Source organism: Lagenorhynchus albirostris, chromosome 3 (genome assembly GCF_949774975.1).
Source record: "Lagenorhynchus albirostris chromosome 3, mLagAlb1.1, whole genome shotgun sequence".
Taxonomy (NCBI): domain Eukaryota; kingdom Metazoa; phylum Chordata; class Mammalia; order Artiodactyla; family Delphinidae; genus Lagenorhynchus; species Lagenorhynchus albirostris.
Window position 1 is genome coordinate 38,069,415 of NC_083097.1, and position 72,089 is coordinate 38,141,503.

At 37.8% G+C, this 72,089-nt stretch overlaps 1 protein-coding gene and 1 pseudogene across 1 annotated transcript; both read right to left on the reverse strand.

Moving 5' to 3' along the window:
• Positions 1-1,653: 1,653 nt before the first annotated feature.
• On the reverse strand, positions 1,654-2,465 carry LOC132518045 (peroxiredoxin-4-like; annotated as a pseudogene).
• An 8,674-nt stretch (positions 2,466-11,139) lies between these two features.
• EMB (embigin) lies at positions 11,140-49,561 on the reverse strand. Its single transcript, XM_060146302.1, has 9 exons — positions 49,558-49,561; positions 40,561-40,650; positions 27,868-28,054; positions 27,548-27,636; positions 17,884-18,011; positions 15,043-15,322; positions 14,233-14,266; positions 11,841-11,895; positions 11,140-11,261 (listed from the first exon to the last, which is right to left on the reverse strand). The coding sequence occupies exons 1-9, from the start codon at positions 49,559-49,561 to the stop codon at positions 11,244-11,246; spliced, it is 885 nt and encodes a 294-aa protein (XP_060002285.1). The 3' UTR covers positions 11,140-11,243.
• Between the last annotated feature and the right edge of the window lie 22,528 nt (positions 49,562-72,089).

Here is a 72,089-nt window from a genome sequence, read left to right on the forward strand (position 1 = left end):
TGATCTATCTTGGTATGTGTTCCATAGGCACATGTTCTGCTGTTTTGTGTTAGTGTTCCATATATGTAAATTAGATACTATTTGTTGATGGTGTTGTAATAGGGAAGAACAAATCCGACTCCATATTGGATCTGTTCTTTTTACTTTAACCTTGTGCTTTGTTGCCTGTGGTTAGTCATGCTGGCTCTGCAGCTTTTGTAAAAGAACATTGCCTAAAAAAAAAAAAAAAGAATGTTGCCTATAGCCTGAAATATATAGGAGCCCTATTCTCAGGGCTCTGACCTGTAAGAGTCCATTCATATAGAGATCAAACGTTGCAAAACAGAGTATAGCATGTGTTGGAGCTTTACAGGAACATCTTGACCTGACCTTCGTGGACAGCTGCAAGAACAAAGGGTTTCAACACCAAGAAGTTTGTAGCAACTAACCACTCTCCCCCCCTCCCCCCACCTTGCCTTTAAAAGTGCTTTGCTGCAGCCATTCAAGGAGTTCAGGGCTTTTTGGACACAAGCCACCTGTCTCCTTGTATGGCTCTGTAATAAACATTTCTCTGCTCCAAACTCTGACGTTTCATGTTTCAGTTTGTCCTCACTGTGTGGGGCACAAGAACTTGTATTTGGTAACAGTGTTGTTATTTTACATGCTTGCCATTTTTTCTGTCTAGTTGTTCTATCAGTTGAGAGAAGGATGTTGCAGTCTCCAACTGTAATTGTGGGTTTGTCTATTTCTTCTTTCAGTTCTATTAGTTTTGCTTCACATATTTTGCAACTCTGCTGTTTGGTCTACATTTGCTTGGTGGGTTGATTCTTTTACCATTATGAATTGTCCTTTTCTGTTAATGGTAATTATCTTTGCTCTGACAACCACTTCATTGGATAGTAATAGTCTCCACTCCTATTTCCTTTTTTTTTTTTTTTTTGCGGTACGCGGGCCTCTCACTGTTGTGGCCTCTCCCGTTGCGGAGCACAGGCTCCGGACGCGCAGGCCCAGCGGCCATAGCTCACGGGTCCAGCCGCTCCGTGGCACGTGGGATCCTCTCGGACTGGGGCACGAACCCGTGTCCCCTGCATCGGCAGGCGGACTCCCAACCACTGCGCCACCAGGGAAGCCCCCTATTTCCTTTTGATTAAAGTTTACATGGCATATATTTCCATCCTTTTACTTTACTGTTTTATCATTGTTTTCTTTTTCTTGCATTCCTGTGGGTTACTAGAACATTTTTTTACATTCCATTTTGATTTATCTATAATAGCTTTGTATATCTTTGTTAGTGGTTTCTCTAGGTATCATAATGCATAACTTATTACAATTTACTGATGTAGACATTTTACCAGTTTGAGTGTAGAAACTTTATCTTCTTTTATGTCCCTTTACACTCCCATTTATTATGTACACATATTAAATATTTCCTTTACATTTACATTATACTGACAACCAGATCAGTGTTGTAATTTTTGCTTTAACGTAAAAAATAATAGAGAAAATCAAGAGAAGAAAGTCTATTGTATTCACTGATATTTTTATTCTTTTCCATTGTTATTTCTCTCTTCATGATGTTCCAAAATTTCTTCTTTTATAATTGCTTTCTCTTCAGATAACTTTTTTTTTTTAATAAAATACTGAACTTTATTGAGAAGTTTCAAGCATCAAGAACTGAGGAAGTATTTTTTAGTTCAGTTTATCAAAATACTTCAGTTTTCCAGCTGGATCTGGGATTACTGTTTCACCACCAGGTTTCCAACCACCAGGGCAGACTTCTCCATGTTTATTAGTGTACAGGAATGCTTGAACCAAACACAGTGTCTCATCCACAAATCTACTCCCAGGAAGGTCATTCAGAGTAATCTGTTTTAGGATTCCTTTGTCATCAGTAATGAAGAGACCTCTAAGAGTGTGGCCTGAGTCTTCCAGATATACGCTCTAGTCCTCTGAGATCTGATGGTTCAAATCTGAAAGAAGTGGAATCCTTATTGGCCCAAGTCCTCCTTGTCTTCGAGGGGTATTAATCCAGGCCAAATGGGTAAACTGTGAATCGACAGAGCATGCTACCACTTCAGTGTTTATGGATCTGAATTCCTCAGTTCTATTACCAAAGAATAACTGATTTCAGTTGGACACACAAAGTGAAATCAAGTGGGTAGAAGAAAAAAAACAGGTATTTCCCACAATAGTCAGTTAACTTCCAGCTGCTTAAATTCTCCATTTATCACAGCTGTTCCTTCCTAATAAGGTGCTGGCTTGGAAATCTTGGCTTTGCTGAGGTGCAGGGAGTGTGTACCCACCAGGTACACTTGTCTACACGCATAGAAGTGGCACTCCTCTTCATGGGTTGGGGGCCTCTCCTCCACCTCCAAGACCCACAGAGCTTTGGCCGGCAGCAGGAACAGCAGCAGCAGCAGCAGCAGTAGCCTACGGCTCCAGCCAGGGGCCGAAGTGGTTGCCGGTAGCCACTGCAGCGCCTCCATGACCACGCGAGGGCAGTTGCACGTCCCTTGGCTCGAGCGCCACTTCGCCCGCCACCAGGCAGCTGCAACCGTGCACCCAATGCCCATGTGAGCTGAAGCACGGCGTTGCAAGACCTGCCCCGCCTCCTCATTCCCCCATCCCCTGGGCTCCCCACCCGGCCACATAGGTGTGAGCCCCGCCTGCTCACCCCCTGCAGAGAACTTTCTTTAGCCATTCTTTTAGGGTAGGTCTGATGGTGACAAAGTTTTTTAGCTGTCCCTCATTGATAATGTCTTGATTTCTACTTCATTATTGAAGGATCATTTCACCAGATATAGAACTTTGGATTTACAGTACTTTGAGCATTTGAAAAATGCTGTGACTCTTCTTTCTGTCCTTCATGGTTTTTGATAAGAAACCCACTGTCATTCAGTTTGTTTTTGTCCCAGCAGATAAGGTGTTTCTGTATTGCTGCTTTCAAGATTATTTATTTTTAGTTTTCACAACATGGATTACAGTGTGTCTTGGCATAGATTTCTTTGGGTTTATGGTGTGTTATTTGCACAGCTTCTTGAATCTGTAGGTTTATGTCACTTGCCAAATTTGGGGAAAGTTTCAGCCATTATTTATTTCTCGGAGTACATCTTCAGTGCTGCCATTTCCCTTCTCCTTCTGGGACTCCAGTAACACAAATGTTTATCTTTTGTTGTTATCCTACAGGTCCCTAAGGCTCTGTCATATTTTTTAGTCTAGATGACCTATGTTGTAGATTGGGCAATTTCTATTGTTGTCTTAAGTATGACTGATTTATCCTTCTATCATCTCCATCCTGCTGTTGAGCTTATCTACTGAGCTTTAAAAAAAAAATCAGTTATTGTATTTTTCAGTTCTAAAATTTCTATTTGGGTCTTCCTTATACCTTCTATTTATTTTCTGATACTTTTTATTTATTTGCTTTTTTTTCATTTGTTCATAAATGCTCACTGAAGGATTTTGATGATGGCTATTTTAAAATCATCATCAGATAATTATCTTTTCATCATGGTATTGGCATCTGTTGATTGTTTTTTCTTATTCAGCGAGACATTTTCATGATTTATGGTAAAACGAGTGAGGTTTTTATTGAAACCTGGATACTTCAGGTATTGTGAGACACTTTGGTGGGAAAAGGGGTACTTCACCTGGTTACTGTCAGGTAGAGTTGGAAATCCAAGTTCTTTTGCCTCCATTGACATCCAGGGAAGGAGGGGTACCTTGTCCCTCTAGGATGGAAGTGGGAATTCAGCCTTCCACTAGGAGTGGGAGAGGTGCCTTATTACCACCAGGTGGGTTAAAAGTCTCAGCTCCCCACTCAACTTTTGCTGCTGGTTGTGCATGGGGGAGCCACAGTGGTGGTGTTTGGCTGGAGAAGAATAGTTATTATCTAAATGTCTTTCTGCCTCGCTAGATTTTTCCTTTCCTGGTTCTTTGGCTAAAGAGAGGAGAGCTTTCTGTACCTGAACCCATTGGTTTTTCCAGGCTGTTGGCTTCTCTAGCACCTAGAATCAGGAATCTCATTGGTGTGTCATAACTTGTTTCCCAAAGTTCCTAGTTGATCTGCATTCTTGTCCTCACTTTTCAGAATATTTTACTGTAAATATTAAATATTTATTTAATAAGGCACAGATTGTTAGCTATACTTGGATGGAGGAACAGAGGAAAATATGTCAACTACGTCTTTCCAGACATGGATCTCCCCAATCATTTCTTCTTTTTTTTAATCTAGTCACTGCCCAAATACAATTACTCACTCCTTTTAAATTGGCCTCATATGCTTTACAACACAAACACTTCTTTATTAGCCGTTCATCATTTTAATATATATATTTAATTATTTCAATTAAAGTAAGAGTCAAGTGTAATACATAGTGAAATATGCTATTATTCTCCCTAATGTGTTTTTCTTTTTACCTTGACTGACTGGCAGGACCATTAAAATGCTCTGTTTGGAATATTGATTCTCTTTTGTAGCAGTAGACATTTTCATAGAATACAGATTTTGAAATATTTTGTAACTGTTTTTGCTAAACTAATTGAAAATGACATTGCAATGTTGGGGAAAAAAATCACCCAGGACAACAAGCAAATATGTTCTATACATTAATTTCATTTTAAATGTCCATTTTTGTCAAGGCCACAGTTGTCTTAAATTTTCTAAACATATCTTGATATGTTTTGAAAATTCCTTTCTAACTTTCTATTTGATGTGTCAAAATACAGAATCCCAGCTGTAGGCAGTTTTTTTTGTTGGACTTGAGAAGCACAAATTGTTTTACAAAACCTGAATTTCCTGGGTGTATAATCAAAAATCAAAAAGTCAGTGTTTTCTATTATCTAGTGCCTTTAAATTCACATTTAAGTGATTATTAAAAATTTAAAATAAGTTTTATGATACTTAAATTTTTAATTCAGAGTACATTTTATTGAATTTAAATACATATTAGGCATATCCTTTGAGTTAATGCAACAAAAACATTTTTAAACATTCTAATACAAACATTTTCTGTGCTGTTTACATAAATACAGAAAGACATTAATGAGAATTTAGACACACATGCTAAAAAAAACATTACAACTACTAGGAAATATGTCATAATAAACCCATGGTCCTTGATTTAAAAAAAAAAATGTTTATGGTCAAATTTCTATCTTAAGAGACACAAAAGCAGTTCATGTCATCATATTTTGTGGTATTTTTAAACCATTACATAGCATTATAGTTAATTATATATGTAATAAGTCTAATATTTTCATTTGTTTATCAAATAAACTTTAGAAAAATAAGAATTTGTGCTAATTATTTTCTGAGGTAAATTACAAATTAAATAGCAAAATCAATTTTTATAAGCAAAAGTTCTTAATAGATAACACACCAAAATAATATATAGACTTTAACCAATATCCTAAACAAGTTTCACTAGCATTCTCCCATTTGGGACATGAGAAATAATGAAATATAAATGTTACAGGTTAATCATGTGATTAAAAGTAATTTTGACAATGTTAGTCATGAGTGATGTTCACTGATTTCATAAGTAAATTTCATTATAAGGGCATAATCAGGCATTCCTGATTTATTGAAAATTATATAGATATTATCATTATGACACATTAATCATGAAGGTAAGCAAGTCCAAAGAATTGTCTAGTTCGTTTCACAGGCCATCAAAAACAGGACTTTCCCAGCTTCTCTTACAACTTGTGAATCACATTTTCAAATGCTGATACAGTTTAATCATACTACTTTTGAAAAGTAATAAATCTTTAAGCTTACTAAATTGTCTCATTATAGGCACATCTCTATAGTGAAACTCACCTGGCATTTGCTAAAGATAGGTCATTCCTTGGAGGTAAATTTCAAAGTGTTTATTACTCAAAATTGCAGACATTACTGCTTTGCCTAGGCTAGATCATCCATAAAGTACTTAGCTCCTACCTACAGGCTAAAAATGTGACTTACAGTCTGTTTTCTGTTTGTCCTGGTAAAATTACAAATAGCACTTTATTTCATTCTCAGTGTTTGGATGATAAATTTTATGGTCACACTAGTTATTGAGAAAACAGTGAAGACTCTCAAACAGAAGTATATTGATTCCCCAGCACCACTGCAGGAACACAAGTATGCCACAGAATATGTTCTGTAAGCCTTAAGAATAAAATTATGGAACTTATTATTTAACTGATCATCAAAAGGAGTGAAATTTTTTTTAAAGAAAGACAGTTAATAGATAATAGCCTCATTTTTCTAAGAAGCACCTAAGTAGCAGGCCAAAGCTGTTCAACGTAGTTAAACCTAGACTCTTGAGGAGGACTTCTTGGATTTCAATCCCAGATCCAAATACCTAATCTCTCAAGCTTCAGTTTCCTCATCTATAAAAAAGTAGTTAATAGTTTCTGTAGCATAAGATGATGTGGAAATTAAATGAGATAACACATTTCAAAGTATTTAGCACAGTACTTGTCACATGCTAAGCACTCAACAAATGTGTTTATTACTATTTAATAATATGATATACCCTCAATAAAGAACTCAGCTGATAAACTGAGCATGTAACTGACCTTTCAGGTATACTGCAAATACATTCCTAAATATCACGTGAAAAAAATGCACATAGATAGTTCCAGTTTTCTTTTTATCTATGCTAGAGAAGATAAATTCGCAATTAATCAAAATCAAAGTAGATAGTACATAAATATGTATAATTTAAGATTCCAAAATAATTGAGTCATTCATCTATTTTTCAGTCATTCAATAAATATAAATTCAGAGAAAGCTATAATAGGTCAGTGTGCCTTTTAATTAATACTGGAACACACACTTGAACTTGCTGCCACCTAAACATGCTAACGGGAAGCAAGTCCCTAATTGATTGCATAACTTGTTCAGTTAGAGAAGATTCATTTTCTATAAAGAAGTAGATATTCAGTAAATAATTTGCATAAATCTATTTAAATGCCTCAAAGATGAAAACCCAGGGAATAAGTGAGCAGAACTGACATTCTTTTTCTTTTGATGAATTTAATTAACGACAAACTTTCAGTGACCAAAACTAACCAACGAAAGCTTTCTAAAAAATATATTTAATACAAATTTTGAATTGGATTCTGAGATATTCTGAGGTCCTCTTGAGGTACTCTGAGATATTCTTGAGGTATTGGCAGGGAGGAGGAAAGAGAAAATTAGTGGAGTGGACACTAATATCTACAGTACCATGCAAAGAACTACAATTACTAAAATTCTTTATGTATATAAAGTCAATACACTGTATTATTAAAATAAAGGATTGGGCTTCCCTGGTGGCGCAGTGGTTGGGAGTCCGTCTGCCGATACAGGGGACACAAGTTCGTGCCCCGGTCCAGGAGGATCCTACATGACATGGAGCGGCTGGGCCCATGAGCCATGGCTGCTGGGCCTGCGTGTCCAGAGCCTGTGCTCCGCGGCGGGGGAGGCCACAGCAGTGAGAGACCCGCGTACGGCAAAAAAAAAATAATAATAAATAAATAAATAAAAATAAAATAAAGGATAAAAATAAGGTTAACATTTGCACTGCCTATGAAAAATAAAGGACAATAGGAACTTCTTTTTTTAAGTTTTTTTGATGTGGACCATTTTTTAAGTCTTTATTGAATTTGTTACAATATTGCTCCTGTTTTATGTTTTGGTTTTTTGGCCGGGAGGCATATGGATCTTAGCTTCCTGACCAGGGATCAAACCCGCACCCCCTCCATTGGAAGGCGAAGTCTTAACCTCTGGACTGCCAGGGAAGTCCCAATAGGAATTTAGATAAGTTGAAAGCAACATACCCTGTATAATAGTTTAGGAATCAGAACTCCCTTTGCTCATTTGATTATTACACATTATTAAAATCTGACAGGACTTTTTATTCTATTATTACTGTTTTTCAAAGAAGTAGAAGCAAACAATGAAGTTTTAAAGGCTTGTTTATCTCTGTTAAAGTATTTTGTTTCAATTCTGAAGTCATAATTTAGATTTTTCTTCTAAAAATAAGTATAACTTTATGAAATTTGATGTTTACCTGTACATTTATCCATGCACCACACACTTCATGGCATCTCCAATGTACCCTCTCTGTGGTAGGTATGGGATACAGAAATAAAAGCAGAATCCAGGAAGGAGACATATAAGTGCATATTTATAATACAGGGTAATAAGCACAAAGAAACATGGAGTTATTTGAGCCCATAAGATGGCACATACTCAGCTGGGTATGAGGGATCTGCCAGGAAGTAACATCAGATTAAAGTCTTGAAAGCTGAACTTGAGTTCATCAAAAGGGAGGAGCACAGGGGGCAGCATTCTGGACAGACTCTCTATGTCAAGGCTAAATCAAGACAGTGGGAAAGGATTCACAATTTGGAAAACTGCAATACTAAGATATGGCAAAGGTGAGCCTGTAGAGCTTTGTCATGGAAGCTGCCACATTAAGCTACATAGTGAGATTTGTGTTTCAGAAATATGGCCCAGCAGCAATGCAAAAAATGATTAACCGAAGATGAGACTGAGGTAGGAAAATCAAGACCTTAGCTATTGCAGCTGGCGAGCATGGGGTAGGGGAAGCAGTGGGTGGATTAATGAGCTATTAAAAAGGCCAAAGGAATAGAGACTCATGACTAATAAACATTAGTTAATAGAGAAGAAAATAGCACAGTGAGCTCTAGGTTTTGGCCTGGGTAACTAGATGCTGAGAGAAAAGGGAAAGACTGCAAAGAGAAGATTTACATTAGAGCATAAACTGAATATGAAAAATCTGGGAATTTTAAGACATCATTAAATCTACTTATTATGCTGCAAAACTCTGTTGGCTAGAAAGATTGATAGAATTTCCCAAGGTGTCTAATACATAAATGTGGAGTAGTTTTCCTACTTCAGCTTTTCTGCTTGCTTAGTATTTTCAGTTGGTCATTTCAATTTACAATTGGTCATTTTTAGTTAATCCATTCATATCCGTGAGGTTAGTTAATGGAAGCATTCCATTTTTAACCTAACAGTGGTGGAATAATTTTCTGGAAGTTCTCCAGAGAGACTCTGAAAAGCCAAAATTCAACTTTAATTTTCTGAGTACCTTTTCTGCTTAAAGTTACTGAAGTGAATTGTCTTTGCTAGGAAAAATAGCAAGCATTAACACTTAAAAATTCAATTTACTACATAAATATTTCAGATTATTTTACATTGGGGTGGCAATTTTTCTTGCTTGAGAACCATTTTGTGGTGGCACAAGAGAAGAATGCGTACTGCATATGAGCTACAAATTGGGGATTTGTATATGTCCAGTCACAAATACATTGTTTTGAATTGGACTTAGTCAAATAGCAGGTCTGAATAATTTTTCACTGAATTCAAATTGTTTAGATTAATAAGTGAACTGCTTGGTTGTCTGCCATCATATAGATACCACCCAAGATCATTTTATCAAATTAATAATTAATTAAACCAAAACAAATGCCTGGCTTATTGCTCTAAAACAAGAATAAGATGAAACTTGCCATTACTTAAATGATGTAGTCTATTCAACAAAACTTGTGTCAACAGTTAACATCTTTACACAAAACACTGCTGCAACAAAATGAGTAGCTTCCAAGTGACACTTTATGTGTATTATTTATACTAGTAATATTTTCATCATTAGTTAAGATGCCATATAAAGTATAATTTTTCACTACCTGAATTTTTTTATAATTTTCTCAGCCAGAACATCATATAAATGTCTAAAAATTATTTTTTTCAAATAATTGAACACCTCTTTTTCAAGCTTTAATCCCCTAGTCACCAAGATCATGGGTTCTTTGCCCCCATCCCAAATCCTTCCCTCTTTGCCTGTGATTGTTCGGAACCCTGCTGCACGGTGAGCAGGGGGACATCAGAACCAAGGGCCCCCCAGCAGGTTTCACATCACTGTCTTCAACCTAACCTAGTATCCTGCCATATGATGTTAATGTTACATTCAAAACCATTAACAACTTTTCATGTCTATTCAAATTTCATTGGACTTATAGTGATTTTTATAAAATAGTTCAGTTATATATGCAATAGAAACAAAGTATTCTATTTTAAAGAAAAGTCTAAGTTACTGGCAGCAACATAGAACTGCTTTAGTACTTCTTGATTTCAGACAAAGGATTAGTATTATAAACCAGTAATAATTCATTTTTAGATATTTAGCCAGCCATGGACACCAGGAAATCATGAAGCACGGAAGCATGTCAGTAGCAGTGCTACATCCCGTCTGTGTGAACCTGTACCCTACAACATCAACACCAGCTGTCACTTAAGAAATCCAAAACCCATAGCTTTAAAAAAATGTTCTCCGGGGGCTTCCCTGGTGGCGCAGTGGTTGAGGGTCCGCCTGCCGATGCAGGGGACGCGGGTTCGTGCCCCGGTCCAGGAGGATCCCACATGCCGCGGAACGGCTGGGCCCGTGAGCCACGGCCGCTGAACCTGTGCGTCCGGAGCCTGTGCTCCGCAACGGGAGAGGCCACGGCGGTGAGAGGCCCACGTACCACAAAGAAAAAAAATAAAAAAACGTTCTCCATAAATACTAAATATCACTTTAGCCTGGTGTGGGAAAACAGTGGCGATGAGTGGAATGAGATTAGGAAATCTGCTTTCGTGGTGATGGAGATTTGGGGCAAGTGTATGGTTTTATTTCCTTGCCTTAAACCAATATTTTTGTAAGAAAAGTATGTTTTTCTTATGGACATTGTACAGTAACCATCATTAACAAAGGTAGAAAGTGCTAATTTCCCCTTGAGGACACTTTTTTTCAATATGACTGAAGGATGAACTTTACATGAAAATTATTACAAATACTTCTACACCTAGTAAACATGATTGGGGAAAAAAGCTTTTTAAGACAAATGGCAAAGGGTTTGTCTTTAATGAATTCTTTGGTTATAAACAGGTCTTGAGTGACATTCGCTCTGTGTACTATTTGGTTTTGCTGGTGTCTGTTCTGTGTATCACTTGAGGACTAGAATGAAATTAATTGTCCTGGGTTACAGCTCATAGAACATACTTAATACAATTTACCTTTCTTTAATGTAAAATAATAATAGAATGAAAATATATCTTTAGATCCGAAATAGCATATATTATTTACAAAGCTACTGCTGAGCATCTTGCACAAACTTTTCATCCTTTTAAAAATAAAAATTCACGTGTTCTTAACAGGAAGCAGGAACAAAGCTGAAATCCAAACTCTTTGACATCTTCCTGTGACTCTTGACATGATGTTTCTCATTCACTGGCCCACAGATTCCTGAGTTACATAAAGCATAATGAAACATAATTAGCATAACCTGGTTATTCTATAATAACTTATTATCACTTTAGCAAAGCAAAAAATGTCTGGAAGAGGTGATCCAAACTACTGCCAAAACCAACAGTTCCTATTCTAAATACTCAAGGAAAAAAATGTTTATGAACTATGAAAATTTTGATTCTAATCAGTGAAGAAAATAAGCTAATATTGATTCATTCATAGCACCAAGTATATGGGAATATGTGACAATAAAATAGGAGAATCCAGAAAAACTGAGAGAGAAAAAAAATAAGACTACATAAAAAATTGTAAAAGAAACTAGCCTGTGGTGACAAAAGAAACAATATATATCTGCAGTGTAATAGATTCACTTTTAGATTGGTTGTTACATGTTCTCTGGTGGAAAAAAGATGCTTATTTTTGTGTAACTATATATATTCTCCTACAATATTGTTTAAAAAAGCATATCCAAGCACATAGTGAATGACTAGGTCTTTTTAAAACTAAAAAATGTAGATGGATTAATGGCCTATGCATATTGAATTTTATTTGGAATACCATTTTGAAGCAACTTACATTTTTTCTGTGCCTGGGGGCATTATTTTCTATACCATTGCTATCATCTGATTTCCTGTAGAGAAAACAAGAAAGAAAATTACTAGATGTTTACATTGCATAAAACTAAGGTCAGTACACCACCTATATCATGGCCATCAGGTTAAAATTTAAAAGGTCAATACAGACAGAATTTATTCTTCCTAAAAATGTTTTACTCATAGTGTTGATTTTATTTGTATGCCATTGCTTGGAGAGGAACTGTTGCCACAGATGACAGTGACAAAGGCCTGTTTCTTTTATGCAGAGGGAGAATTGCTTCTCCCGAAGCATGAGTGGAGGCTTGGGTATACAGCCTAACTTATATGTTGCTTTGACACATGCAAGATAATAGCCAATCAGGAGCTCAGCCAGTATGTGCAATACAGGTGCTGTAATTTAACATGTTTATTACATTGAATTAGAGGTTAAACATGGTTCTTTATCTACCCAATGTGCATCAGAGTAAGACCACAATGTGGGCTCCAGATTCTTAAGGAAAACTAAACTAGGTTACAAGGGTATATAATAAATACCCTTCTAGATGTTATTGGCAGGCTTGAGCTCATTAAACTAGTACCACCAGATAATAAATTCAACAACCTAATCGGCTGTCTAAAAATTTGGGGGATGGGGCAGGTAGGTTAAATATTGTGTGAAATTGTGTGGGTTAAATATCTGGGTGGATCAGATAAATGCTGTTTGAAATGACTAGCTTGTTTTGATGTTATATGCTTATTTAGTAGTGTACTATTTTTAAAAGTCATTTTCACCAAGAAATTCTATGAATCACTGGTATCTAAACACATATATAAGCATCAAATATAAAATGTATTGATAAACAATATTCTCTGTAAAGAAAAATTTATCTCCTAAACTAAAAATTCTAAAAACAGCATTGGTGAAAGTTGCTCTAAATGAGTACAAGTGCCCTTGATATTTGATTTAAATCTAAAGATACTGAAATAACCTAAAGATGAGAAATGTGACTGCAAGGGACTGGATAGAAACACTGGGGAGGCTGAGCTGGGAGAACAAAAGAATCCAGGCAAGGGAGTAGTTGTTTCAAATACCTGAATGACGGTCATGTTTTTTATATGACTCTGAGTATAAGAAAGGTAATCAATACATGGGAACCAGAAAGATAAAATGTTCAAATCAATACAAACAAGATGTCCAAGTTCTCCAAAAAGAGATTCAAATTCCTTCCAACCATGAGAGTCTCTGATTCTAAGACAACACTTTTTTCCTATCTGGGGTTATGGAACTCCTGACCCATAAAATAATTATTTTATGCCCTTAATTATTATTTTATGCTCTTAATTTAGAAGTTCATATCCTGTTGATTTAAGTTACCTGCCATGTGTGAACTGAGTAAAAAATAACTATTTGAATAATGTCTACGAATATCTGCATGACAGCTGTCCGCCCCACTCCTGCTCTTTAACTGTGGCTATAGCACTCACACCTCAGAGCCCCTGTTGACTGAAAAAGATAAACTTCAGGTGTCATTTTGGGTTGGTAATAGTTGCTCAGCCCTCCCATTTCCTAGGTTTCTTTCGGCTCCTTTAATCTGGTCTCATTTTCTTGGTCCCCAGCCCTTGGCAGTGTTACTTGGACTTTAAGCACCTCTCTCACTAGGCTCCACTGTCAGTTCTCTGGCTTGGTGGGCTCAGTAACTCCCACGTTCACCAAACCAAATGATATCCCTGGTAATTTTCTTCCTAGTTCTCCTCATGCTCCGCTCAACTCTAAACAAAGGAGACTGTAACAGAAATATGCCACAATTTGTGTTCCTTCAAAAATAATGACACAGTTCTAGCCCAGTGATTTTCAACACTGAATTCTGAGAATCAGAATCAGTGATAGGCACTTTAAAGAAATACAGATGCCCAGGCACTCATCCCAGAGGTTCTGATCTAAGATATCCAGTTAGGTCTGAGTAACTGTAATTTTAAGGAGCATCCTAAGTGATCAAAAATATAGCCAGGGTTGGGAATCATTGCTTTACACAAATAATACTTCCTCATGGTTCTTGAGTGCCTCCTGTGCATCAAAGCCTATGCTAAGAATTTTTACACATAGAAAGTCATTTAATCCAGAAACCTTATGTGGTAAGTAATATCATTAAACCCATTTTGTTGAAGAGAAAACTGAAGCACAGAGAGGTGAAAGTAAGTGGTAGAGGGGGATTCTGTTGCATGCAGGTAAATGCCAAATGCCATTCTTCACCACAACATGGACATCTACAGAAAATAACACACACGTTATATACTCTTGTACTTTTTTCCTCTAACTGCAAACATTTTATTTAATTTCATATTTATCTGTATTTTACGCATGTGAAAATTAACCTATAAAAAATAATACTTACAGCTGTTCAATTTGTTCAAATTCCTTCCCATCATCTGTGTAACAAAAGAAGAATTTAACTCTTAAGATTGGTTTATTATTCTTACAAAGCATATATGCTCAATTCTACTTTCCCCTGAATTCAACATCCCCTGACTGCCTGTGCTGTTTTCCAGCTCTGGAATGAGAGAGATGGGCCCCATCAGACAGCTGCCCCTCCATCATGTCCACTCCTTCCCTGCTCTCCCGACTTGCAAAATTGCCTGCAGTTTTGATCAAACATAGTCTGGTGCCTGGGATCATCAAGAACAGAACTGACTGATTTGTAATTATTTAAGTTATGAAAAAATTAGTACAAAATCAGGAAAAAATACAGAATATAAAATAAATTTTCTTAGGGGACCATTGGTTTCTCAGTCTGTTATCCATCAGGCACAGGCTATGAAAACAGAAAGCTGGCAGGCAATGTCTTTTATGAGAATTTCAGAATGTTTGATAAAACGTTTTTAAAAATGAGTTATCTAAATGAAAGAATAATTGTTTGTCTTTGAGATCTTTTATATTAAGCTAATGCAGAATTTTCTAATATTCCAGTACCAGTGCACATATCACTTAATTGGTGTGCTGGTCCCAGTAACACCAAAGAAAAGGGGAAAAAAAATTTTTTTAGGAAGTTGATACAGGAAGACCATCAATATAAGCTCATAGCTCACTGTCACCATTGTTATTAACATAAATACCACTACAAAAAACAAAAGTTAGATTTTTTTCTAAAGCCACCATAATGGATTAAGTCATAACATGAGAATTATCTAAAAAAAAGAAATCCTACCTGAGTGCTTCTTTTTCTTTTGGGTGTACATTTCAAAAAGCAGAATAATAGCCACTAAAAGAACCACCTCAACAGCTATTCCAAGAAATGCTTTGAGAGGCACCCAATAACTCAGCACGACAAGTTCAACGTGTTCTTCACTCTCGCCTAATTGGAATATTGCATGGCACCAATAAGATCCCTGATCTTCCTCTGAAAGTTGCATTATCTTGAGCCTTGTTTCATTAGCATTTTTTCCATTGATCACATACTTATTGTTCATTGGAACACCAACAGGAACCTAATAGAAGGAGACATTAAAATCCATTCCTATCATATTGCATAAAAGATACATGTCCTGAATGATCTAGTTTTGAGTGAAAGCTACAAGATAGTACCAAGAAAACTGCTTACCAGAAAAAGGGCATATTAGGGACTTCCCTGGTGGCGCGGTGGTTAAGAATCCACCTGCCAATGCAGGGGACAGGGGTTCGAGCCTGGGCCAGGGCAACTAAGCCTGTATGCCACAGTTACTAAGCCTGTGCTCTAGAGCCCGCTAGCCACACCTGCTGAGCCCGCGAGCCACGACTACTGAAGCCCACGCACCTAGAGCCCGTGCTCCACAACAACAGAAGCCACCGCAATGAGAAGCCCGCGCACCGCAACGAAGAGTAGACCCCGCTTGCCACAACTAGAGAAACCACGAGCGCAGCAACGAAGATCCAACGCAGCCAAAAATAAATAAATTTATTAAAGAAGGGAGCACATTAAAGTATGTGAGAAGTTATACATACAGAGCTCAAGTCTTACCATAGTTTGATCTTTTAAAGGTAGCAAACAAAGGAAAAGTACACTTTGCTTTAACTACTTAGCACTGAATGTTTGAAACTACAGTGTGCAAGTCATCGTGGGTAAATATTCTATGCGAATTAGAAATACAGAAATTTTCCAGCCATCCGGGTTTCATGTTACAATCCCTGACTAGTTCAGAATACTTCCTCCTTCACAATTGCAGGCATACATTCATTAAATCAACTATTAAATTAATGAAGCTATTATATCTGATCATTCCTGTAAAGGAAGTTCACTGGCTCATGGCATTGGGAGTTCCTCAAACTGGAACTGAAGACGAAATCTTCAGGCCTTTGAAGCTGATGTAGAAGAAATGGTAGAAATCCCTCTAAGCCTGGTATACATGGTGGTCTGCGCACCTTCTGTCTTCTCTCATAGCTGAATTTCTCTCTCTTTCTGACATGTTGGCTTCTGAGATTCACTGGGTTTTCCTCAGCCTTTTAAGATCCATACTAAGCTATTTGGTGGCTAATTTATTTAATCCATTTAAATTAAATTTTATTCTCAGGCCATTTGATGCCTTCATTGCTCTATCACTCAACTGCACTGCTCAGTAAATGCTAATTTGCATACAAATATTCTTGGAGGTTATCTGATGAAGAACTGTGAGTTTATTATTTGCCAAAAAAATTATAGCAACCTGGCTCACTGTGCACAGCATTGCCTATGATGCTTGTTACAAATGTACTCTAACTCAGAGCTGTTTAATAGGTGCCCCAGGTAAGTCTGATGAAGATGATTGTTCGCCTACTTTTTGAAAAAACACTTGACCTAAAGTTTTGACTTGCACCCTCTTCCCTGCACTTTTCTCATATCCTAACATAACCCATGCTTAGGGCCAAATTGAGAGAAACTTAGTATAGCAAATGGAGAGAAGTACAGACTACATTCTAAAAGTTTAATATAATTAGACAAGCTTTTTTTGTCTAGTATCACATATGCATAAATAAATTAGGCTATGTAATTCAGAAACTATGTCTGTTACTTGTTTTTACAAATTTACATGCTCTTTAAAACTATTTCCATACACAAAATGATTGCCTTTCCTAATCATCAATAACAAGATAAGTACAAATATTAATAGTTTAAATCTACTCCTAAGTGATTTGGAGCTATCTCTTTGAAAACTCAAACCAATCACAGAATCAGTAACTCACCCTTTTAAGTCATTCCCTCTGTCGTCAACAGTCTACAATAGCATCAATATTGTCTAAGAAGGAATTTAGCATTTCACTAAGATCTACCCTGTCTCATACCGTTCCTTCTAGAATTGCCTTTACAAGACTTCAATTTCAATGCTCATTAGCACCAGGGCAATAAAAGGGTGTCCCCTAAAGGACAATGTCCTAAATTTCCCTGCTATTAGAGGCTATTTGGGAGGAAGAAAACCAGAAATGATTTAAGTACTCATGTTTTTCTTAATATCAGCTCTTTGAAAAGCCATTAATTCTTTAATAGGAATTTAAAGTATTTGGCTTCCCTTAGGTCTCTGGAAGTCCAAAAGAGGTCAGTGACACTAAAAGAACCTAAAACCTGAGTTTAAGTTACCAAATTTTCATTCTTTTCTCAGATGCTGCCAGTGTATTGCATTTTATAACAAATGTTTCCAGAGACAGAAGCAGGAAAAGAAAACTCCCTTTCTTTTTTTCTAGTTACTCTCATGAAATGATAAGGAAAAAAAGAATCTTTTTTGTTGGGGTTATATCTAAACTTGTCAACTAAAAATGAACTGTAACTTCCTTTCATAGAATTTTAATAAATGGCTAAATCTAAAAAACAAAGTACCACTTAATGAAACATTAAGAGTATCTTCAGATATATAATGTAATATGCTAAAAACACCAAATGACAGCTCCATTCATCACTGTTCTTTCTTCATGAACACATATTAATGAACAAGATAACAGAAGTATAAATAGTCCTAAGAACTGTGAGTGTATTATAATCTTATTATTTATCAAATAAAAGTTTTTATTTTGTTTTCTTCAAGTCAAAGAAATATGATCTTACCTGTACACTCCCATTACTACGGTACCAGGTCCAATTTAAAGGAAAACAGTCTTGACATTTACACATCAAGACAACTGAATCCCCTACATAAGTGATCAACGGTTTCTTTTTTTCATGAAGTTCAGGGACTAAGAAAAATGGAGAGAAACATATGTTACTGAAAGAGTTTGAATAGGGGGAATGTATTCAAGTTGAATAGACGTATAGTTGTAGTAGGTAGGTGGTGCAATATAATTGTCAGTAATATAGAAACAAAAGGAAGGTCTTCTATTATTGAGCCAATAACAATTACAAGTATTGTAATAGACTGTTTGTTACATGCTTTGGATAAGAAAGAAACTTCATGTTTTCAAGACTGTTCTTTCTTCCCACCTACTAAGTTACGTTAGAGCAAATATTTTTTCAAAGTGTACCCTTAAATGGCACTCTAGTGAGGAGACAAAATTTTCAGGATTTAAAATTTTTATTTGACACAGATTTATGAAAAGAGTTGGAGAAGATGGGAAGATGAGAAAGGAGCAAAGGAAATTTTAGAGGAAGAGAAAAGAATAGGAAAGAAAATGAGATAAAAAACACTTTTGGGCTTCCCTGGTGGTGCAGTGGTTGAAAGTCTGCCTGCCGATGCAGGGGACATGGGTTCGTGCCCCGGTCCGGGAAGATCCTACATGCCGTGGAGCGGCTGGGCCCGTGAGCCATGGCTGCTGAGCCTGTGCGTCCAGAGCCTGTGCTCCGCAACGGGAGAGGCCACAACAGTGAGAGGCAGGCCCGCATACCAAAAAAAAAAAAAAAAAAAAAAACCCACTTTCATGTGGTTTTGTAGGAAAAAAACAAAAACTAATATTCATTGTGATAAATTTCTTAAAGTTTGAAGCAGATGCCATTAGTAACAATAAAAATGAGCACTGAATTTAGAAAAATTAAGTTTTAAGGCTATGAATAACTTGGTAAAGAAAATTAAAGCATAAGAACATAAGCAAAGCAATAAAAAGCCAACTAGCAGCTTCCATGGTGAAATCAGTTCCTTCTGATTGACCTCAAAAGATGTATTATAAAATGTACACTTTTATGAGAGACAGACTTATCAACAAAGATGACTTTTGTTGATTTCTTTTTCTTTTATTAATTTTAGCAGGTTTTGTGTTTTGTTTTTCCTTTTTGTTTTTTTGGTTTGCCAGCAGAGAGACAATGTCTAAATTTTTAATACTGTGTTGACAAATTTTATAGATACTGTTTGCTATTCACTTGTTATCCTATTTTTAGATTTTATTTTGGGGAGGGTCAGGGTGGAAAATGGAAAGATCAATTTTAATTGCTAAAATTAGGTTTACAGATTAAATACATTTTCTAAACGCTCTTGGCTTTCTACTACCAGAAGAATATTGGGCATTTGCTGGATGTATGAACTGTAAAGATGAGGAAGGGGGAAATAACTGGTAATAAGTGGAAAAGAAATTCTGACTTCTATAACCACTTGTATAGGGGTAAACATAGGGTTGGATTTCTTCACAGGTTCTGTCTTTAGGTGATTAATGTTACAGTGATGAGTGTCAGAAGTCTTCAGTTTTCCTTATGGTTTAACGTGGGCCTAAATACAACTGCACATATCACCCCCTCCTTCATCAGCAGTGCTGACCAGCAGAGTGTTGAATGAGGCACTGCTAATAATAAAGAGATGCAAATAAGGAAGGTATATCACCACTGAAAGTGTAAATCATAAGATGACAGAGCAATCTATAAGTCAATGGTTCTCATACTTTTCATAACCAAGGAAATATGTTTTGATAAAACTGAATGATCTACAATTTTACATTACCCAAAGATGTGAACTGCCAATCAGAATTTATAATCACCCCACTAATAGTTTATGAGCACCTAGTAAGGTACCACTAGGGTACTCCTGAGGTAGGAGAGAAATGAACACATGTGATTGGCATGACTGAAGTCATCCCAGCCAGAAGAAATTGGTGAGTTGACCTTGCCAGAGGATATTCTGAACACTCCTTTCGAATGGCTACTAGTGTCCCACACTCCTTATTGGTTACCATTAGGCTGAGGGACACTAAGGGAAATGTGGTTAATATGTGTCCATTTCAAAGCTCAATGAGCGTTTGAAGTAGTCAGCACAATGAGACAATGATGTGACAAACATGTAAGATTTGGGTCCAGGAAATATTAGAATTATAGCTTCAGTGTTACTAGTGTTGAGGACATAGGTTGGTCATACCCTTCTACAATGTTACTGTAAAGAATTAAGTACAGGAACACAATATATAAAGGGCTTGGTGTAGAGCAAACACCACAAAATTCGAACTTTTGTTGTCATCATGTACTGGTATTGCTTTTCTTAATTGAGTTTTCGTACAATTTGTAATGCCCACAGCCTTCCTACATTAGCCAGCTTAATGGCATGGATTATTGTCACGTGCAAGAATGATTTCTAGGCCAGTTGGCCATGTGGAACAGAGAAGAAATAAGACACAGAATAAAAGGAGAACTGGAAATTCACCTGAATTCATCTCAGAACCATACGAATGTATAAAAACAGCCCCAAATGTGGAAAAGGGTCCAAACTGAGCCATTTACAGAACACCCAGACAATCTGAGAAAGGCGATTAAAAGAGATTAAAATGATGAAAAATAAAAGATGAAAATAAATAAATAAATAAATAAAAGATGAATTCACAGGAGACAAGGCCCAGAAGAATGAAGAAACAGTAGCTTTGAGATGCTGGAGGTGGCACCAATCCATCCTTTAATAACATATATTAAAAAACTTTTCAGTGAAGCTGTAAAACAAATTCTGCTGCTTGAAACACTTATGCAAGTCCTTGGCTAAAGCAGATGAATAAGAGTTTGTGGAGAGAAACCAAGATGGCAGAGTAGAAGGACGTGCTCTCACTCCCTCTTGCGAGAACACCAGAATCACAACTAGCTGCTGGACAATCATTGACAGGAAGACACTGGAACTCACGAAAAAAAGATACCCCAAAGACAAAGGAGAAGCCACAATGAGACAGTAGGAGGGATGCAAGGTTGCCCACTCTCACCACTCTTATTCAACATAGTTTTGGAAGTTTTAGCCACAGCCATCAGAGAAGAAAAGGAAATAAAATGAATCCAAATCAGAAAAGAAGAAGTAAAGCTGTCACTGTTTGCAGATGACATGATGCTATACATAGAGAATCCTAAAGATGCTACCAGAAAACTACTAGAGCTAATCAATGAATTTGGTAAAGTAGCAGGATACAAAATTAATGCACAGAAATCTCTGGCATTCCTATACACTAATGATGAAAAATCTGAAAGTGAAATTAAGAAAACACTCCCATTTACAATTGCAACAAAAAGAATAAAGTATCTAGGAATAAACCTACCTAAGGAGACAAAAGACCTGTATGCAGAAAATAATAAGACACTGATGAAAGAAATTAAAGATGATACAAATAGATGGGGAGATATACCATGTTCTTGGATTGGAAGAATCAACATTGTGAAAATGACTCTACTACCCACAGCAATCTACAGATTCAATGCAATCCCTATCAAACTACCACTGGCATTTTTCACAGAACTAGAACAAAAAATTTCACAATTTGTATGGAAACACAAAAGACCCCGAATAGCCAAAGCAATCTTGAGAACGAAAAACAGAGCTGGAGGAATCAGGCTCCCTGACTTCAGACTATACTACAAAGCTACAGTAATCAAGACAGTATGGTACTGGCACAAAAACAGAAATAATAGATCAATGGAACAGGATAGAAAGCCCAGAGATAAACCCATGCACATATGGTGACCTTATCTTTGATAAAGGAGGCAGGAATGTACAGTGGAAAAAGGGCAGCCTCTTCAATAAGTGGTGCTGGGAAAACTGGACAGGTACATGTAAAAGTATGAGATTAGAACAGTCCCTAACACCATACACAAAAAATAAGCTCAAAATGGAGTAAAGACCTAAATGTAAGGCCAGAAACTATCAAAGTCTTAGAGGAAAACATAGGCAGAACACTCTAGGACATAAATCACAGCAAGATCCTTTTGGACCCACCTCCTACAGAAATGGAAATAAATCAAAAATAAACAAATGGGACCTAATGAAACTTCAAAGCTTTTGCACAGCAAAGGAAACCATAAACAAGACCAAAAGACAACCCTCAGAATGGGAGAAAATATTTGCAAATGAAGCAATTGACAAAGGATTAATCTCCAAAATTTACAAGCAGTTCATGCAGCTCAATAGCAAAAAAACAAACAACCCAATCCAAAAATGGACAGAAGACCTAAATAGACATTTCTCCAAAGAAGATATACAGACTGCCAACAAACACATGAAAGAATGCTCAACATCATTAATCATTAGAGAAATGCAAATCAAAACTACAATGAGATATCATCTCACACCAGTCAGAATGGCCATCATCAAAAAATCTAGAAACAATAAATGCTGGAGAGGGTGTGGAGAAAAGGGAACCCTCTTGCACTGTTGGTGGGAATGTAAATTGATACAGCCACTGTGGAGAACAGTATGGAGGTTCCTTAAAAAACTACAAATAGAACTACCTTATGACCCAGCAATCCCACTATTGGGCATATACCCTGAGAAAACCATAATTCAAAAAGAGTCATGTACCAAAATGTTCATTGCTGCTCTATTTACAATAGCCCGGAGATGGAAACAACCTAAGTGTCCATCATTGGATGAATGGATAAAGAAGATGTGGCACATATATACAATGGAATATTACTCAGCCATAAAAAGAAACGAAATTGAGCTATTTGTAATGATGTGGATAGACCTAGAGTCTGTCATACAGAGTGAAGTAAGTCAGAAAGAGAAAGACAAATACCGTATGCTAACACATATATATGGAATTTAAGGGAAAAAAATGTCATGAAGAACCTAGGGGTAAGACAGGAATAAAGACACAGACCTACTAGAGAATGGACTTGAGGATACGGGGAGGGGGAAGGGTAAGCTGTGACAAAGCGAGAGAGAGGCATGGACATATATACACTACCAAACGTAAGGTAGATAGCTAGTGGGAAGCAGCCGCATAGCACAGGGAGATCAGCTCGATGCTTTGTGACCGCCTGGAGGGGTGGGATAGAGAGGGTGGGAGGGAGGGAGACGCAAGAGGGAAGAGATATGGGAACATACGTATATGTATAACGGATTCACTTTGTTGTAAAGTGGAAACTAACAGACCATTGTAAAGCAATTATACTCCAATAAAGATGTAAAAAGAAAAATTAAAAAATTAAAATCACAGTAAAATCAAATCCCATAACTGTCGGGTGGGTGACTCACAGAGTGGCGAACACTTATACCACAGAAGTCCACCCACTGGAGTGAAGGTTCTGAGCCCCACATCAGGCTTCCCAACCTGGGGCTCTGGCAATGGGAGGAGGAATTCCTAAAGAATCAGACTTTGCAGCCTAGTGGGAATTGATTACAGGACTTCGACAGGAGTGTGGGAAACAGAGACTCCACTCTTGGAGGGCACACACAAAATAGTGTGCGCATCGGGACCCAGGGGAAGGAGCAGTGACCCCAGGAGAGACTGAACCAGACCTACCTGCTAGTGTTGGAGGATCTACTGCAGAGGTGGGGGTGGGGGGTGGGGGCTGTGGCTCACCGTGGGGACAAGGATACTGGCAGCATGAGCCCTCCCAGAGTCTATCATTAGCCCCACCATAGAGCCCAGGTAGGCTCCAGTGTTCGGTTGCCTCAGGCCAAACAACCAACAGGGAGGGAACCCAGCCCCCACCTATCAACAGTCAAGTGGATTAAAGTTTTACTGAGCTCTGCCCACCAGAGCAACAGTCAGCTCTACCCACCACCAGTCCCTCCCATCAAGCCACTTAGGTAGGCTCATCCACCAGAGGGCAGACAGCAGAAACAAGAAGAACTACAATCCTGCAGCCTGTGGAACAAAAACCACATTCACAGAAAGACAAGATGAAAAGGCAGAGAGCTATGTACCAGATGAAGGAACAAGATAAAACCCCAGATAAACAACTAAATGAAGTGGAGATGGGCAACCTTTCAGAAAAAGAATTCAGAATAATGATAGTGAAGATGATCCAGGACCTTGGAAAAAGAATGGAAGCAAAGATGGAGAAGATGCAAGAAATGGTTAACAAAGACCTAGAAGAATTAAAGAACAAACAAACAGAGATGAACAATACAATAACTGAAATGAAAACTACACTAGAAGGAATCAATAGCAGAATAACTGAGGCAGAAGAACAGATAAGTGACCTGGAAGACAGAATGGTGGAATTCACTGCTGCGGGAACTCTGGATAAAGTAGGACACACAAAATCTTGGGGTTGAAAGAATTCAAGTTTAAAGATGGTGAAATTGCTGATTCAAACTAGTGTCTAGGAAGATGAGGTCTAGGAACTACTCAGTGAAAGTGAAAACCCTATGGAGTTGTAAATCTTAGAGATTTATATTTGCATATTTATGGACTAGAAAACATTAGCCTGTGTCATTTTTGGCTCAAGGATGTTTAGGTGTTATCAAATTGGGAAAAAGATTCTTCCATATAGTCAAAGACAGCGAACTAGGTTTTAGCACTGGGGTTTGAAGCTTAAGTTCAAACTGATTCTATTACTGTGCTCTTCCATTTGACTCCTTGCATGCTTCCCAGTGAGGACAGATGGCTGGGCCAAGGCAGGTTTCATAGCACTTGGTACTATCAGAATCTCACCATGTCTTCCAAGAAGTTCTATGTCCTATTACTTATGCTTTACCAACTAAGTTTCTGCATCTTTTTACTAAGAGATTTTAACATTGATGGTTATTATAGAAATTTTCAGCATCTACCTCAGAATATTTGACCTACTACTAAAAAACATTGCAGACCACCACCCATCTTTCTTGGTGAAAGGCAGTCAGTGACATTAGCAGTTGCAAGCTTCCAGTGTGACTTTGGCTTTCTCCCTGTACTGTCATCAACAGCCAAACACACAAAGTCAGCAGGTTTTTCCACACTGTACTAATCAGTGATGTTGAGGCCCTTTTATAATCTTGTAGTAATAAATCAACCAGTTCCCATAAAGGCAGAAGGAGGGACTTTGCTGATAAATTGTTCTGAGGACTCAGGCTCATGCACTTTAGTTGACTCATGTGATCGATAGCAGAATTTTTTTTTTTTTGGCTCAATTTTAAAGGGAGGATAAAACAGGCTTTTCATCCACACTCAATTGAACAGATAATCCTCTTCTTAGGAAAAGCCATAAGCAATCCACGTGGAGAAAGAGTAAAATAGGATATTTGTAAAAATAAAAACATACACCATTCTAGAAGCCTTACAAGATCTAATTAAATAACTATAATATGAATTGTTCTGCAGATGCCTTTAAATTGTACTCAAATGAAATGATTCCTCCAAGCAATATTCAACTTAGATAAATTAAAGAGAATTATTTTACCAAAGAAAATCTGGAAGGGCCCAACTTACTAACTGTATAAAAATCTTTAAGATATAGTACATACTTAAAAGTTACATTGTTAAGTGGGCATTTAAAACAAATAAACTGAACTAAACTGCTTTAAGAAAACTATAAAAAGAAAAAAAGTAAATATTCAGTGGCTCTTTGCATTCCTCAAGCACTTGATTTCAAACCTAGACCTTGTGTAGGTGCTTCTGACACCAGCCAGCATCAACCTAGTTACTCAAAATGGATACAGATCAAGAGGCCTTCTTTAAGACTACTTGGCATTAAATTTATTAGTACACTGAAAACTAAAATGCTTCTGTTAATCTTCACATTAGAGACTAGAATGATCACTTACAAGTAATAATTTAAGTAATTTATCATAACAGTGCTAATAAGAAAAAATGTAATATATTCGATATTTAAACTTTGAACAGGCATGACTAGTACATATTTCTAGAAAACAGTGCTATTTAGAAGACGGGAAAAAGCAATTTTTTGTTTTTTGTTTTTTGTTTTTTTGCTGTACGCGGGCCTATCACCGCCGTGGCCTCTCCCATCGCGGAGCACAGACTCCGAACGAGCAGGCTCAGGGGCCATGGCTCACGGGCCCAGACGCTCCGCGGCACGCGGGATCCTCCCGGACCGGGGCACGAACCCGTGTCCCTCGCATCGGCAGGCAGACTCCCAACCACTGCACTACCAGGGAAGCCCAAAGCAATTTTTAAAGTTGAATCTCCTGGAGACACTTTGAGTCTCAAGATTTGATGAGTATTTCCTCAAGACCTGTAGGCCTTCTTTACACATTTAAAAGAGACACATAAAATGTGTACTAGGATTGTGTGTTTGTGTGTGTGTATGTGTGTCCATGTGTTTAGTATCTGTTAGTTCATTAGGATGGCAAGGCGGGGGCAAGAGAAAAAGACTGAGGAAAGAAAAAGAAAAGGGAAGTTAAGAAAAGGAATAAGGTATATGATATATCTATCCTTCACTAGGTTAAATTTGGCAAATGGAGGAAAGAAGGTTAAAAGAGAATGTACATGATCAAAATAATCAAAAGATGATAATAGTTTCTGCCTTTGCAGAGACCAAAGTGCATAAATACAAGGATTTATTATATTTACCCAGTAGGAATATTTATAAAACCACAGGAAGGAAATGAGTCTGAGTGCAGAGGGACTATAGGGAGGGATGAAGGAGGGGACCATCTGAAATCATGGCAGTGATGAGTCAGGCCATTCTGCTACTGATGGGACTTTGGGGATAGAATTCGTATTTTGTCATAGCAGCTAGCTGGATTTCACAATTTTTAGGAAAAAGTAAACAATTTCTCATGTGTGCTGGTAAATTAATGTGAAGCAAAGCCCAAGATAGTTAATATGGCAACAGACTGCATTTCCCAAATACCATCAGGGACAGTGACATTCACTTATCTATCAGAGAATATGGGTTTTTCATGAAGATAATTACCCAACTTGAACAACTAGTCTCTATTATGAGATTGAGACCTTTAAAGTTTTGGTTTAATGATGGTAAGAGTAAAATACTTTGAGTTTATTTTTTCCTATGGGGGAGAACTGTGGATTACATTCTGGGGTTTGTCCTTACTTGATGAAATCAAAAGCAGGCAACCTTTGTGCGTCTCCAAATTATTTTTAAATTTTATGGGTTCCTAAAATCCCAAGTCCTGGAGCCACTGATACAGAACACCAAAGCATATTCTCAGAGTCTAGGAATGCAATAACTCAGACACCTAGAGGAGTATTATAAAAGGTCTGAGTTGGGAGGGCTAAATAAATAAATAAATTCAAGAGACTGCTACAAAAGAGGTACAAATAACCTGGCAGCCTGATCTTTCAAACTAAAACCTGTGTTTTAAACTGGGGGAGGGAGCACTGGGAAGACACTGTGAAGCTCCATTTTCAAGGTCACCACTTATGATTCAATAGAAAGCACATGATGCCTTTTTTTTCAGCTGTATTTTTAGTATTGTAATAATAATTTTAAAAATTGAGGATTTATTTGTTTATTTTCTACAACAATTATTTTGTGAACACAACAGGATTTTAGATGATGGCATAAGATCCAAGACCTTTACATAATGGTAAAGATTTATTTCAGCACAAAAACTAGATATTTTCTTCCCAACAAATTTGAGGATTTAGAATTCTAAGAATATAATGCTAAAGTTATTACTCTACAAATTATTAGTACTGACCTTTGAAATTAAATGTGCCCCTTTGTTCCTTTTTCTCCTCAAAGAAACAAGAATAACTTCCCATTTGTTCGCTATTAACGATGGTGAACCTAAAGATAATTTAAGTTATTAATACAGGCTTAGTTCTCAAAAAACTCTCCTTAATGAAAATGAAAGACTCAGCCATTAATCAAAATTTAAAGATGAAAAAAATTTGTAAATGTGCAAATTAGAATATTAGCATAACATTCAAGTGACAGCAAAGGAAAGGATGCTCATTCAGGAAAATATTTAGAATTTAATTTCATCTAGCCATACAGGTTAAAATTTTGTTTACTCACATGTATTGGGTATACAGGATGCTTCCTGTTGCATTGATGAGATAGTTATTCTCAAGTAGTTCATCACCTTTTTTCCAAGTCACATTTACTGAATTCAGATCTCCAGATGTCATGAATTGGCATGTGAGTTCTATATTAGAAGGCCTTTCTAAAGTGATATTTTTTTCAACTGGCATATTGGAATGTTCTGTTTACCACAAAAGAAAACAAACAAAAAGATGTTGTAAAAGTTACATTTAGGGGAAATCCAAGATATAAAAAAGTTTAAATAATCAACAATAGGGCTATATCAGCAGTTTCCTAATGTAACAACAGTGCTACATCAACAGTTTCCTAATGTAACATTCCTTTGAAGAATTATTCCTCTGTAACATATATTTAGTTCCCTTTATTATTTTCTTTCATAGGCACAGATGAAGAAAAGTTTTGTTACAACAAAAATGGAATCACAAAAGCCTAACGCTGTGATCTTAATCTGCTTAAACTCACTAGCTGACAAGGATACAGGGGGAAGAGTACTGTTGAAAGAAGTGCCATGTGCTCTGACAGTGTAGAAACAGTACAACCGTAGAAACAAACAAACTAGTAAGGAGAGAAAGGAGTGACTGTTTCAGCTCCTTTCAGTAATCATGTTATTGGTAGTTACTACAAGGAAGTTTTGTATATAATGTGGGTTTGTGTGATATACTAATTCTATCGTTCCCAGTCTTCTTACTCCTTAAGAATTTGTAGGGATGGGATAAAGATACAGTCGTGAGACAGAAGAATTTAAATAAACATCTTGCAGTTCTGAATTTTCACTGCATTTGAAATATCAGTACAAAGCCATTAGGTGATATATCTATATATAAATATGTAGATACAGATATTGATATATATATCCAACTTAGAGCCAGCTTTTTAAAATTTTGAACAGTGGTAAATAAAGAAAAAAATATCAAGTAAGCACACTGCTCTTCCTATACTAAATGTACCACTGGTAACCAAATAATAAAGGAAGATAACTTTCTGTTTATAGAATTCCAGCAAATAAATGAAGAAATCATAGAAATACAGTACAATGATGCAGGAAACCCTGGTGAATCATGAATCCAGTCATTTTGCATCAACTACTGCAATCATCTCAAAAACAGAATTGTGTGTCTCCTGAGGAGGAACACCCCACTACCTAAGAAGTAATCTTGTCCAAAAAAAAAAACAAAAAGTAAAGTGGAAGGGGGCAGAGCATGGGCTCTAGGCACTCAGGCAGTAGTTGTGGCATGTGGGCTCAGTAGTTGTGGCTTGCAGGCTCTAGAGCACAGGCTCAGTAGTGTGGCACACGGGCTTAGTTGCTCCGTGGCATGTGGGATCTTCCCAGACCAGGGCTCGAACCTGTGTCCCCTGCATTGGCAGGCAGATTCTTAACCACTGCGCCCCAGGAATGTACCCCTATGTAATAAAACAATTTTAAAAAGCAAGGAAGTGACTATACAAAAATCAGAACAGTGATGGTTACTTTTAATGGGAAGGAAAGGGCTGTGTTTGGGAGAGGGCACTGCATTATATAAACATTTCTCCATCTCACGCTCAATAGCATAGTATCATTAAAAGTAGAATGCAGAGCCAAAATGTAGCAAGAAAAAAAATAGAACTTAAAATAGCATAACATCCCTTTTAATTACATTTAAAACTTCACAAAAGTGCTTCCTTAAGCAATGACTACGTGCAAAGTTTTGCCAACAGTGAAGTACAACTAGTGTGAAGTGCTTTGTGAGCACATGCTTGAAATAACTGCTCGTGTAATTCTAAAATTGCTGAATTTAATTTTATGCCCAAAAAGTAAAACAAAACAAAACAAAAACCCTAGCTATGGGAAGACCTTAACAAAATTCAATTATACAGGGAAAAAAAATTGAGTCAGTAAAACTGAAGGGATTTATACATTTCAGCATATGTACATGCAGAAATTATACGAGGTACTAGTAACAGGAGAAAATGTTTCAAGATCTGCTGTATTTGGTTCTGAGCTTCTGTTTTCTATAAATTTTCCTCACTTCATCTTTAGCTCTATGACAGCCTTAAAACTTAGTCCTGTCTGTCAAAGAAATTTACTTCGTTAGCCAATTTCTTAAGAGTTTTCTACACACAGTCTCTGTCCTCACCCATGTTCTCATTTCAATATGGCATATTCTAGTATCTTACCACATTACAGAAAGTGCTTTCTCTTGGGTTAAAAATGGCCTATTTAACCTGATGACCTCTTTTCAGAGCTCATGTTTTATTTGATGTCTCTGAAATATCAGATGTTGCCAGAGACTACCGACTCCTAGAAATTCCCTTTACTTCACTCCCATTTCATGATCCTAACATTCTGCTAGCCACACCAATTCTTCCAACTACCCCTAAATGTTGGTCTCCCTTGGGACTTTGCTCTCTGGTCTCTTTACTTTTCTGTTTGACACTCCCATGTTGGATTCAACTATTATTTCTAATATCCTTTATTTGTAAAACTCTTGGCTCCATTCAAGACTTCCTTCTTGATCCCCAGGCCCACAGCTCCAGTTGCCTACTGAGCATCTAAACCTAGATATCCCAAAGGTTCTTCAAACTCAAAATATCCGAGGGAGATGCAATAGCTTTCTCTTCTCCTGACCCCTAAGATTAAATCACATCCAGTAGAATTCAGTCGATTCTTACCTCTGAAATGTCAATCAGATTTGCTCAGTTGTCTCCAACTCTTCTTACTGTAGGGCTTTAATGGGGTTGAGAACATGCTATCCCTAAAATATGGCACCTTGGTATACTAAATGTCTTAAGCTGAAGGAGTTTGTGAAAATAGCAGAAGCAGAAAGGTCACTCTGACATTCCCCCTGTGCTTCTCCCTTGAAACAGGTCATAAAACCTTCATGGGAGAGGTGCCTTCTCTATAGCTGGGGGAAAGGAGCATCCTTATCTCCACAGACAAAGGGACACATAGAAGAATTATAACAAATAGGATTTGCTAAATTTCCCCCAGTTTATTACACTTATCTCATACTCTCTGATCTATCATATTCTCCCATGACTCTCCACTCTTCATCAAGCCTAGCATAAAAATACTCAGATTTAACTGTTTCTTTGGGTCCTCCTCTCCTTATGAAGGATGCTGTGTCACATAAAACTTAAATTAATTTGTATGCTTTAATCCTGTTAAACTATGTTTGTCAGTTTAATTTTCAGACCCAGTTAGGGACCCTAAGAGGGTCAAGGAAAACTTTTTCCTCCCCTACACCTTCATTACCTTTCACCAGGATGAGAAAAATGACTTCCTAACTTCTCTTGGCTACAGTTTCTCCTCCTCTACATGTTTTTTTTAACAACACCAAAGTTGTCCTTCTAAAGTAAAACTCAGATTATTATTCTACTCTGATTAGGTACCTTTCATTTGCCAAAAAAAGTATACTTTTTTTTTGTTTTTAATTCGTGGTAGTAACACGGGACCTACCCTCTTATCTATAGGCACAATGTTGTACAGTAGATCTCTAGAACTTATTCACCTTGCTTAACTGAAACTTAGACATTTGACTAATACCTCCCCATTTCCCACCCCTCCCCAACCCCTGGCAACACCACTCTATTCTTTGCTTCTGTGAATTTGACTGTTTTAGATACATCATGTCACAATAGCCAAGATGTGGAAACAACCCAAACGTCAATGGATGAATGGACAAAAACAGTGTGGTATATACAAACAATGGAACATCCCTCATCCTTTAAAAAGGAGGAAATTCATTTGGCAATATGCCACAACATGGATGAACCCCAAGGACACCAGGCCCAATGAAATAAGGCAGCCAGAGAAGGACAAACACTGCACGATTCCATGCATATGGAGGGCTCTGCATTTTTGCAGTCTCTGCTCATAGTAGTTACAGCCTTTTTTTGGTACTGCATGGCTCCTTTGAAGACTGAACTGGTTTGGTTTATCTTCCTGCTTTGTGTATGAAAGGAAAGCTTAGCTTATAAAGAAAGAAGAGGCCTCAGGAGGTCAAAATGCCTAGGACATGTGGTAGGTGGACCATCACTCAACTCTACAAAAGACTCTTTCACATGTGGCAAAACTCTGCTTTAGGAATAAAATCTTTGTAGACGTCTGTGAGTCTCCTCCCTAGGTCTGAGCTGAGCTGATTCCTGCTGGATGCTGCTCAACCCAAGTCTAACTCGTGCAGGGTTCCTCTGCTCAGAACGAGGAGGCCCAGGCCTCGCTCCAGTGCATGGAGCTGTAAGAGGTTCCGGCAGTCAGAGCACCCAGAAAAGGCTGTTTGACTCTTGCATGATTTCTTTGGCACCTCGTGAGGCTGATGACAAACTTTCCTGGAGAGAACTGGCAGGGAGATGTAGCTGCATTATCACCCCTAGCAGGAAACAGTACAGAGATATTAACATTCCAGAAGGTGATTCCAGGGCACTGTGCTCTGCTTGGTGATGTGGTTCACTGGAGCCTCCTAAGTTAGAATATGAATTATTACCCCATTTCACAAGAGAGCAGCCCAATGTCAGGGGCTCTGTGCCTGAGGTTACTTACAGGGCAAAACAAAGTATATTTATATTGAACATCTCAGTTTCCCCATTTATAAAATGGGACAATTCATATTTCATAAGATAGTAGAAAGGATTAAATGAACTATCATAAGAAAAGTATTAGTAATATAGTAATTGCTGAATAATTACACACTTCCTCCCTATCACCATTTATCTCATTTGGGTAGTATAACAAAAGTTATCATGTATGTTGCTAAAAGTTATACATTGATTATATCATTTAATCTTCACAGAAGTTCTACGGGGTAAGTACCATTATTCTCATCACTATTTCATAGATGAGAAAATTGAGGCAAAGAGAGGTCGACTATCTTGCCCAAAACCATGCATCAAGATAATAACAGCAGAGAATCTCAAATTTAGGTGTGACTGAGTCCAGATTCTCACAACCAACTCTCAAAGATATGAAATGCTCATGACAGTGAAATTAACTTCTTCATCACTTTCAAACTACTGAACCAAGGTTTTAAATGAAAGAAAACATTAAAAGAAGATGAAACAAATTTATAATTTAGCAATGTGATGATAGATGATGTGATCAACGTTTTTTTAATTTAAAAAAATTTTTCTCTTCCAGTTTGAGATATAATTGGCATACAGCACTATATAAGTTTAAGGTGTACAGGATAATGTTGTGATTTGAAATGATTACCACAGTAAGTTTACGGACCATCCATCACTTCATAGAGATACAAAATAAATGAAAAAGAAAAAATATTCTTTCCTTGATCAACATATTTTAAACATTCATACTTTCAACTAAGTGCTTCTATTAAAACCGCAACGTAACCTTTCTTCTTGCCAAGCCATCCTCCAAGCCCTAATTGTTATCTCACTGTTTTTTATACTTTGCTGATACTTCTGCAGCCTGATTTCCTTCCTGTCAGGAAATCACAAGCATCAAAAATACGTAGAAAGTTTTATCCCTAATACTAAAATATTTTTTGGTTAGCCAGAAAACTAATGTGTCCATTTAACTCAATGGACAATGTTTCAACTTCCCCAAAACTCCACAACTGCAATGCATTTCTGCTGTTTTAGAATGTTATAAAAACATCCATGACATCGACATTTCCAAGACCATACCCATTTGCTCGGTTTCTGAACTACACTTTTAAAAAGAATGTTCTTTAAATCATACAGTAATTTACCTCTGTCTAAATACTCTCTTAAAAATTTAAGGGTAAGCTGGGACAAAGAGAGTGGCATGGACATATATGCACTACCAAATGTAAAATAGATAGCTAGTGGGAAGCAGCCGCATAGCACAGGGAGATCAGCTCGGTGCTTTGTGACCACCTAGAGGGGTGGGATAGGGAGGGTGGGAGGGAGGGAGACGCAAGAGGGAAGAGATATGGGGATATATGTATATGTATAACTGATTCACTTTGTCATAAAGCAGAAACTAACACATAATTGTAAAGCAGTTATACTCGAATAAAGATGTTGAAAAAAAAGTATATGGACCTGTCTTAACATCAAAAACACAAACAGGGGCTTCCCTGGTGGCACAGTCGTTGAGAATCTGCCTGCTAATGCAGGGGACACGGGTTGGAGCCCTGGTCTGGGAGGATCCCACATGCCGCGGAGCAACTAGGCCCGTGAGCCACAACTACTGAGCCTGCGCGTCTGGAGCCTGTGCTCCGCAACAAGAGAGGCCGTGACAGTGAGAGCCCTGCGCACCGTGATGAAGAGTGGACCCCGCTTGCCACAACTAGAGAAAGCCCTCGCACAGAAACGAAGACGCAGCACAGCAAAAATTAATTAATTAATAAACTCCTACCCCCAACATCTTCTAAAAAAAACACAAGCAACCTGATTAAAAAATGGGCAGAGGACCTGAACAGACATTCTTCCAGAGAGACATACAGATGGCCAACAAGCATGTGAAAAGATGCTCAACATCACTAATCGTCAGGGAAATGCAAATCAAAAGCACAATGAGATAGCACCTCACACCTGTCAGAATGGCTATTGCCAAAAAGACAACAAATAGCAAGTACCGGTGAGGATGTGGAGAAAAGGGAACCCTTGTGCACTATTGGTGGGAATGTGAATTGGTGCAGCCCTTACAGAAAACACTATGGAAGTTTCTCAAAAAATTATATATAGAATTACCATACGATCCAGCAACTCCACTCCTGGGTATCTATCCGAAGGAAACAAAAACACTAATTCAAAAAGATATATGTACCTCTATGTCCACTGCAGCATTATTTACAATTGCCAAGATATGGAAGTAACCTAAGTGCCCATTAATAGATGAATGGATAAAGAAGATGTGGTGTACACACACACACACACACACACACACACACACACACACACACACACACACAATGGAATATTACTCAGCCATAAAAAAAGAATGAAATCTTGCCATTTGCAACAACATGAATGACCTACAGGGTATTATGCAAACTGAAATAAGTCAAACAGAGAAAGATAATTACTGTATGATTTCACCTATATGTGGAATCTAAAAAACAAATGAACAAACATAACCAAACAGAAACAGAGTCACAGATACAGAGAACAAACAGGTGGCTGCCAGAGGGGAGGTGGGTATAGGGTTGAGAGAAATAGGTGAGGGAGATTAGGAGGTATAAACTTTTAGTTACAAAATGAATAAGTCACAAATGTGAAATGTACAGTGTTGGGAATATAGCCAATAATAATGTAACATATTTGGTGACAGATGGTATAGACTTAGCTATACTTATAGTGGTGATCATTTTGAAATATATAGCAATATCTAATCACTAAAATGTGCTCCAGGAACTAACATAGTGTTGTGGAATCAATTATACTTCAAAAACAAACTCATAGAAAAAGAGATCAGATCTGTGGTTACCAGAGGCAGGGGTGAGGGGAAGGGAAACTGGATGGTGGCCAAAAGGTACAAACTTCCAGTTACAAGATAAATAAGTACTAGGGATGTAATGTACAATTTGATAAATATGATTAACACCTGCTGTGTGTTATGTTAATACTGTACTGAACACTGGAAATATGCTAAGACAGTAGATTTCAAGTGCATTCTACACATACAAAAAATGATAACTGTGAGATGGTATGTTAATTAGTTTGCTTGACTGTAGTAATATATATATCCATATAGTCATGTTGTACATCTTAATTATATACAGTGTTTATTAAAAATTATATATATATGGAAAAATTTAACTATAATAGATAACCTAAGTCAAATGAGATCTAAATCATCACAGGTGATAATAGAGTATCATAAAAATACTAATTCTCCCCCAAATTAATCTATAGATTCAGTGAAAAATCAGTCAAAATCCAAAAAGTATTTTTTATGGAACTTGATTAGAAACAAAAAACCCACATGAAAGAGTAAAAGTCCAGGAAATAGGAAAAGTTATCTTTTAAAAAAAGAACAGGGGCTTCCCTGGTGGCGCAGTGGTTGAGAGTCTGCCTGCCGATGCAGGGGACACGGGTTCGTGCCCCGGTCCGGGAAGATCCCACATGCCACGGAGCGGCTGGGCCTGTGAGCCATGGCCGCTGGGCCTGCGTGTCCGGAGCCTGTGCTCCGCAACGGGAGAGGCCACAACAGTGAGAGGCCTGCGTACCGCAAAAAAAAAAAAAGAACAAAAGTATAATGTTTCAAAAAGTAATATTAATTTGTTAGTGCTGCTAGAAAACACCTAGAAAATTAATGGAATAAATAAGCAGAATTTTTCAGAAGCAAGTTGGAAACTATTAGTGGATCAGGAAATAAATTTGGTAGTTACCACCAGATTCGTTTTTTAATGGGTTGTAAGAAAAGAGAAATTATCAAGTGTAACACATCTGTTAGGTGTGGGTGTTGCTTGATGTGTGGGTGCATGCATGGTAGTGCATCAGTTTACAAGGTAAGTTGTTCCTTACTTTGTGTAGCACTATAAAAAGTTTGAAAAACATTGAAACAGTAGAGAGACAGAATAGCATATGAGAATTTGGAATAGGATTAGTGTGCTATTTCACAGCAGTAGGAAAAAGAACTGTTCAGTAAAGGGTGTTGGGACATTAGCTATCTATATGAAATAGTAATAAAGTTAGTGCTCTATCGCACACAATACGTAAAACCATACTTTAAATGGTTTAAAAACTGAAGGTTAAAAACTCCTATTAAGAACTCCTATGAAAATATTAGGAGAAATGTGTAAATGAAATTTCTACACAATAAAAAACCATGTAAAATTTTAAAGACAAGAAAGAACATTTGCAACTTTTATAAAAAGTACAGATTAGTACTCAAAATGTATAGCTGTCTCATTTACATACATTGAAGAATTTATAAGCCCAATAGGAAAATGAATAAAGGGTATTTAACAGATAAACATACACAGATATAAGTATGCCTAACTCCAGGATGCAAATTAAAACAATAATTTGTTTTATTAACAGTTTTTCACACTCAGAAAAGCGAAGAGTTTAACACTATCAAGGTTGGTCAGGATCTAGAGAAAATTATACTCAAATATGCAGATGGGGGAAGGGGTAAATTGTCAGGCTACTTTGGAGGGCAGTTTGCAAGTATGTATTAAAATTAAAATGTGCATAGTTTCTAACTCAGCAATTCTACTTGTGGCAATTATTCTAGAGGAACACACACAACCATGCCCAGAAAGAGAGATGTAGAAGTGTTCACTGCTCATGGTTTACAATAGAAAAAAATTTAAACAAACTCAGATCTAGTGGGTAGAGGCCAAGGATGCCGCTAAACAACCTACAATGCCCTGAACATGCTCCCCCCAACTCCAGCAACAAAGAGTTATCCAACCCAAACTGTCAATATTTATGCTAATGAGAAACCCTAGTGTAAAACGAAAGTTGCTAACAGCCACTACCAATTGTGTTACTATGGGCGATCCCTCTTCTACCTTCTCTTTCACTCTCTGTGTATATTAGGATTCACATTTTTTTTCCTCTGTACATCTACAGTCTACATAAGATTTGATAACTGGTGGTCTGCTTCTGAGAAACATCCTAAACATGCGTACCTCATTAGAGTCATTCTGGGATCTTCCCTGCAACAAAGTGTCTGAGCAGCCAAATGTAAGGGACTCTCGCTTCTTTTCTTTTTTCAATCTGATTGACCAGGCACTTGAAACAGGAATCTGAATGGTCCTAATACAACTTCTTGTCTAGCTGGTCTAAGCAACATGGCTGCCTTTCCTGACCTTGACTAATCTTCCCCAATTTTACTCCATGCCTTAATATATGTATCTGTAGCTCCAATGCCTGTTTTGTCTATCTCCCTGTCTCACGAGGTCCTTGCCAGGCCAGCTGCTCACACCTCAAAATGATAAATAAAATGTGCCCGTGGGGAGAGCGTATGCTAACATTACCAGGGTAGTCAAGAAAGCTGCCAGCTGATGCTTTGGTTTTAACCTCTTGGGTTAAACTATAACACACTAATGGAGGCACCAAACACTATAATATGCACAGAGAAAGAAAAAAATAAAACAATAAAGAAATACTCTCATTGCTATAATACAATGACTTCTGAATATTGACATTGGGAAACCTAGCACAGTCATGTTAAAATAGTCCATTATTAAAAGATAAATTTTTGAAACACAGTGACATCAGACAACTGGAAAAAAAGAAAAACACTTCATGCTTAGTGAAGTCAATTATACTTTTACAAAGATATCCATTATCTCAGCAAATGCAATTTCCAAGACAAACCTATTTAGCAAAGGGCAATCAAAATACCTTTGTTTTCATTGTTTTTGAAACTTCTTTCCATAGTCTCATAGCGAATCTAAGTTTCCTTAAAATAGGTATAATTGTATTAATAACACTGCTGAAAGAAATGAGTAACTGGGCATTAAGAAAGGCTGCAAAGTATGATGGTTAATAGCGTGGCGCCTGGTGTCAGACAGTCTGGGTTCAAAATCAAACACCCAACTTACCACCTGTGACCATGGTCAGTTCACTTGATCTCTTTGTGCCTCTTTTTCCTCATCTGCAAATTGCAAATAGTAATAGTACCCATTGCTTAGGGTTCTTATGAGGTTTAAACTAAGTTATATGTAGAAATACGTACATGGTACATAGTCGATACCATATGTCTGTTAAGTAAATGATTAGCAGTATTTTAAAAACATAAAACAAGTAAACAATTAGGCTTTCATGAACCAAAGGTCATGTTTTTCACTCTCCAAGGCACAGGACCTGTTTCCCAGTCTCAAGCATCTTTGAGGAAATGTGCGATGAACTGGGCCAAAAGTTGTCATGCTGGTCCAGAATCTGCAACTAATGTACTACATTGGCATCCCTGTAAAAAAAAATTTTTATCCCAACAGAGAGATCAACTTCTAAAATGGCCAGAGGGGAAGAGAAAATAAGTAACAACACAGAAATGTTAAGCACAATTCAAATAAACAATGATATGACAAAATATGAAAACATTCTATTTATGAAGTAGATTAAAAATCCTGATGGTAACAATAAGAAGAAAGCCTATGGTTCCTAATAAGCATAAGTATGTCTTCAGATTTAAATTCTATATTTCAGTAAAGGCAGTTCCTAAGACCAAACTTCTTGATGGGAAGGCAAACAGAACAACAAGGGTCACAGTTCAGAGATCCTGTGTTTCGAAATTAATGTCAAATCTTTTCTTTTGTCAAATAAAAACAAACCTAGACTTAAATAAGGAGAGACTTTATTCCAGAAGTCTATTGCAATAGGGAAAAATGCTCCAAGCTTTGGATCTACAAGTATCTCACTGTCAAATAGAAAAAGACTTTTATAGGGAGGGGTAAGCAGGCTAGCAGGAACTTTTGAGAAGAAATGAGGCAACTGTTGGGTAGAAGCAGACAGCACGATTGGGCTGTGGTCATGCATTTACTGCTTGCTCAGACTTGGGGCATGCCAAGTTCAGGGGTCTGGGAGGAAGAGAAAAGCCTGACTAAAGTTTGATCAGGCCAAAGCTGAAGGTGAGTGATGGACAATTGTGAACACCTGCTCTCATGAATACTGTAGGAATACTGGTACCAGAATAAAAGAGTGGTTAGGAGTGAAACCCTCCAAACGGGTTAAGTAAATAACCAACCTGACATCAACTAAAAAGTCCAATTTCTGCTCTCCCTTTGGGCACCTGACCCTTTTTTTCCCAGGCTCCAGCTACACAGGATAAGTGAGGGGTGTGCTGCTGCCAGCATTACCAGGCCAATCAAAGGATTTGCAAACTTATGTTTTCACATAAATCTCTCTTAAAGAAACATTCCATCCTAACAAAGGAAACCAACGACTAGAACGCGCAAAAAGTAAAAGAAGAAGTAGCAACACAGGAGTGTTGTAATTACTTTTTACAAGTAGGAATAAGCTCCAAATACTAGGATGGGGACATCTGGGAACAAACAGTGGTTGCACAAAGTCATAAAAATGTTCTCCTACCAGAAAACTCACTGCAAATATTCCACTGGTATCAGATTGGGGGGAGGGGCACACCTTTAATTCATATTAAACAGAAATAGAGAAACCGTTCTTAAACTAGAGGACAGTTAAAGCCTGGACATATAATTGGATGAAACTTATTAGTGACTTAAAAAATAGGATTAAAATTCTAATTATACTTTTGATATTGTTGCTAAAACAGATAACTACTCTTGCTCATTTAAAGAACTCTGAGATTACTTTTAAAATACTGGAATCCAAAACTGTGAAAAGAGAAAGCAGACTTGAGTTTTATGTCAGGATTCTTCGCTTGATTTTCCATAGCAGTCATAGATAACATCTTTAATTTTTTGCCTAAAGGCCTTCCAGCAGATACATGAATTCTCCTCTCAGTGAACAGTGGTTTGAACAGATGTACCAGCAAGGTGTGATGAAAACCGAAGAGCATCTGCACATCAAAATGAGCCCTCCTCTCGTCCCAGGTGCCCTCCTTCTAGAGAGCATTTAACCCCCATGCCTGGAAAGGCTGCCTCCTCCCTCACACAGGGCACGTCAGCCTGGTCGCACGGGACCCCATCACACTGTGTTATGACTGTATAAGATACTGGTGTGTCTCTCCCGCCAGTCTGGCAGGCTTTAGTACTTCATAATTCATACAGTAGCTTAATTAAAAATGAAAAATTATCTGGCATTATATTATTTGAAACACAATACACTTACCAGTCAGGGATATGTTATGACTCTCCAAGGAAAGGTTAGAGTATTTTGCCATCATTTCTTCCCGGACAGGTAGGCTTGTGAAAGATGCAGCTGTAAGAATAAGAACATGTGATTACATATTATTATCAAGGTTAAGTGACTGTCTAAAAGCTAGTTCACAGCAGCTAAAATGGTATATTGTATACTATTAATGAAAAATAATGTTTTCAGGAAGCTCTGATTCACTAGGTCTTACACGCTCCACAGACATTCAGAAACACACTGAGCTATTAAATATAACAAAATTTCCAATTTTTCTATGTTCATTTCTTACTGAAAAATCCCTATTGATTACATCAAATGGCTTTAAAAAAAAAACCTTTCCTTATCCTAAAATTCATAGTTTCTTTATAAAACATAAATGAAGATACGGAGAAATTAGATAAGAGTGCCGGGGGAAAAAAAGGACATAGAAAGGCAGAGAGAAGATGAGAGCACAAAAAGGGACAGAGAGACCAAAATAAAGGGCATTAAAAAGGAATAAGAGAGAGTGCACCGGGCGCTAGAGGACAGAGAACATAAATGGATGGACAGGGAGAGTCTGTGCTGCTCTGTTTTCCAGCTATGGTGACGGTCCAGTGTGTCCTGTACCAAACCAACTTTCCATTTTTCTGTCACTTATGTCTTCTTTCAAAAACATTCATCAAAGAAACAAGGTTTCCATTTCCACCTGTCCCACTCTCCTCAAAGATTCTTTTTTTTTTTTTTAACACTAGCTACTGTTTTTTTGACTTTAGGACACAGACCTTACCTCCCACGAAAACTACCCCAACTTTACCAAACAAGTCAGAGGAGAAAGGCTCATTATTGTAAACTTGGCTGCATTCTTAAGACCCTTCATTCACTTTAAATTAAACCTGGGCCTTTTTTACACCACATTTTTAATACTGTGCTCAGAAAGTTATTCCTAGTGCAAGATTAGATTTCTAGTTCTTTTCTTATATGTATGAAAAATGTTATCAAAGCAAGTGATCATTTTTGTTGCTTCAGCTTACACACAGCTTTTCAATATTGCCTAATAAAAAAACCTACCTCGCAGAACCTAGCTCTCCAATTAGCCATATTCCAGAGCTTTTATCACTTCTAATACAGTCTTGGAAGGTGGGATGCACTTTCCCATAAAATAATCCTTTAACAAATAACATACCTAAATCATACCACGCTCTGACACTGATCATTTAGGAAAATATGCCCTGAGTTTCTCACTAGGCTGCCAGGAATACAAAACTTCTCCTCCACCCACACCTAATATTCATTCATTCCTATTCTCTCTCTCTGTCACTCTCTCTCAAGCACACACACACATTGACAAAAAGTCACCTATCAATATGAAAATTCTTTTTTTCTATTATTGGGCATAGCTCACTTACAGGTTGCAGGAAGCCAGGAGGGAGCAGCATCTGGGAACAGCAGATGGGAAAGAAAGAACTGTTCCACTCTATCATCTGTTCTGTGAAGCTTGCAAACATAAGCTTTGATATCTTTGCTTCCTTTGCTAGAGAGACCTTTTTTCTTGGCCTAGCCTATTGCAGAGCAGAATGCCATCATGAAGATCTTCACCACACTTTTTATCCCCGAAACAAGCTCATAACCCTTTTGAGATGGTCTATTATTATTATCATTATCATTATTCTTAGTCACAGTATCAGCAATAGTAAGGATGACATAAGCTGAAAAAATGCTGTCATTCTGATTCTCATTTCACTTAAATACGTGAACACATACAGCATACATGCTTGATGCCAGTAAGGAATATGAAGCTGAGTAAATTTGGTTCCTGGAGGGCTGCATGGATCATAATAATGTTGGTTTAGGCCCACAGTTTGTGATTGAGAGTCATTAAAATGTCAGAGTAGCGCCCATTTATAGTATTGACGGTAACTAGCCTATGTGGTATATAGAAGTTGGTATGTGAGCTACAGAGTATGAAGTGTGATTTACATCTTTGAAGGACTCTGGAGGTAGAATAGAGCTGGAGATAATGCCAAGGAGATGAGCTCTGAGGCTGGGGTTATCTTCCCATTTTGCATCAACAGGATGTGGATGGATGGGTCCCCCTAGGACCTACATTAGAACAAGGAGAGAAAAGGGGTCTAGGCTTGGCTTGGGCAAAATATAAGCTTATGAAAGTTGAAGGAATAGGAGGAAAAGGAAAAACCAAGCTTCAAGAGTAGGAAAATTTGGATAGTTCCAGAATATAGTAACTGTTGTGACCACTTCCAATTGCCAACTCATATATTAAAAATACAAACAGACATCTATAATCCAGCCACCACCTGTATCCTAACTTCCTATTGCCTTTAAAGCATTCATTCAGGCTCCAGACTCCACTGAAGAAGCCCCAAGTGCAAAAGGGCATGTATAACTGTTGTGATTTTTGTCTTGGGAAAAGTTCCTCTAAGAGTCTTGAGTACAAGAGCAGGACAGTCTGCAGAAGGTGTTAGAATACTAAAGTGAGAAGTTCATTGTTTAGCCAAGATATTTTTTAATCAAAAAAGTGAGAATATAAACCTTATTGCTTTCAGTAGGAGGACAGCTGGCAGGAGGCTGATGCGGCTGATGTTAGTGTCTAAAGGAAATTGGCAGGAGATTCAGGCAGATGTGGTTTGAATATTTCCCTGAAAGGATTAGGCTGAGTCACAAAAAGAAGTACAGAATGGAGAGTCAGGGATTTGTATCCTGGTCCAAGTTCTGCCAATGACTTGTTACTTGGGGTTTCATTTCATAGAGAAGGGAGGATCAGAAAAGCTGGATAATATTGAGTGATGGTGCCAAGATCATAACATGCATTCCTTAAGTTATCATACTCACTCCTCTATTAATCATTGCTGGAAATTTTCCACTCAGCATTCTTTTACAGGTAGTGGCCAAAATGCCAGCATAAAAGAGTAGCTTTTAGTAGTTGTGACAGAGATTAAAAGATTTTTCTCCCTCTACTTGGGTGATGGGGCATGAGGGTGTTGCATCAAAGAACTGTGTAACATTCTAATTTTCACCTATATTGTTTCATGGGAAATTGCAAAATGATCTCCACTTAGATATCTTTAACATATTACATTTTAAAACAGACATTCCTAGAAGGGTTTATAATTTATGCTATTAACATTTTAAATGAAATAAACATGCTATAATTTCTATTTAATATTAAGGTAACATTTTCACTAGTTTAAATGGGGCCCTATTAAATTGAAGTAAATTGGGAAGAAAAAAGATAAACACTAAAAAACTGCATTGGGTTTTAAGATTTGCTTTTATTTAAGTCAGAAAATCAGTTCAACTATACCTCTGTTTAAGAATAAGCATTTTGGGGCTTCCCTGGTGGTGCAGTGGTTCAGAGTCTGCCTGCCAATGCAGGGGACACGGGTTCGAGCCCTGGTAATGGGAGGATACCACATACCGCAGAGCAACTGGGCCCGTGCGCCATGGCCGCTGAGCCTGCGCGTCCGGAGCCTGTGCTCCGCAACAACAGAGGCCGTGACAGTGAGAGGCCTGTGCACCGCGATGAAGAGTGGCCCCCACTTGCCACAACTAGAGAAAGCCCTCGCACAGAAATGAAGACCCAACACAACCATAAATAAATTAATTAATTTTTTTAAAAAAGCATTTTCTCTAACATACCCCCCGCAAATCTCTTATATTTTAAAATCTTGGAAGGGTCTGGACATCATTTAAAGAAAGGTATAAGAAACAGCTATTAGGATAAATACCATTCCCTGCCTTTCTCTCTCTCATCCACATAATGTATTGATTGCTATCAACATGTATAATTAAAATTATTTTAATAAGTCTTAGTTTTAGCGTTCTGATAAATAGCAATATAAATGTGCAACCCAATGACAGAAACACAACCTAGGAATGGATAACATATATTATAAAACAGAGGTTTCAAACTCAGAATATATTTCCCCGTGGAAGCGACACTATCATTATACATAACCATGAGATCCCACACCAAATTGTAAAAGCCATTTAAGCCATGATATAGCTGAACTATAGCATTAAAATATCTAATTACCAATACTACATTTAGAGTTCTACCTCTGGGCTCTAGGAATATAGGATCCCTATCCCCTGTCCCTAGCGGCAGTAGTAAAAGAAGAGAAGGGGAATACGGCTACCTGGATTCCTAGACACTATACCCCAGAGAGAGTCTGTCAAGAAAAGAAGACGAAAGAAGTTTTGGCAAGAAAATAAATTCCTGATGGGAACATTTATAAGTCAGACTTTCTAAGTCAGGGACAGGTAACAGTCTAGATAGGGAACTCATATTTTTTTATATACATGGGAACTATTGGACAAGAAGGTCATTTTTAGATTAGTTTAAAAAAAATTAAAGAACAATTAAAAAGCCTAATGACAAAAGCAATGTGTACTTTTACACAGCCTTGTAAAACTATTTTTAAAACTTGGTCACACAGAAATGCAAATAAATTGACCTTTTCTTTAAAATATGATTTTTGCAATAAAATATATTTTGAAGGGCAGTGTGGAAACTAATGTTTCAAACTACCTCCACCTGGGTCATTAAGATATTTTAACAGTGAAACTTACGCCAAATAAAACTAGGATTTCTGCTCTTTCTAGAGAATGTGGGTTTTTTAAATGTTTCACGCACTAGGTTATTCTCTTATAGGACTTAGATTTTGTTTAATGGTTCTCAACTAGAGGTGATTCTCTTCTTCCCTGCACCCTGCCCAGGGGATATTTAACAATGTCTGGAGACACTCAGGTTATCACAACTTGGAGGTTACTACTTGTACCTGGTAGGTTATATTAGTTTCGCAGTGTTGCCATACCAAATTACCACAAATACGGTGACTTAAAACAACAGAAGTTTATTCGCTCAGAGTTCTAGAGGCTAGAAGCCTGAAATCAAGGTGCAGGGCCTTGCTCCCTCTAAAGGTGCCAAGTAAGAATTGTTCCTGCCTCTTCCTAGCTTCCGGTGGTTGCCAGCAATCCTTGGCATTCCCTGGTTTGTAGATCCGTCACTCCAATCTCTGGCTCCATTTTTACATATCCATCTTCCCTCTGTGTGTCTGTGTCTCTAGATCCAAGTCTCCCTCTCACTTCTTTCATAAAGACACAGTCATTGGATTAAGGGTCTATCCTAATGTAACATGACCTCATGTAACATGACCTCATTTTACCTTGATTACATCTGCAAAGACCCTACTCTCAAATAAGGTCACTTTCACAGATACCAAGGGCCAGGACTTGAACATCTTTTGGGGGGTGACACAACTCACCCACTACAAAGGTAGAGGCCAGTGAGGCTGCTAAGCATTCTACAGGACAGCCCCCCATAGCAGAGACTTATCCAGCCCAAAATGTCAATAATGCCAAAGTTGAGAAATCCTGATTTCACAACAGGTACATCTTCAACCCTCATTCCTCAAAGTGATGATTTTTAAAAATCTTCAAGTGGCCCTATAGCCCTGAGGTCCTGTTTTACATGGTTTAGGTGCAGATATTTTAAAGCATGAACATTTGCAGCCCTACTACCTATTTTGAGGACCTTTTCCAAAGTGGCACCAAGTGCTGGATGGCGTTTTAAAATGCAAACTAGGAAACCAGTTACAGCTGTTAGCTAGCTCCAGGCTCTTGGCTACATCACAAAAGCACTCTGGGCTTCAAGATCAATCCGATGAGACATCTAAATTCTCTTTCAGGATCTCAGAACTATATAATTACAAGGCAATAGTAAAAAAGATTCTATCTTGAGAGTAGGGATACATTAGTAATGATATGACCACAGTAACTTTAAAAATACCAGAAAAATATTATTTTCAATTAAAAGACAAACACCACTTTTAAATATAACATCTATTAATTCTATACTAACAATATATTATTTGAGATATTTTGTTGTGCATGAATAGTGACTATGTTTTATTAGGAGTAGAGCGTTTAATTTTAGTAAACCATTGTGAGGTTTTTTTCCTTCTATGTCAATGTGTGTGTCCTAAGTTGTTTATTTCCGAGGTTCACCTAATATTGTGAAATATGTGAGGCCAGCTATACATAAGTAACTTGAAAAGATTACAATCTAGGACAGACAGCCTCAACACTTACAATCTGTCTCTGTTTGAGGGCAAATACTCCTTTGGAAAATCGTACCTAATTACATAAACTGATGACTATTTCTCAGCTATCCTTGTAGTTTGTCTGTTAATTCAAGCTTTCTCAGAGTTGAAATTCTTTTTGCTTTTCAAGCAATCTCAAACTAACAGAAAAGTTTTCCGTACAGAGTAAAGAATGTTTCCCCTGAACCACTGGGGAACAAGTTGGTCACCTGATGACCCATTCGACCTCAGAAACATTACAACATTATTTCCTACAAAGGACATAGTCCACTTCACCCCAATACTGCTGTTAAAATCAGGAAATTAGCATTTATGCACTATCATCTCATCCCACATCTAAGTTTCAACAAAAGTCTTTATAATGTACTTTTTTAGTCAAAGGTTTCAGCTCAGGATCACATGAGCTGTCATGAGCCATGTCCCTCTATTCTCTTCACTCTAAACAGCTTTAGTCTCTCCTGACTTTTATGACCTTGATGCTTATGAAAGTTCCAGGATAGTTAAGTTGTAATATGATTAATTCAGAGTAGACATCTTTGGCAGGAAAATCACAGAGGAGATGTTGTGTTCTTCTCACTGCATCCTATCAGATGACACACAATTTTATTTCTTTCTTTACTGATTTACACTCTGATCATCTGATTAAAGTGGTGTCTGCCAGGCTTCTCCACTTAGAAGTTATTCTTTCTCCCTTTTCATTAATGCCAATTTTGTGGGAAGTTACTTGGAACTATATAATATTTTGTGCCTCATCAAACTTTCAATTGACTCATTTAATTAATTAAGTTCAGTATGTACTCATGAATACCTATATAATTCAATGGACATTATTCAGTGCATATGGATACTAGTCCATTAGTATTATTATTTACTTTCACGCTCTATTTGTCCATTCGTACCCACTTCACTTTGGCTTCTGTATCCTTTTGACATCACCCATTATTCTTTGAACACTTCACTGCTTTCTGGCATAAGATGTTCCAGGCTTATCCTATCCTTTCCCCACTCCAGTCCTGATATCAGCCATTTCTATAAAAAGTCCAAGTTATATTAGTGAAAAAAAAATGTATTTAGAGTCAAGATTTGGGTGCTAAGTATGTTCATCACTGCTCCATCGCAGTGGGCAGACCTAAGAATACATGTGTACATATTCATACACACACACACACAACATATATATAATGGGTATAATATACATACATATATACAGTTGGCCCTTGAACAATGAGGGTTTGAACTTCAAGGGTCCACTTATACGCATATTTTTTTCAAGAGTAAATACTACGTTACTGCATGGTCCATGGTTGGTTCAATCCTTAGATGCACTGATACAGAAGGCTGACTATAAATTATACATAGATTAACCTTTATGTTCAGGGATCACCTGTCAATATATATGACACATATATGCATTATACATATATTTACACATACACGTTTATATTTATGCATCTATTTATATAGATATATATAGACATAAGACGTGGATAGAGATAGATATTTAAAGTCATGAATTCACGCTAATGCTGCCAATTGCAGTCCAACACCACAAGGTTCATTTTAGTCTTCCCCGTTTATTTCCTTCTTCTCTAGAGAAAAACCTAGATTCTATTATGCTCGCCAGCTTTACTTATCTGATCAATTCCCCCATATATAACTAATCTCCTGTTGGCCCCAAAGCGATGTCTTCCTCACCCACTTAGGCTTCAGCATCCTGCACTGTCTGCTCCTGCATGCTTTACCTCCATCCTGTGGTCAGGATCAGACCTGCATGCCATAGCTGCGTAGAAGCCCTTGTCACTCTGCTTAGCGCTGAGGCCTCTCGCCAGACCACCCTTCTGTAGGAACGCCCACCTCATGTGCTTCGGCTCTAACACTCTACACGGGGCTGCCCTCCTACCTGGATGCCATCCTGACTGGGCTCAGCTTCTAATTCCCTGATCTGAAACAGTTTGGGTCCCTTCAACAGGGGAGACGCTTCCACATTTCCCCACCTAATGACTACAGGACTCATTCCCAGAAGGAAGGGAAGGAGATGGGGATGAGAGGTGGGGATAAAAGACCAGGACGAGGAAGAGCCAGTTGAACTAATTCTTAACAAAAGTGTATATAATGTAATTTCAAATGTGATGGTAATTTAGGGTCAAAATTTTGATGCCTCAGATATAACCCTATTAAAGACAGGCTTATATCCCATCCGTTCCTTTAAAGTTTAAATGCCATGACAGGTAAAAACTGCTAAAGTTTTCTGCTTAGATATAGACTAACAATGTAAGGCATATGTAGGTACTCGAATATTTGTTACAACAAATATTTACTACCGGGCAGTTGCTCTGTGTGTCTCTAGAAAGGAAGGGGGCATTGATCAAGGAAGCATGTAAGCAACATCCTTTAGAAGTTAAAAATGATCATTTCAAATGACTCCCCTGCAAACATTTTTCAAAAGATAAGCATGACCCTTTCCTTCAATTTGTTCCCCCATAAGAGTAATAATAATGATTTTTAAATATTCCCATTTATGTAATATTTCTCCTTCATAAAGATATTCTACATTTCTTATTTAATTAAAACAGCCTAAAAGAGTTAAGGTGAGTCCTTGTGCCAACTTTATTCCAGGACTCAAACTGAGTCAGCAAGCCCTACAACCCAAATCTAGCATTTGTATCCACACACTCTGCTGTCAGTGATTCCAAACTTTCATAAACATACCCACTCATCTCAGAGAGACAACTGAGTTTAAGAACACAGTATTTGGAATCGGACTGAACATGCTAAATTTCCTGCTCTACTGCTTAATCATTTGTACTTAGGCAACTATTTAGCCTCTCTAAATTCCAATTTCCTCATCTGAAAGTCAGGGATAATAAAAACTAACCCATAGAGCTATAAACTATATGGTGCAATGCCTGGCACACAGTTGTTACATAGTAAATATGATACATTTATGATAAAAAATGATAAACGTTTTTATTTTTAAAATTTGGCCCCAAATCTTAGGTTTATAGAACACCTACTTCCAAGTAGTTAAAAGCACCTAGGTAAAAAATAGCCAGTAAACTTCACAATGGTCTTTAGCGAGGAGGAAACTGAACCTCACCGACGTCGATACAGTATCTATAAAGTGAGATGAGGCTGCCTCACAAGTTTTAATTCTGCCTTGAAATGAAATGTTAAGTAACTTCATGCCTTTTATATGTCACATTCTTCCATAATTTTAGCTTAAGTGGAGCTTAAAGGACAGGACTTGTGCTACATACACACACAGACATCGGCCGTACATATATACATCATTCTATTTATTTAAAACTTTATTTGTTAATTTATCCCACCTTCATTTGTTTCCTACTTTTCTCTTTGGAAGTCTGCTCTAAGTGTCAATTTAAACCTGACTCCCTGATACCAATGGAATACCTATCCAACAGTGCACTCTCTAGGCCATATCATTTCAAAGCAGTGGTTTTCAACCTGCTTAGGCTCATATGATTAAAATCACATGGGAGCTTTTAAAACTCCTCACGTGTAGGCTGAATCCCAGGCCAACTGAATCAGAATTTTTGGGGGCAGGATCCACTTATCAGCATTTTTAATGCTCGCTGGTAATTCCAACATACAGCCAACTCGAGAACCAAAGTTCTAGGACACACCTAGAATGCGTTGGTCCTCAGAAGTGTAGTACCCTCAGGTGAATGATAGGTGAATCAGGGATAGATAGCCCAGGGTGTAGAAAACGTCCTTGACCATTCTTTATAAGTGGTGTGAATGAAAAAGAGAAAGGTGGCTGCAAAGCGGGGTGAGGAAATTTAGAAACTGAGGCAACCCAAAATGTTTTGTCCAAGTTGTTAACAGCTAGGCCTGTTAAAGGACATTTATTTAAAAATGAGTAATCTTATTATTTGATTATCTTTCCATCTTCAAAGTATGTTACAAAAACTCTACATGCTATAAGCTCATAAAAAATGAATTCCTATTAAAGGTTCGAAACCTTGTGTAGAATAATATCCTGATTTTAGTTACTGATGGGCAATATTTGCAAACTTGGAGGTGGTCTGTTATCCTAATCAGCCGCTAATACTTTGAAATTTATAACACAGGAACTTGCATTAGAAAGTACGTTAGATACATTACTTTCACCATAAAAAGTAATTATAAACAGGTGAAGCTAAAATGGCAAATCTGGTGTTCGTTTCCCTGATGCTTTGCACCAAAATCCCTCTTTCAGTGTCTTAATAATACAACCACAAATACAAACAAAGAAAAACCCATGGTCTTTGTTTTCAAAGACCAAGGTAGAAAAGAAGATACACACATTATTATCCTTAAGTCGTGGGGCTTTGTTTTGTTGTTGTTGTGTTATTTCAGCTCACCTCTAAAAAACATCATCAAAGCCAACCCACCTGCCAGGAAGGGAGGAGGGGATATTTAAGCCTCACTATCGATTTAAGTGAAGGGCCTTGGGAAATGTGGCTTTCAGAAATCCTGCCACTTTAGCAGAGGCCAAGTCGCTGCCTTGTTCCTGCCCGTACCCTCACGCCCTTTTCCTAGGAACACCCAGACACTGCCCTACTACCCACGACCCCGTCTCGTAGGGCGCTGTTCGTTCCAGCGGAGGAGCCCGAACCGCACCGGCCTCTCGGCCAGTTTAGATAACCCTAGCGTGGCAAACGGGCGGAGGCGGACGCCGTTCCCCACCCGCGGTAGCCAGCATCCCCGCGCGCTCTCCGCCCCCTCCTTGGCCCAGAAACCATCACACCTGGGGTACGGCCGTCCTCCGAGCTCCGGCGCACCGGGGCGAGGAGGCACAGGAGGAGCAGCGGCAGGGGCGGCGCCCGGGGCCCCCGCAGACTGGAGAGGGAGCGCATGGCGCCAGCAGGTCCGCCGCGGTCCTCGCGCACCCACCGCCGTCGGTCCCCGGAGTCGCAGCGCACACTCGCCGGCGGCGCGGCACCCGCTGCCAGGCCCGGGGGCAGGACACTCGAGAAAAGGAGGAGTGTGAGGGGCCGGCCGCCCTGCCCTCCTCCCCTGAGACACTCTGACCGCGCCAGCAGCACACCCAGAGCTGCGCCCGGCCCTCCATCAATTATGCAGCCAGCGGCCGGCTGCAGGAGCGCCCGGATGTGCAGTGGCCACCCCCGCGCCGCATCCTCCGCCGCCTCCTCTCCGCCCCAGCAGGTCAGGGAGGGAGATAGCTGAAGACGCTGGCAGGTGGCGCCTAGCCCATCTCCTGGGAGAGAGGTCGAAACTCCTAATATTTATATATCTATAGATATATCTGCAGACTATCCTTTGCAGTTCATCTGAAGCAAGGTTCACTTATTTACTTTAGTGGGACAGAGGGTGGAAACGCGTTTCAGCTCCCCCGGCCATTCTGGGTTAAGAAGGCTTATGTGTGCGCTGGTGAAAGGCGCTATCCAGCTGCCCGGCATCCTGGACTAATGTCTTTGCTCTGCCTACCAATCGCACACAGCCTCCTCTCCGGTCTCTGAAGGCTTAACCGGTTCGCTCTAGATTACGGTTTCAGAGTCTCAAGAGTCCCGCAGTCTGTTTTCCTTTTTCTTTTGTTTGCTTAACCTAGCAGTTTCCGAGAAGCCACTTAGAGCTCAAGAAACAAAACTACGGAAAGTAGATAACTGTGTAAAATGCACAAGCCTGTAGACCTTTGTCAAACTCCAACACCGTTTAAGATGTTATCCCTTACTGTAGCTTGGAATTTTTCAGTGCTCCCGACCAAATAAAATAAAACAGCTAAAAGCTACTGCTTTATCGGAGAGGGTAGGAGGAATCTAATTACCACATAAAGGAGTAGTAAGATGTGATAATTCTCCAGGCTGTTATAACACATTAAAAGATATATTTTAAAAGTATTTCTCATGAGTTTGTTCCCTCTGCCTTTGTCTTTGCAATGTCAGGTTTGATAGTCATAAATTCAAAATATATCAGTGTCAAAAAAAGGATTGAAAGAAAATGTTAGATACGAATTTTGAAAATTGAAGTGAAGACAAGAGCTATGCTCACCTCATACAGGAATGATTTTTAATTGGTGTGTATTTTTAAAATATTCCTGTTTCCAGTTTAATGTTACATAGGCAAAACTTTGAGGGAAAATGTAGATTATTTAAATTTGTATCGAGAGAACATGAATAATACAGTTCGTTAAGCAATATTAAATTTCCACCAAGTGCCAGGCAATGTGTTCATTTCTTGTATTGCAAGGAGTGCCCACATGTGTGTGTGCGCGCACACACACACACACACACACACACACCCCTAGAGAGCTATTTATCTATGAACTACAAATCTAAGGAAAGCCTCTTCTCAGTCAGAAAATTATGGCTATAATGATTAAACCTTTCTGAACAAAGCCTTATGAGAGACCCTGAAGGACTACATTTTACATCATGACCCTCTTAAGACCTTGAGCGGACTTGCTAAACCCAAACTGCCTGATCACTTGTCGCTAAGTCACACCCCTGTCTTCCTGCCCTGCATCCTGTCTCAAGACTAACTACAAGCATTTCCCTATGTCTTTGGAGAGTTTTAACAGTTAAGCACTTCTCGAAACAAACTGGACTCTGACTGACCTTCCCCAATTACTCCAATAAAATCCTTAAGCTCAAATTCACCTTTCTTCAAATAAGCTGACCTCATTTAAGGAAAAATTATCTTCCCAGTCAGATCAACGTGTTTATGAACAGAAAAAAGTGACTTGCCAGGTTGAGGCAAGTTTCCACTTCTCTTTTGCTGTTAGAGCAAAATAAATTGAGGAAGAAATATAATTCTTGTTTTGCTAAGCATTTTGAAAGTTTTCCCCATTAGTACTGGTTTATATTTATATATTTAATATTTTTTAGCCTTATCCCCAGTCCATTTTTTTCAAATGATCCGTATCCTTTAAAATCAATTTATATACTACCTTCCATGTACAGCTTTTTCTGACCTTTCTGGTCCAGATTGACCTTTCCCTCCATGGTGAATTAAATATGGCAACATCTGCTTTGACACTGTCCTCATCATGAGGTATGTTGAAGAAGAAAGAGGGTCCTGTATTTCCTCCCCTTGAGCTGGGTGACTCCTGTTGACATATTGAATATCGCTGAAGTAACACTGTGTTACTTCCGGATCCAGACCACAAGAGTGTCCATTTCCTTCCTTCTTGTCTTACAAGACAGCTGCCAGGAAAGAAGTAGGACTACCTTGAGATCACCGTGCTGTGAGAAGCCCAAACTACATGGGGGGCCTAGAAGGATGAGGTGCCATGTAGAAAGAGGGGCTGAGGGGCAGTAAGGTGTTCTAGTTTTGTGAGGGACCCTTCTTGGAGCTTCAGACAAGGCCTGCTGAGTGCCACGTGATGCTCCTTGAAGCAGAAGAATTGTCCAGCTGAGCCCTGCCTGTACTCCTGACCCACACAATTGTGAGATGTAAGAACACTATTGTTTTAAGACACTAAAGTTAAGGGTAGCTTGTGTCACCACAATAAATTATCCAACCACTCTCCTCTGAATCTCCCTAGGATTAATTTGACAATTAACAATTTACAGCCTTGTGACTTGACCTTCATGGTTGGTTTCAACCCCCATTTAAATATTTTATTGGTATTCAACTTATGTGATTATATCTTCTTTCCTGACTACATTACAACTCTTTTCAGTATAGGCAAACCATCTCTTTTCTTCTTCTGTTTTTCCTAAAACTCTGTTTTCCCTTTTTCTATAGTAAAATAATGCTATAAAATCTTTCTTTTTTTTTTTTTCCTTAAGCTATTGTTGAGTGAAAAGTATATGACATGATCCTGGGAAACTCTGAAAATGAGAATTGGAATGTGGAATGGGTTAGTTCCTACTGAAAATAATATTTAATTTTAAAATTTTTTTAGAAAAAAGCATTATATCAGACAGTAATATGTAAAGTACTAAAAATAAAGGTGGGAATTTGCTACTGCCCATTAGTAGAATACAAATCCAAGTCATGAGATAATGGTAGGCAGAATTCTTCAGTGGCCCCCCCAAGATTCTTGACACCTGGTCACATGGGGTGATCCTGGAATGTGGGCAGGTTTGTGAATATGTTGGGGTAGTCACTATTTTGATTAGGGTACATTTGATAAGACTCTATTTCAGCAGGCTGGAGGGAGACATTCCTAGTGAGGCAGATACCCTCATGCTTGTCTGGAAAAAGCAAACAGCCACATGGTGGACTAACTGCCCATGGAGAGGGGCATCCTCCAGGAGCTGAGCATGGCAGTCCTACAACCCCAGGGAACTGAATTCTGCCAACAACCAGTGAGCTTGGAAGAAGCCCCAAGCCTCAGATGACATCACAGCCCCAGTCAACACTTTGTAGCCTGGTGAGACCCTGAGCAGAGGATGCAATTAACTGTGCCTGTCTCTTCTGACCCATGGAAATTATGAGATCATAAATTTGTGTTAAATCACTAAGTTGTTGGTAATAAACTAATACAGGGCATCCCATCAGATGTGATTCTAGTTACATTGTAAAAAAATGATCCTATACTTGAACAAGGTCAGGAATGGATATGGAAGGAAAAAGAAACCACATTAGTTGTCTCTAGATATTAAGAATTAGATGAAAAAGTTCCAAAGCTACTCAGAAGTTTATACCATTTCTAAATTGGGACCTATGACCATCTGACAGTCATTTGCTCTCCTTCTCTGGAAGGAAGAAAAAGAATATATAGATACATTGATATATAGGTGTGTATATATATATATATGCACATACATGTGTGTATATATACATGGGTATTACATGTATAGACATGCATGTATATATATACTGTATACACATATGTATGTATATTTAATAATTGCTAAATTATTTATGCAATGTATGGAGATCCTTTGATCTCAGGGATGGAAGTCCTCTAGTACATGCTAGGAGATAAATCATAATTGGTCTAAAACCATGAGTAAAATCTCATTCCCCTTAGCAATGGTGTGTCTAAGGGGAGCATAGCTGATGAAATACAAGAGCAAGTCTGCTGTGAATGGCTTCCCTCATCAAAGAGAGAAAAGCTTTAAGTAGAGAAGGCTTTTTGTCCCATCCCTTTGCCTCTTTCTTCCTGCCTTGAATATAACCATGACACCAGTATCAGCAGTGGCAACTTTGCAATGATGTGGTGACCAGGCAACTTTTCCAAGAATAGCAGAGAAGAAAGAAGAAAGAAACCTGGGTCCTTGGTACATCTCTGAGTTACTGTACCAGCCCTGAGATGCCTCCCTCCAGACCTGTATCAAATAATAACTACTGGTTACAGCACTCTTTTTGGTTCATAGCAGTTGAATGCATTCCTATCTGTTCGAGTACTTCCTTAGTTTAAATTAAAAGCCTTGCACTTTGCCTTGGAACTCCCATTCTGTCTCCACACAGGATTCTCCTTCCACCTCCTAGCTTTAGTTACTCACCTTTTCTGTGAGGATAATATCCAGTATCTGAGGACCTTAAATAATTCTTTAATTTACCTTTCAACATCTTCCCCCACCCAAACTATACTCATCCTGAAATACTTAGAATTCCCCCAAAGTTGACTGTTTTGTGTGCTCACTGACTTTACCTCTGATTATTTTCTTTTTCTTTTCTTTTCTCTTTTTTTAATGCTTGGAATAGCTTTGCCTATAGCTCCACTGCCAATTCTCACGTCAATTTCTGCGTGCCCTTTTTTCCAGAAAGTTCTCTTGGTGCCACTTCAAGAGCTTCTTCTCTGGCTTCCACAGCATCTTGTGTGCACGCCTATCCCAGCTCTTAATGCATTATGCTATAATCATCTGTGTAGTTATGTCATTTAGCTCCCTAAATGCTGAAACAGTGTCTGGTTTACCTTCATGTCCCACGTGCCAGAGCAAGCAGCACACAGTTGTCACAGAGATGAATTAAAGAATGAAACTCAAAATCTACAGATGCTCTCTGAAAAGTAACCGTCTCTTGGCATGTCCCTCACCCAGACTCCCTCCCCGGAGATGATAGTTATCTGTGCTGCCTTCTTCAGGGATATTCCAAATCTATGCAAAACATTTCTGTACGCCTATGCCTTTTCACATGGATGGCGGCATTCCGTGCCTACTTTTCTACTTTGACAATATATCTATTTCCTCTGAATAGAGCTTTCCCCTTTCAACAGCTAAATATCATTCCATTCTGTGACTGTCCAACTATGTATTTACCAGGTCTCACCTGACTGCATTTATATTGTTTTAAATACTTCCATTTACAAGCAGCTTAAAAATTAATATCATTGTACATTTCTTTAGTGGTTCATACAAGGGTATACATGTAGAATATAATCATGGAAATAATATTTCCTCATCAAAAGATATTTGTGTTTTAAACTTTGATAGATACTGTACCATTGTTTTTCTTCAAAATTATTAGTTTACATTCTCACCAACAGTGAAAGGGCCTGTTTCCCTATATTAATGCCAAGAAATCAAATCCTTGATCTTTGCCAATCTGACAGTTGAAAAATGGCATGTATTTACAATTTGTACTTCTTTATAAGAAGTTGTAAGTCGGGATGTGTATCTTTTATATGTTAAAATGTGATGTACAAACATTGCAAACAACAAAATCCAGTCTGGCTAGTTTAACCAGAAAAATAACCTCTTAAAGCTTATTAGGTCCTACTTGGGGTTGTTGAAGAAACAAACTCAAGGATAAACTTCCAGGAACACCAAGAACCATACAGTATACTGGTCTGATATGGATACCACTGATGCCTCCTCCATCAAACATGAAATGCCAGGGACTCAGCGCCCCACATCCACTACTGCCTCCATCACTGATGCTGCCTGTGTGTCAGGAACTTGCTCCTGCAATTCCTGCTGCCACCTGCACCAGCCAAATGGGAGAGCTACCCTGCATAAACAGGAGTGCCGCCAGGCTCATCTCTGAATTGGTCTCATTCACCTGGGTGTGTGAAGGGCTAGGGCACATGCCTGAGTGCTAGCTGCAAGAGAGGCTAGTATTTGAGTTCTGATCTCAGTGGGGGGAGGTAGGATTCATAATGTGAAAATTTCCCCAAATACAGAAGCGTTTTCAGAATATAAGAAGTCCTGAATATGTCAAATATTCTCTCCAGTCCTATTCACTGTTGACAGGCAACCCTTCTTCATACTTATTCTCTGAAACAAAAGCAGATACTCCTTCAACTTAATATACCTTCTACTCATATCAAATGCAGACACTCCATCTAACCCCAGAAATAGGCAAGTCTTGTTAGAAGGGGAAGTCAGATCCATGACTTGTACAGATGCATTCTAAGGCTCTGGGACAGGAACTAGTAATATGTTCACTTTCCATCTGATTTTTTGTAAAATTTGCTAAAGTAAGCTGTTTTAACTGGAACTACTCAATATGACCATTTATTTCTACTCCAACTTCTCTTGCGTCATACTTTCCCACATGTCAGATGGCATGCTGTGTCTGTTTTGGGGGTCCTGCTAAAAGGAAGTTGAGTTAAGGATATACTTGGTAGAGATTTATTCTAATATAATTTTGTGTTTTGCAGTCCCTTTGGTATAGAGACAAGTTATTGCTAGCCACCTAGTCTAGAAATGACTTAAAGGTATACAGACCTTTTGCTGTGGGACTCACTCAGCACTGTGACTGAGGAGATTCTGGGCGTCCCAACATAAAGGTGAAGAGTGGAAGACCAAAGCCTGATACCCTATGATCACTTGGCACAAAGTGTTACGGTCTGAATTGTGTTCCCCCAAAATTCATATGTTGAAGCGCTAACCCCCCAGTACCCTAGAATGTGAGTGTACTTGGAGATAGGCCTTTAAAGGGGTGATTAAGGTTAAATGAGGTCATATGGGTGGGCTCAGAATCTAATATGACTAATCTTGGACATAATCCAAGATTATAGAAGAGACAGCAAGGATGTGCATACAGAGAAAAGGTCATGTGAGGACACAGAGAGAAGGTGGCCATCTACAGGTCAAGGTAAGAGGCCTCAGGAGAAACCAAGCCTCCTTGGGTCACTTGTCACTGTCTATTTCACTTCTGGTGGTAACTTTTCCCAGTATGCCTTTTGTCTTCGGCATTAATTATATAATTAAAAATTATGTATTATGCAGTCAGATTAACCAGTCTTTAGAAAAAAAGAAAAATGACTTCTGCTTTTGTCATAGCTAGAAAAAGCCTTCATTATTTTAAGAAAAATATAAAAATATCTATGATTTCTTCTAGTATTTTTTGCTTTCTCTTTTTATGTTTGATTTTTTTGATGCATTTATAAACAACAGTTATGACTCATCTTCCTGTCATATCCAGTCACCTTTTATTTTAGAATTTCATTTTGCTTCTGCGTTTGGGCCAATAAAATAATCCACTCATTTAAATGAATTATTCATTTATTATTTGTTTAATATTCCTAACTGTTTCTCGTACTTCATGCTAGCTCAAGGAAGTGACAATGTCTAATTAAAACTATTGGGGAAGAGGGCTAACCGAATATATGAATGAGAAAGGAAAATTAAATAACCTGATTATACCCAGTTATCTGATTATTTAGACTGATGGAAGTGAAGATTTCATAGCTGGACTGATTCTCAAGAGATCCCGTTCATGTTCACATTTTAGAGATAAAGCAGTTTACAGAAAGCAAAATCAAAGATGTCAAGCCTGACCCATAAAATTTTATTTCAACCTTTACAATAGGAGTGAGGGGTGAAAGAGGGGATGGCAAGAAAGGACATTTTCCACTATAACTGCTTTCAAATTCTCAATTTTTATCCAAATGTTTGACTTTATGCAGAGAGTTTTATCTCAAAATAGAGCCAATATATTATTTCCCATAACATTTTAACTGTTTTGTTAAAATTTTTTAAAAATAAGATTGACAAGTTAAATAAAACTGATTGATCTCAACAACTAGATATTTGGCCGTTTGTAATGATGTCCTCTTTTTTTTCATTAAACTGTTGCCAAGAAAACATATTCTTAGTTTTTACAACCTGTTAGGTGCTCTATAAATGTCTTTGAAGATGTGGCATAAGAAATCAATCAATCGATCTATCATTTGTAACCCTGATTTGCGTTCTGATACAAAGCAGCTTTGTAGTCATTCTGGAAGATTAATGGTTGCTAAGGAAAGTGTTTAGTTAATAAACTTAGGTATTATTTAAGGAGCTCTTGACTAAGAGGGAAAGACAGGAAGATTAGCTTTCCTCAATGAAAAAATTAGCAAAAATGGAGATGCCATATAAAAAAGGAGAAAACTCAGCCTGTGGATGAGACAGCCTTGCATGTTCACACTGATTAAGAAGATATTTGGAGGCAGCAGTTTGGAGACTGAGCAATACCACTTAATCGTTTTGTAAATTTGGGAATATCACTTAACCACTCCAAGCCTCAGTTTCTTTTCCCATAACATAGGAAAATAATACATATCTGCCAGTGTCGTAAAGGTGAAAGAAACAGTTTTGGCAGTATTGCAAATGATAAAACAAAATATGTGAACGTTTGTTGTTGTTACTATTATTATTGTAGATTTCACAAAAGTTATATTTTTTTCTAGTTTTGTGGTGTCAGGGAGGAAAAAAACATTTCTCTCTACCTCTCTGGGTTTTTCTGGCTGGTCTAAGAATGAAATTGACATGAGATAGATAGATTAACAGGAGAAAATCAAACAAAATTTTAAGAACATCTATACGTGGGAGAGACCCAGGAAAACTAGGTAACTTAGCCAAAATGGCCAAAACCCTCATCTTTAATACCATCCTTAGCTAAAGACAGAAGAGGTTGTTGGGGGTACTGGTTTGGGACTTCAAAGGGGAGGAAGGCAATTGACATGGAGATGAAAAAGCAAATGTTTGGTAAATAAATGGTTTATGAGCCAAACAGACACAATGGGAAACAGAGTGGACTCTGATCTTCAGGCCTTGCTGAGTCTGCCCACCACACCTAGCCCATATTCTTTGCAGATATCTCTAGCGATAGTGCTATTCAACAAGCCCTTTATATACATTCTGCAGTTAAGGGGGAGGTAAAAAGAAAGACTTCTGAGTCCTCTGTTTCTTAAAAATAAGCAGCCTAAATTAATCCTTATTCCAAAGAGACACATTTTGGGGTGGCAAATTTTGCTCCCCCACAGTGTCGAATGCATCCGTTTGGAGCTGTGTTTTGTTGAAGCCGCTACCAAGTCACTCTAATGGGTTAAGAAACAAATTTTATTGCCAAAGCATAAAGGGCATGATCACAGGAAAGAAATGCACAGGTCCTCCAATATGTCCCCTTATCACACAGAGAAGTATTCTAGGGCCAGGGTGCTCTACTGGACACAGAGGGAGGGTTAGCATTCACAGGAAGGACCCTACCCCACGGTTAATAAAGAGCAACCTTTTTGGTGGAGGAATAAAAGATTACTTGTCAGCAGGCATTCTGGATTTGGGTAGCTAGCCACATGTAGGAGTGGCAGAGAAAAATCAGCTACTAGCAGTCTGTGACCTTGGTGCCCATGGAAAGCTAGATTTAGGCACAGCTACTTTTTGAGGGAGGGAGAAGGAGGATGAAAGGCAGTGCTAGAGAATTCTGTGAAGTCCAATTTAGAAACAGTTAGATCCCTAGATGCCCACTTGAATTATACGTTGCTGGGCAAATGCCCTTCTTCCACCCTTAAAGAGAACTGGAGAAGATAAAACTGACGGTTTTTGGCCTTAGATCTGCAGACCTGAGGGTGTGGATACCCAGGACTGGATACATAACTTGCTGGGTTCATTATTCAAAAATTACAAATTTCAAGATAATTACAATAGACAAATCAAGTGTGGGGCTCTTCTCAGGGCTCAATGTGACTGTACAATTTGGTTCTGCCCCATATAATTGGCTACATAGTACTTTACTGAAGATAGGAGGGTCAGTGTCCACACACGTAGTGTATGCTGAACACTGAGAAGCCTTTACTAATGGGCCATTACCTTTACTCTCCAGATAGGAGATTGAAAGAATATTTTCAAGTGTATATGACCAGCCCAAGGATCCCTCAAAACATATTATTTAAGATAATCTTCAAGTGAAGTTTAAAGTCAAAAAAGTCCAGTACACTCACAATGATTAAAATAAAATTTTAATCCCACAATCTTAAACAAAATAAACACCTAAAGATTTCCAAACACCCAAGGAAAAGATTTAATATGGAAAAAGAAACCAAAACAGAAGAAACATCATTTATAAGTAAAAAATATACACAGAGAAAAAATTTCAATAGAAAACTATCATAAAAACCCTCATATTAAGAGACAATTTTACATCTATGAAAAAGAGAGCAAGTTATTATGTAAATGAACATTTAAGAAAGAAAAAGGTGATCAGATTTTAAAACATGATAGACTAAATGAAAGAAGTTTTGGAAAATAAAGTTAAGAAAAATCCCACAGCAAGTGGAGCAGAAGGACAAAGATAGCTGTAAGAAGAGAAGAAAGATAATATTAAATGATTAGTCCAGGAGGCTCAACATCCAAACAGAAAGATAGGACAGAGAAAACAGAAGGGAGGAAATCAACAATGAAATAATTCAAAAATTAAAACTGAAGGAAATGCAGGCTGAAGGGAGCCACCACATTCCTTGTCAAATGAATGAAAATAGACCCACACCAAGGCACATCACTGTAAAATTTCAAAACACTGTGGAAAAGGAGAAAATTCTATAGGTTCCATAGAAGGGGGAAGGAATATGGAACTGGTCAGAAAATAGAATAGTTTTGATGGTCTTAACAGAAGAGAAATATCTCCAAAATTCTGAAGGAAAACATTTACCACCTAGAATTCTGTACCCTGTTGAAAAGTCAATTAAATTTGAGAATGAAATACACACATGTTAAAGTATGAACTGTCTCAAAAAATTTATCTCCCATGCATACTTTTTCTCAGCAAGCTACTGAAGAAGGAACTCCTCAAAATCAAGAGAGTAAATCAAATGAAAAGGGGAGATACAGGAACAGAAATCATCAGGATGACATTGAAGGGAGATCCCAGGATGATAAATGAGCACCGGCACAGAGCACCATCAGCTCAGATTAGAGTAGTGTAACTTTTTGAGGGCTCTCATCCCCCTGCCTCTGCAACAAATCAAGTAAGAGGAAGATGGGAGCCATAAACAATAGATCCAAGCCAGAAAAAGACAAAGAATTCAAAGTATGAAGGAAAAGGGGAGTCCTAGAATGACCGTTGTGCTTCAGATCCAGAGTACAACCAGCTCAGACCGGAAAAAGAGGGTCTCCAGGAGGGTTGTTTCCAGGAAAATAATTGAGATGTCTAAGTTCACCTTATGTGATTGACCTTGTTGGAAATTGTATTTAGAGGCTACTACTGATAAGCGGTGGAGGGAAATAGCAACAGATACACACACACACACACACACACACACACACACACACACACACACACACACACACGAGAAAAACAAAAGGAGGGGGAAAAACAAAAATATTCCTAATATGCTAAAATTATCAGCTGTGAAATATATAGACCTAATAATGTAAACACTGAATATTTATCAAGACCACTAATAATACCAAAATAGCAATTTAGCAATAACACCACAAGGTCAAATGGGGTATATTTTGAAAGAATAATTCAACCTTAGGGAACTACTCATGTAATTTATTATTTTATATTAATGGAGAAAATTATATAGTTATCTCTATACATCTCAAAAGGTATTTGATAAGAAGTCAACATCCATTTTTCTATTAAAATAATAACAACCCAAAAACTTTCAGTAAGCAAGGAATAGAAGGAAACTTTCTTTGTATAATTATGGGTATATAGCAACAACAAAAATGTATATATTTAACAGCAGAATACTATAGGAATTCCAAAGTATTCAATAAGATCAAAATAAGTCACAAATTTTTAACTATATAAAATTTAAAAGAAAACATTTACATGATGAAAAATGAAATACAGATTGGGAGAAAATATGTACAGGATATCACCTACAAAGCATTAATACCCTTAATATTAAAAGAATACTAATAAATCAGTACAAAAGATAAAGCCTCCACTTGAAAAAAAGTGGGATGGGATGCATTTGAGACAATATATAGATGGATTAGGCTTAGTCTTAAAAGTCTGTGTAAGAAAGTAGAGTCTACTGCAGTTTCTCAGCCTCCTTTTCTAGACTCCAAACACCATAGAGCTCAGTTCATGGCTTCTATAATGAGCTTCTGCATGGATTAGAAATAAAAAGGACAGATAGAGCCATCAGAAAAGTCTTTGGCACAGAGACAGCCGGAAAAGTAACCAGCAGGTTCATTCAGATCACGGGGTCCAATGGAGGAGCCAGGTGCCGAGCAAGTACTGCAGGTTCTTTGTATCTTTCAGAACTTTGAGGGGATGAATTACATTCTCCATCTGTGACTCAGCCAGGCTCCTTAGGCAAAGGAAAAGAGCTCCATTGTCTTGGCAATGCTGTGAAAAAAACATTTTAGAAATGCTGGCCCCATGGTTGGCAAAGCAAGTTAACAGGGCAGGCCAGGGCAATGGTGTGAGTCTGAGTGAGTTGGCCCCAGCAAGCTTTCAAAGAGAATCTGGAGAGATTTGCCACAATAGTGGAGCCAGGAAGGGTGGTCAAAGTACCTGCTGCAGCACCTGCGAGACGGAATCACTGACATCTGTGCCACTGTGGTATCCTCTCCAGGGCCTCGTTAAACTGGGCATAGATAGCTCCATAATTTGCAGAACCCAATGCAAAATGCAAATGTGGGCCTCTTGTTCAAAAAGCAGGAAGAAGTTTCATTACCAATACTAAACTATAAAGTTTTTAACTTTCTTCTGTGTTCTCTCCCTTGACTTATCATGTCTTTTTTATTTCCTATGTAATGGTGTTCTAAGTAAAGAAAAAAAATGTTTTTAATTATTAGAAAGAATTTTACCGTTCGTCATTAGATTATGCAATACCAGATTAGATGTAAATATAAGAGCATTTAACTCATTTGCAGAATCACTGAAATTACACAATTCATATTTCATAGCTTATATATAAGTATATATTTGGTTCTTACCAAGTGAATGAAAATGCTGCTCAAAAGTAACTCAGCTGTTTTTATTTTGCTTTTTGACACATGCACATTATACCTACTCTCTTCCTTCAACTTACTGATGAGTAAGGAAGGACTGACACATGAAGGAACTAAGGTTTGCCCTATGTTTCCTTCTATGTCATTTTCAGTGTATGATGAGGGCTCATAGTTTACATGTATTGATTTCAAAGGTGATCCATTCTTCCACACATCATATTTATTAATGAAGATTACTTGGTAGATTAGTCTTTAAAGGATTATAATGTACAAATAATAAATGTACCTTACATTTCAATATTTAATTATTTTCCTGAATAGATGAGTCTGTTATACATCAACTATGCCTCAACAAAAATGATTATTTCAATATAATACAATTAAACTTTAGAAACCGTAAAGAAAGTGTTTTATATTTAAAGTTAAATAAACATTTTTACTTTAAAATATTATCAGAAATAACTATAAATACATAGCAAAGTTCTTTTTTTTTTAATTTTCTCCTACCTCATCTTAAAAGCTACAGTATTTTGCAATTTCTAGAGTATTTTCAAACAACTGATCGTACCCATCAGTGGCATTATATTACCTATGTTTCCTATTTTAACAAAGCCATTTATCTTTGAAGTGGAGTAGTGTGAGATCAGATATCATTGCTCCTCAAGGAACTGAAATTCTAGACATCTGTCTTTCAGTTTCACTTCTCTAATCAACTCAAGTTTATAGATGGGGAGACAAGTAAGTAACATCAAGAGAAAGGCAGAAGAGAAGATGGACTCTTGCCAATCTGTTACTAAAGAAACTCCTTGGGTGAGTTTGCTTTCTTCCACAACTTCAGCCATTCCACCAACTTTACATACATTTCTGTTAAGAGTTAGTACCTGGCTGGGTTAACATCTCTACATTCGGAGTTATTGCTTATTTGACAGCAATAGCCAAATTTTTCTCTAAAATTTATATTTCCGAAAGTTCCAAATAGAGACTGGTCCTAAAGATGTATTGTTCTGTGTGTGTATGTGTGTGTGTGTGTGTGTGTGTGTGTGTGTGTGTGTGTGTGTGCGTTCATGCGTGTATGTAGTATATGGAGGTACTGATTACTGTCTATTCAGTAGGATCTGTACCTTATATATCTACTACCAATTTCAAGGAGAGTAAATGCAAAAATATTTTATGAAAATTATAATATTTACCGTTAAATATTACATATATTTATCAGATAGCTCTACTGCTACATTCTGCATTGCATATAAATGGACTTGGACTATAAAATGGTATTTTTCTCTGTATTCTAATCTAATGAGGAATTTCATCAACATTATACATATATTATAAAAATTTTATACCATTAGACATACCATTAGACTTTTAGCATGACTAGGAATAGTTATCTGTTTAATATCCTTTATTGCCCTGAATTATTATAATTAATCATCTAAAACACTTGTTAAATATTTTGTCTAGATTTTTTTCCTTAATTCTATTTTATCTGCAGAAAAGAATATTCAGAAACTCTCAAATAACAAAAATAGTGCTCTCAGGGAATGGAAGCAAACAAGATGGCCTTAAAATACATAAATTCGGTTCAAATCACACACACACACACACCCCTATATAGATTTTTATATATATATATATATATTCATATATATCAAATTCATATATATAACAAAAAATTTTCAGTTTAATAAATCTATATCCCCAAAATATGTGATTAAAGTCAGAATATTTGACTAAAGTCCAAATATTCCATGAAAAAGTAAAATTTAATGTTTATTACCCTTTGAAATATGAAACTATATATACAACTTATAACTAATCAGAACTTTTTTGTATATGAACTTACTAGTGGTATTAAGATAGCAACATAATCCTGTCAAATAGCAACTCTCTCAGTCTAGGATCAAACCTAAGCTTATTTCAATCCCTATCTTTCTCAAATTAAACTATGTAGTAAAAAAAAGACAAACCAGAAATGCACTATAGTTTGAAAACTACACATCACTGAAGCTCTGATACTGATTGATTTTTAAAGATATTTTACTAGAAAATAACTTTAAACCTCTGAAAAATCAAGGTGTCTCAAAATATAACTACTGCAGCAAAGTCCAGTTTTAACATTGTAACCAATTGTAGTTAATTTGGTTTAAAAATCTGTACTCTGAATAGATAATGTTCTCCCTTAATACTTCTATATTATATTCATGACAGCTTGACTTTGAAATTTATTATGGCTTCTGATTCTGTGTAGTTGTTTTTCTTAGGCTTTTCCTGTCTCCCATATTTTGTTATGGAATAATTTGGAATAATATTCCAGGTAATTCTTGATGTGAGAATGAGCTTAATGGAGATGAGCTTCCAATTTTGAGCCATCTTTTTTCCTTTGGAGAGATCCTTCACTAATATTCTAATGGTGGATCAGTATCTTACACTAGACTCATATTATAGATGATTTTTTTGTGGTTGTGCTCACTTTTCTATCAGTTCATTGTCATACCCCTTAGATGATGGTTCTCAACCTGAGTGGCACATCACCATCAATTCTGGAAATGTCTAAAACTACAGGTTCACAGTACAACCCAATTCAGATCTACTGAATTAGAATCTTTAGGAAGAAAAACTTATAACCCTTTTCCTACCCTCCTTGCCTCTCTCCCTTCCTCCCTCCAACTTTCTCCTTCCTCCCCTCCCTCTTTCTCTCTTCAACCATATTACAAGGACAAAAATCACTGATGTAAGATGGAAGAGAGAAACAAAGAAGTAATGAAGAAGTCAGTATCAAGAAATCCTTGCTTAAGAAAACAAAAGCAAATATTCAAATATCCTAGCTCTGCGTTTCTTTTTTAAGTGAAAAATATGATGGTTTATCCAGCCCGTTTAAAATCACACCAAACTATTCAAAAACAGATGTAAGACCAGGAAGACAGCCCCCATTTTATGCCTTTTAAAATACGAACACTTCTTTCAAAAGTCAGTGGTCCCTACTATCATTTTCCTGTAGTATTTTTTGAAATTTCTGGAGATGCTTCAGCTGTAGGCCTAATCTGATGGTTGGTTTATTTGCCTACCTATGTTTCTATAATATTAATTCCTTAAAGGAAATTTAATAGTACTGAGCTTGTCCTCAATTTTGCCCAATGTGCCCTGCCTATTCATTGCTTCCACTGCCTAAAACACCCTTTCCCACCTTATTCATCTCTTCAATTCCTATTTATCCTTCTAAATGAAGCTTGTACATTCAGTAAATAATTACTGAATGCCTCTTTAATGCAAGAATTGTGATTGCACAGAAAATATGAATTTAATCAGTCTTTGTCCCTTCACCAAGGATATTACTGTCTGGCTGTTGAGAGTGATAAGTAAATAAACAGTTACAGCAATGTGTGATAAGGATGATGCCTGAGAACACTTTGGTAACGCAGCAAAGCAACATATAAATTGAATTAGAAGGCCAAACGAAGGTGAAGCTAATAGTAGCACATGTCTGTACAATGTCCTTCAGCCTCTCCTCTTAATTTTTTTTTTTTTTTTTTTTTTTTTTTTTTTGCGGTACGCGGGCCTCTCACTGTTGTGGCCTCTCCCGTTGCGGAGCATAGGCTCCGGACGCGCAGGCTCAGCCGCCATGGCTCACGGGCCCAGCCGCTCCACGGCATGTGGGATCCTCCCGGACCGGGGCACGAACCCATGTCCCCTGCATCGGCAGGCGGACTCTCAACCACTGCACCACCAGGGAAGCCCTCCTCTTAATATTTTTATCATTTGAATGAAAACATAGAAAATATTCTTAGCAAGACTTGAGGGAAAGCAAAGCTTCAGGTGGGAAATCTGATATGCTAGAGAGTTGAACCAAGATCCAAGCTAATGTCAACTGTCTAGGTTGAGGGTCCAAAATCAATGTTACCACATTTAATAAGAGAAAAATATAGTATGGGATGGAAGACACCTATACAGAAAATATTTTTTAACAAAAGATGTACAGATTTAAGTAAATAATTTTTGTTTGTTTGTTTGTTGTACTTGGGCCTCTCACTGTTGTGGCCTCTTCCGTTGCGGAGCACAAGCTCCGGACGCGCAGGCCCAGCGGCCATGGCTCACGGGCCCAGCCGCTCCGCGGCATGCGGGATCCTCCCGGACCGGGGCACGAACCCATGTCCCCTGCATCGGCAGGCGGACCCCCAACCACTGCACCACCAGGGAAGCCCCTAAGTAAATAATTTTTAAGTCCTCACTGTCATATGGCTGCCTAAAATTTTGCCATTTATTTAAAGTTCAAAAAATATTCAAAATTAAATAATATATACATTAAAATTTTAAGAAAAGCAAGGAATGATAAGCATAAAATTCAGATCAGTGGTTACTAAGAGAGAAGAGGCATCCGTGAGGCCATGCAAGTATAATAGTAATGGAAGCATAAGGGCACCAGCATCAGATGGATCAGTAATGTTTTGCTTCATAAATGGGATATATCTGTGTGTGTGAATTATTTCAAAATTAAATTAGAAAATAATAAAAGCTTAGTAATTGTATATGTTCAGCTAGAGAAGCAGAACTACTAGGAGATAAATATATACAATTTGTTACAGGGAGTTGGGCAAATGTGGGAGCTGGTTAAGCAGTCTTAGGTGGTTGTCCCCGATTCTAATGCTGGAGCATGAAGTCCACTAGGAAGGGAGGCAGGAAGGGAAGATGGACGTAAAGTGGAGGAGATCAAGGGAAAGTGGGAGCCCATAAGCACGAATGGAACCACAAGAGGGCAGACTGAAAGTCACGTCAGTTTTTGTTGCCTGGGACCTTGGTGACAAGGGTGTCCTGCCGAATTTCCCGGGTCCTTTGTCACAGAGCTAACACACACACCTGACCCAGGTGTAAATGAAGCTGACCTCCGATTCAGGGCAAGCTAGAGCAGTTGCAGGCCCACCCAGCTGCTACTTCACCTCAAGGAGGTGAGTCAGCAGAACAAAAACATTTGTGAGCTACAAAAGAACTGTTGCTTCCCCTTTCGCCTCCAGTCTCCCAAGTATCTCCCTTGTGGTTCACCCTAGCACACAAGAAAGAGAATTACGGAAAATGTAGTTCTGCATAGCCAAATTGACACATTACAAAACCTCAACAATAATGACGTGTTGTTGACATACCAGCTGCTTTAAAATACTGCATACCATCTGTTTTCTCATACTTAATAATTTAACTGTTTGGGTAGACAGTATCTACATTCAATTCTGGGTATTGCATTTTAAGAGGGTCTTGGTGGAAATGAAATGTGATCTGAGGATGCACTCAATACTTGTATAAGGAAGGTTCTGGTGAATCTTGAAATTTTTAAAGCGCCTCTCATGTAGAAGAGGTAATAAGTTTAATTGGTTTGCTGCTGAGGTTGAGCAGTTAAAATGTCACAGGAAGGTAGAGTTTTTGAGATTTTTGGTTCAATTTAAAGTCAAAACCCCATCTGGACTGCAAGCTCTACAAAGGCAGGGAATATTATGTGCGTGTGTGTGTGCACATATGCTTCTAATTTCCCATGCTCAGTACATATTGACACGTGTGTAAAGTGATTTAAAAAAAGTGAAATGGACTATAAATGTATTCCATACTTCCATTGTATCACAGTATAGTAAGCACACCATCTCTTCATAAGCCTATGTTATTACAAGGTTGTAAAAATCAGATAACAGGAAACTTTAAAAACATAAGCAGCCTCCATAAAAGATTCATAAAAATCTCAAATCTTAGAGAAATTATAGTTTAATAGAATCATAAAAATAGTACAATGATGAAAAATATTTTATACTTTCTTGGGCAGCTTGAAATTGTCTATTGAATTATAAAACTAGGTGGAAGAGAAGTAAAGGTTTCCATTTTCCCTGGTAGTAATGTCTATTTGTTCCCTACGAGATAATAGACCAAAACATGACTTCATTTTTTATTTACTTTCAGTGGCTTAGAAGTCCCCATTCATTTGAATGTGACTAATTCTACTTTACAGATAAAAATACTGAGAATACAAAATAGTGGTCACTTAGGAATGTTTATGGGTTTGCATATAGGTACCTTGCATGTATATATAAAATGTGTGTGTGTGTGTGTGTGTGTGTGTGTGTGTATAATGCCAGTGTTTGTATCATATATATATATATATATATATAATGCCAGTGTTTGTATCACAGTGAACTATTGATGCAATGAGAATACCAGTTTATTCTCTTAAAACTCAAGGAATTTGAAATGTTTGTCTTTTTTTTATGAATTGGTTCCTTCCCTTTTTTCCTACCCTTGATTTCCTCTTATTAATTTTTGTAAGTCAGATATCATCTACTGACTTTGAAATTGTACTACAGAAAAGAACATCTCCACGGTGTCTTCTGTGCTCTCTGGCTTCTCACAGGCATACAGACCATCTTGCTCTTGGCTCATAATCTAAGGCCCCTTCTGCCCAGTACCTCAAATATAAATATTTTTATTAAAAGACATGAGAAAATTTTCTGTTCAAAGTACTTCCTCAACAGTAACAGTGTTTCAAAATATATTGGAAATATTCTATAATTTATAAACATAGCAATGTGAATTTACTTACATATAAAAATGAAATTCTTTTTCTAGAGATTTCCATATCCCTCTTTCAAACTGCTCTATTTTTCTTACTTTTTAAAAACTCAGTTGCAGGAAATTGAGTTAATTTTACTCTGAAAAGTATTATCAGCACAGAAAAGGCCTTCTCTTGGTCTGTATTCACTTTTTCCTATTAGCTCTGGGTCCTGCCTTTATCACCTTTCCCACCTCACCACCTAAGCACTTTGCTGGATATCTGGTCTTAAATTACCCTTGAAGGGCAGCAGAATATGCCACTCCAAAATGCGCCACTTTGCATAAGGATTATTTTGAGCTAAAGGTAACTGAGAAGAAGCAAATATAAGAATAGCTCTCTACTTGCCCTTTATTTGCCTAAAAGTGGGACATAAACTTATAAACGCATCTCCCCCTCCCTCTGTACCAGGAAGAAAAGCAGTTACTCACAGGAGACAGCTCTAAACCCTTATCAGCCGAAGACAGAACCAGAAGAATCTACTTAGCAAACCTTGCCCTAAGAGGCATTATCTACCATTATTTGTCCCAAAATATTTGCCTTCCCACAATTCGTGCCCCTAGAAGCTCAAAGTCCTTTGCTTTTTTCTTGTCACTTCTCTAAAAATGTATTGTTCTTTTGTTAAGATGCTGTATAAACCCAAGTTCTAACCACCTGCTCCCAAGATACTCATCACTGGGTGCTCCCATATGTATGCACAATGCGTACATTAATAAACTGCTTTTCTCTTGCTAATCTGTATTTTGTTAGTCTAATTTATAGGGCCCAGTCAATGAACCTAAGATGGGTAGAGGGAAA

Bases quoted from the DNA above. Each gene is read 5' to 3' on its own strand.
- EMB (XM_060146302.1), bottom strand. The intron at 28,055-40,560 runs GTAAGTGTATTG...TGTGGTAAACAG, and splicing joins TCATAACATATCCCTGACTG to AACATTCCAATATGCCAGTT. The intron at 18,012-27,547 runs GTCAGTACTAAT...CATTTTTCTTAG, and splicing joins GGGCACATTTAATTTCAAAG to TCCCTGAACTTCATGAAAAA.